Source organism: Hippopotamus amphibius, chromosome 9 (genome assembly GCF_030028045.1).
Source record: "Hippopotamus amphibius kiboko isolate mHipAmp2 chromosome 9, mHipAmp2.hap2, whole genome shotgun sequence".
NCBI classification, from domain to species: domain Eukaryota; kingdom Metazoa; phylum Chordata; class Mammalia; order Artiodactyla; family Hippopotamidae; genus Hippopotamus; species Hippopotamus amphibius.
The window spans coordinates 85,009,741-85,081,829 of NC_080194.1; the positions used below are offsets into that span (position 1 = coordinate 85,009,741).

The following is a 72,089-nucleotide window of genomic DNA, read 5'->3' on the forward strand; positions in this document are numbered from 1 at the left end:
AGGGAAACAGAATACAATCCTCTATTCTGAGTGCATGGCGCAGCTGTTTTTCTTTGTGGTCTTTGTGGTGGCCGAGGGTTACCTACTGACTGGGATGGCATATGATCGTTACATTGCCATCTGTAGCCCACTGCTCTACAGTGTGATCATGTCCTTTAGGGTCTGCTCACTGCTTGTGCTGGTTGCCTTCATCCTGGGCTTTCTCTCTGCCTTGGCCCATGCAGGTGCCATGATGCAGCTGTCCTTCTGCAAGTCCCACATCATCAGCCATTACTTCTGTGATGTTCTTCCTCTCCTCAATCTGTCCTGTTCCAATACACACCTCAATGAGCTTCTGCTTTTTATCATTGCAGGATTGAACACCTTGGTGCCCTCCCTAGCTGTCTTCATTTCCTATGCCTTCATCTTCTACAGCATCCTTCACATCCGATCCTTGGCCAGCCGGTCCAAAGCTTTTAGCACTTGCAGCTCTCATCTCCTGGCTGTGGGGATCTTCTTCGGGTCTATCACATTCATGTATTTCAAGCCCCCTTCTAGTAACTCCCTGGAACAGGAGAAGGTATCCTCAGTGTTTTACACCACAGCGATTCCCATGCTGAACCCTTTAATATACAGTCTGAGAAACAAGGATGTGAAGAAAGCATTGTGGAAGGTTTTGGTGAAGAAATGATTCTTGGTTTTGAGTTTTATAGATGGGAAAATTGAATGGTTCAAATGAAAATATATTCGTTCTTGTTCATTTTTCCTTGTTATCCTGTTGAGTTTGTTTAACAAGGTCCTGGCCTTTTATCATGGCCTTGCCCACTGGTCCCTTAAATATATCTTCTCTATGCTTCTGTATGTTTTCTCAGGGTCTAGGTAACAATGCCTGTAGCTTCTCAGGCATTCCCATTCCTTAAGATCTTTCAGTCTTTAAGGGGAACTTGTGCTATTTACGCATTTTCAGTGGCTTTAATATTTCAATGAATAGCTTCCTGCATCCAGGTACCTGGCGTTCAAATTACCATTTTCTAATACGTAGATTTGTAATCTGATCCCCTTCCCCCTCGGTCTTATTCCAGTTTAGTTAAAATATTTTACTCTATTTTGTTTTCTTTTTATTAGTGCTCCTATTATGATTATAAACTGAAGCAAACTTTGATTCCATAAGCAGATTTGATTCCTAGAAACAGAGTGTTGCAGTTCCAGGTCTTTAATCTACCTTCTTAGTTTTTAGGTTTGCAATGTTTTAATTGAGCTGTGTCTCTTTCACAATAAACTAAGATATAATACTCTTGTTAGAGTAAGCCCTCTTCCTATATTTATTGGTTAATTAATGAAATCTATCACCCATTTAAAGGGAAGCTCCATATTAGATGATGGAAACCTAAAGCCCTGATCTGAGCTTATGCATTAAACAAATCAAGGGACAAGTGGAGCCCATGGGGTGGGAGCTACTTTGTGAACCTGTGTGCAAGCCACAGTAATCCAGTTAGGCTCTCCATAGTTCCATGTCTGGGTCCCAAAGGCAATTTAAAGCAACATAGAAGAGTGGCTCAATGTACAGCAGCCCAATCGCCCTGCTCTACTAGTCTTGGAACTAATATTTCTTGAAGACAGGCCTGAAAGTAGAGTAAAAATATCAAAAGATTGTTCTGTCCCCTATGTTCCAAATAATAATTTATATGGAAAGGTTCACCTTTTTAAAAAATCAAATCACTCCTTGCTTGGGAAAAGCTTCCTCTATATCATCAGGCTTAAGTTGCAGCAATATTTGCGTGTGCAATCGCTGAGGTTGGCTCAATTTACACAGCCTACATTTGCTAGGACCATAGACACATGGCTGTGTGGAGGCTCATTTAGTTCACATGTTTCAAGGGGCTTAGTCTCTGCTGATGCATTTGCCTTTGCTTCAGAGCCAGCACAAGCAGTGCAGCCCCTGGAGAAATGAATGTGCACCCACATAAAATTGTTCACTCAGCTTTGAACAAATCTGCAGTATGATGCCCCTGTGAAGGTTCAAATCCCACACTGTCAGAAGTTTAGACTCATAGCCACCTGCAGGGATCTCTTAGCTGAAAGTCATACATAAAACGTAAACTATAAAAACATCACAAAAAAAGTGTCAATTTATGCCACTGAAGTCAAATTCCCATCGCCCCATCAAAACCCCAACACACTTAGATGCATTTTTGTTTTTAAATCTACTTCTTTGGTTTACTTCTATATAACCCTGGTTCAATGCAAAAGGTACAGTAGTTTGAGAAAGTCAAATACAGAGCCCTTTTTCTGTACCAATAGAGAAAATAAGCAATCTGTCAAGTGGAGACCAAAATATCTTTTTTACATCTTTATTATTGGAAAGGGGAAAAGAAAAGCAGATGGATAAATGTAAAATCCTGAGGAGAAGAAGAAGAGGAAGGAGACTGAGAAGGAGAAGAGGGAGGGGGAAGGGGAGGGGGGAGTAAAGGAGAAGGGAGGGGAGTAAGGGATGGGGAGGACTAGGATGGGGAAAGAGACATAATGTCCTGAAAAAAAGAAAAAAATATATCCATTAAAGAACCTGAATGCTTCTGTACCAAGAGAAGAGAGTATGGATGAACTAAGATTACTGGAATTTGTCTCAAAGAACAAAACTTGTCCCACAAAATACATTTAAAGATCAACAACAGGCAAAACTCATCTATGGTTAAAAAAAAATAAACAGTAGTGATTTGGAGGTGGGGGTGTTGACTAGCAATGGGCAAGAAAGAACATTCTCAGTGATGGAAATGTTTTATATCTAGGCATGTAGGCTACACAGTGTTCATTTTTCAAAATGATCCATCTGCATACTTGATATCTGTTCATTTCACTGTATGAAAATAATACATCAAAAATAAACACAAGAATGTAAATTAAGTACCTAATTCTAAAAATGAGAAAGAAAATAAAGTAAGCAGGAAAGAGCACTAAAGAAAATATACAAAGAAGCAATTAGACAGTAGAAAAGCAGACATAATTTAAAAATCAAAATCCTATTTAAAAAAACTAAAATATACAAACATGGCTACATTAATAAAGATAAAAGAGATTAGATAAATATGCAAAGTAACAAATTAGAAACACAAACCATTGAAACAAGAAATTTAGGTAAATCATGAGATCATTTTTTTAAGATCTTCATGAAATAAACTTTAAACTTAATTAAAAGGGATAGTTCTTTTAGGAATATACAGCTTAACACAGTTCAGATGGAAAGTCTTAGATCAATTTTCATTTAGGATTTAAGTTATCAAAAAACTACTCCACAGAAAAACACTAGGTCTAGATGGTTTCAAAGAGCATTTCTAAAAAATATTCAAAGACAAAATAGTCTTCATACTTAAAAAAGCAAACAACAAAGAAAACAAAATAAAAAATAACCCAGAGAATGAAATTAAGGAAAAATTTCCAAATTCCTTTTATGAAGACATTATAACATTATGCTGAAAACTAACAAGAGCAGAAAAGAATGTTGTAAACTAATAATAAAGAATACTAAAGCAAGAATACTAAATACAGTATTAGTAAACAGAATCTAGCACCAGTATAAGGTAATGAAACCTGACCAATAGATTTTATTACAGAACTGAAAGGCTTTTTGAATAGTGGAGTATTATAATACCTGATATCTATAAATATATTTAAGAAGAGAAAAAACTATGCAAATCTCTATAAATATCGCAAAAGACATCAACAAAATTAAATTTTATTATTCCTGGAAAAAAACACTCTGTAAAATAGAAACAGACACTTCCTTAACATAAAAAAAAAAAAAAAAGGCTGATTCTGTAGCTAGCATCCTATTTAATGGAAAATATTAGAGGTCTTTCTACTAAATTTCAGAACAAGGGCAATGTGCCCACTACCCCATCATAATTTAATTTCATACTAAAGTGATTAGTTGATTCAATTAAATATGAGAAATCAACTAGCAGTATAAGAAGTGGGATAAATTCATCTTTGTTTGCCAATGATATGATAGCATATCTGGGAAAACCTATACAATCAAAGATAAAACTAACAATAAAAAATTCAGTAAGGTAATGGGAAGTAAATAACATTTAAAAATGAACATAAAATTGATAACAATTTACAGGGTATAATAATATAGAAAAGTTAAGGAAACTCACTGCCGCTGCAAAAAGGGAATTGGAATGGATATAACAACACATTCGCCAAGCTCAGCTTGAAGGCGTTGATTTAAATAAACCTATTCAACTTTTGATTTTCCCTTCTTTACATTCTCCAACCGGTATATTAATTCAGGAGGAGACCATCATTGAGTGGATCTTTCTCCCTAACAAGGTTAATAAACAGCTACAGCTTTATCTAGACAAAATGGAACAGCTGATTCACAAAGGAAGAATTCACCTCCATCAGTTAGCTGGCCAAGACTCGCACATTATTACAGTTCCTTTAACAAATGCTCAAATTAACAAATATTTGCAGACTAATATTGAATGGCAAATTGGGCTCTTGGATTATGTAAACATTCTTGATAATCATTTTCCCCATAGCAAATGATTTCAGTTCTTAAAAACCACTAATTGGACTTTACCTCATATTGTTGCCAAAAATCCTATTATAGAAGCCCCTACCTTCTTTACCAATGGGAGCAGTAATGGCAAAGCAGGATATACAGGACCTCTCACTGAAGTATGGGACACTTCTCAAACTTCCATGTAAAAGGCTGACTTAATGGTAGTAATATCATTATTAACAGACTTTTCTGCCTCCTTTAATATAGTTTCTGATTCACAATATGTTGTTTATACAGTACAAACCATTGAAACCACTGAACTTAATTCTTCTTCCTCTATTTTTCAACTGTTAACTCAGCTACAGGAGACTATTCATCAACGAACTTTTCCATTTTTCATTACTCATATGCAAGCTCATACAAAATTGCCTGGACCAGTATCTCAGGGTAATCATAATATTGATCAATTACTTATTGCTAATGTTCAACTTAAGGAAAATTTCATCGATTAACTCATATCAATGCCAAAGACCTTAAAGAACGCTTTGAAATTTCCCGTCGCCAGAGTCAGATGATTATAAGACGTTGTCTGTCCTGTCAGGTGGTCAATGTTCCCTCTTGGCCTAGTAGTACTAACCTCAGAGGGGAGGCTCCAAACCAATTTTGGCAAATGGATGTTACTCATATCCCTTCCTTTGGTCATTTGGGATATGTGCATGTTACTATTGATACCTATTCTCATTTTATTATGGCCTCTGCTTTATCTGATGAAAAAACATCTCATGTTTGTTCTCATTTACTAGCCTGTTTCATGGTTATGGGCCTTCCACAACAAATAAAAACAGATAATCGTCCTGCTTATACCTCTAATTCATTCAAAAAATTTTATGATGAATGGCATATATCACATTTTACTGGCATCCCATATAATCCAACAGGCCAGGCAATTGTTGAAAGAGCTCATTGAACATTAAAACAAATGCTAGATAAACAAAAAGGGGGAGATGGGTTTCCTATAAAACCGAAAGATCATTTGAATAAAGCTTTGTTTACACTTAGTCATTTAAATTTTTGGACTGAAAAGAATAAATCAGCAATAGAAAAACATTGGGAAAACGAGATACTTGAATCTCCTCTCAAGCAGCCAATTTGGTGGCATGATATAAGTACAGACATATGGAAAAGGGGTTGGGTTAAAACATGGGGTAGAGGTTTTGCTTTTGTCTCCACAGAAAGTGAAGAATTATTGTGGCTCCCTGCAAAACAACCGAAACCCAGAAATGAACCAGAAATGGGCGAGATTCCACATAGATCCACAACTAAAGAATGGCAAAGCTGAATATACGATCTTCAGTAACCATCACACAACTCAGAAAACCCCTCCCATGACATGGGAAGTGATAAAGAAGACCTCACATGAAGCTGATAAGATACTGGAGGGATTGTGCATACCAAAAATGTCGGCCAACATGTTTCTAGCTATGCTTGCCGTCGGTAATACTACGGTGGGAATAGTATATGGTGAAACAAATTCCTCATACTGGGCTTATGTTCCACATCCTCCACTAAACAAACTAATTACTTGGTTTGACAGAGAGCCTTTTGTTTATATTAATGACTCAAACTGGCTTCCTGGGCCATATGATCCTAGGGGACCTATGATGCCAAATGAGGAAGGCTATATCATTTCTGATTATACTATAGGAGCAGATAACATCCCTGTTTGTTTTGGACATGAGAATCATTGTCTTAAAGTGGCATATCAAGGCTGGCTATCAACCGTTAAGACTAATAATACTAATCCTACTCAATTATTCTTATTGTCAAGTTTTAGCTTTAAAGACACCGGGATTTTTAGTAACACCCATGCCTCCAGACATGCCCATTTGCCAGCAAAAAAGGGTATCGTCTATTTCCAATTGGTTCAGTTGAGATAAATGTAGGGGAAATAAAGGTCCAGTGCTTCTTAATATTTCCCAAGGAAATGTCATTGATTGGAGCCCTTGGGGTTCGGCTCGACACCATGGTTCCCCATATGATTTAAGATGGAAAAAACATAAGCATGGTACTACTACCTCAGCTGAGGCATCTAGAGATATTATATACTGGCATGGATTATGAATGTCTCCTCCATGTCCATACTTTTCTCATGGTCCAATTCATAACCAAATATGGAAATTGATGACCTCTCTTCATGAAATACATGCTTGGAAAGGATCTCATCTACACGATCAAACCTGAATGTGAGTGGCACGGCAGAATTAAGAAAATTCACACAAGAGTATAGGAAAGCATGGGGTCAGGGGACTCAAGACCAAGCCACTCAAGAGTCCTGAGCTCTGATTCCCATAGCGTATTTATTGAGAAAGATCATAAGCATTCTAGCATTCTGGATTATAAATCACGATAATGGACATCACAAGGTATATGCCTCAAACAGAGAAAAAAGCAGAACACCTTGTTTTTTATGACTACTAGGGGAGACAGTTAATCTTTAACTCAGAGCTGGAGCCTGGAGCCATCGGGTTATATGACTGCTTTATCTCAATCGGTTTTCCTTGAGACTGGTTCTGCTTTCAGAGCTGCTGGCAGCCATGTATCCAGTCATGCGCTCTCAGGATTGTTACTCCAAGTCAGTATCCTCTGTGTCCTCTGTGACCTCTGTGGTTCTCTGTAATTTTCCTTCTCTCATCTCACCATTTCTTCTTCAGACACTTGGACCCTCCCCTTGCCAGTAAAATTGGAGGCAGCAACCCAAAAAGCCTGGTGCTTGCCTCTAGTGCAGATTAGACCTGATGGGGTAGGAACTAAGAAGATTGTCTCTAATCAAAAACATGATTTGGGGCAGGGGTGACCAAAATCTAGGAGAGGTTAAGTCACTCCCCATGTCACAGAGTAAAAGTTATAAAAGTAGAAGAAGGAACATTCCATCCATGAAGAGGGGACTTAACAACTGAGAAACTGAATCTGCTGTGCCCCCTAAGGATTCTGAACATTCCCTACTCTTCTCTCAAACAGATTTCTCTGCAAGATTCACTTGAATCTCAGAACTGCAAAAATGGGAAAGAAACTGTCATATCTTTGGTCCTTGGTCTCTGTCACAAACAAAGAAAACATAAATATTAATGGAATTTAGAAACTCACCCTCCTTAAGCCAGAAAATCTCAATGCTTTCTTCTTATTGTTTTTATCCCCATGGTGCCGGAAGGGAAATTTCGGATTTGAGACTTTGGTTTCTTGGCTTTTAAGAACATGCCACCTGCAATTAACTTCTGATATGCCCTGGACATTTTTCAGAACTGTAGATGATAATCTTGATTATGACTCTCAGTGCTATCAGGTGACAGGAAAAAATAAATGGTTTCTATTATTACCATTCTTGCCATTTAGTAAGTCACTGAAGATTTAACGTGAGTGCAATGATATAATGCACTCAGTTATAAACATGGCAGCAGCTTCCTCAAACTCTTCTCTAGGGAACAGTTTCTAGGTGTAATAGGGAACTTAGGGGAATGTATTTAAACCTGGACCATAGTCTGTATTTAGTTTCTTATAGACTCAGTATTGCACTCAACTTTTTCCTTCACTGTGGGGACTATAAATCCTCCAAAGAAGAAAGAAAAATTAACTCCCATTTCCCATCAGCAAGATGGCAGAAGAGGAAGCCCTAGAATCTCCTTCTCAGCATGTACACACTGATTAAAAAACAATTTACATACAGATTCCCTTTGTAAGAAAGCCAAAACTTAGTTAAGAGGATCCTACACCCAGTTCAAGCAAGAAACCAGTCACATTGAAGCTTTCAGGAAAATTCAAGATACACTCTTGTCATATACCTATGCTGGCCCAGAAACATGTGATTTGGACAAAATCTCCCACATTATTTCTGGGAAGAGAAAAGATGCACAATACATCTAAAGCCCCAGCACTTCTAGGGGCCATCCAAAGGAATCGCTTCTGTATAGCCTGTGTCAGAAAACTGGGTGGAAGCAGAACATGGCATAGTTTAGCTGCCTGAGGTGAGAGAGAAGAGAGATGGTAGTTTGACAAGAATTCACTATAGCCTCTCCCACTGCCTTAACACAGCTAGAAGTGGAAAACCCTTGTCCTTCAGCTTTTCCTTGGTATAGGGAATGGTGCACTGTTTACCCAATGACCCAGATTATCTGGGGGCTGCCTGAAGTACTGTCTTCATTCTCACTTATTTTAGGATGTTGATGGGATCCTGATATTATCCACATGTCTGGGAGCTACTAAGAACAAAAAAAGTGGATTGGACTAACACAAGGTTGGGAGGCCCCCAGTCACTGGCCTTGCTTCTTGGTGTGGGTCTTCTCCAGTACAAGGATAGGCTATGAAGATTAAAATAAATTGCTATTTTGTCTATGTGCAGACGTGAGCACAGAAAGTCAAGGAAAATGAAGAAATATCAAAATAAAGTCCAAAGGTGAGCAAGATACATTTCTCCAAATTAACCCTAGTCAAATGGTGATAACATGATTTACCTGCCAAAAAAATCATTTAACTATCATAAAGACACTCAGTATAGTCAGAGAACTATACATAAAAGAAGTGAGAATTTAACTTTAGGAAATACGAAACAGAAATCTTGAAGCTGAAGAACACAATAACTGAACAGAAAAATTCACTAGAAGCTTACAGCAGCAGACTAAACAATACAAAGAAAGGATTATAGAAGTTAAAAAAGAGAAGAAAGAAATGGTTGTTCAAAATAATTTAGTCAGAGAAGCAAAAAGAAAAGAAGAATGCAAAATAGTGCAGAATGTCTAAGAGACTTAATGGAATGCATCACATGGACCAATATATGCATTACAGGGATCCCAGAAGGAGAAGGGTATGAGGAATGATCTGAAAGATTTCTCAAAGTAAAAATGGTTGAAAAAATCCCTTAATCTTTACAAGAAAATGGATATCCAGAACCAGCGAACAAGAAGGATCCAAAATAAGATGACCCCAAAGAAATCCACAGGAACCCACATTATAATCAAATTACCTAAAGTCAAAAAAAGAGAGAGAATTTTGAAAGAAGCATGGGAAATGCAGCTTATCATATACAATGGAACCCTCATGAGAATATCAGTGGGTTTTTTAGCAGAAATCTTGCAGGCCAGAAGGCAGTGGGATGATACATTGAAAGTTCTAAGGAAAAAAAACTAGTTAACTAAGAATAATATAAACAGCAAAACTATCCTCCAAATGGAAAAGCAGAAAAATACTTTCTCAGACAAACAAAAGCCTAAAGAGTCCATTGTCATTAGATCTTCCTTACAGGAAATTCTAAAGTAAACTCTTCAAATTGAAAAAAAAAAAAAAAAGACACTAAAACAATAACATATTTGCTTAAGAAAGTCTAAAATGAATTGCGAAAGTTAAACATATAGAAAAACATGGAACACTGTATTAATTGTAAAATTTTAAAAGTGGTGAGTAAATTTCTTTAATTTCTGATATAAAATTTAAAAGACAAAAGTATTAAATATAACAAAATATGTTAATATGTACACAATACATATAAGTATCAAAATATTATTGAATGAGGAAAGCAACATGTCAAAAATATTCCTTTGAATAAAAGATAGAGCCCCGTAGATATATTTGAGTAAATGAGCAAGTAGGAAAATATGTGAGGGTGTGTATTAGGTCTAAACATGAATAACATGTAGTTGTAATACATGTAAATTTTGACATCAATTAAAATGTGGAAGGTACAAAAGCTTAGAGTTTTTGTAAGTGATTGAGGTTAAGCTCTTACCAAAGTAAAATACTGTTGTAACTAAAAGGTGTTTTATATAAGCCACATTGTAACCAAAAGATAATAATATCTATAGAAATTATACAAAAGAAAAAGAGAAAGCAAACAAAGCATATCAACTGAAAATCAGTGAAACCCAAAGAAAGATATCATAAGAAGTATAAGACAATAATAAAACAATTAAAAAATTTGCAATGGTAAATTCTTCCCAAACAATAATCAGTTTAAATGGAAATACATTAAATTCTACCTATCTAAAGACATAGGATGGGTAAATGGATGAAAAATCAGGATATAAATATGTATTGTCCATGAGAAACTCACTTTTGACTTAAGCTTGCACATATACATAATATTGTGTATAGAACAAGATGAAACTATATGCTAAAGAGACACACTTTAGATGCAAAGACACAAAACTTGGAAGCCTGTACTAACACATAGCAGAGTGGGCATGGCTATATTCATGTCAGACAAAATAGATTTTAAGGCAGGAACCATGACCAGGAATAAAAAGGGCATTGTATAGTGATAAAGTGGTCAATTCTCTAAGAAAATATACAAACATTAATGTGTATGCACCTAAAGGTATCAAAATATAAAACTGGTAGAAATAAAAGGAGAAATATACAAGTCCACAATTATGATTGAAGACATCAACACTCTACATTCAAACATATAGTACAGTAGACAGAAAAGCAGTAAAAACAGAAGACTTGAAAAATAGTTTCAAATCAACCTGAAGTAAGGGGCAATGATAGAACAATTTGTATAATGGGATACATATTCTTTTTAGAAGCACATGGAATATCCACCAAGTCAGAATGTAGTCAGGACCATGAAAATAAACTTCATAATTTTAAATGATTAAAATTATGCAAAATATAAACATGCAGAATATGTTCTCAGGACATAGATTAAACTAGACATACATGATTGAAAGATATCTGGAAATTCCCTAAATATTTGGAAATCAAACTACTCACTTCTAAATAGTGCTCAGGAAAAGGGGGAACCAAAAGAGACATTAGAAAATGTTTTAAATTGTTTGAAAATGAAAGGGCGCATTTCAAATTTTATGGGATGCAGTGAAAACAATTCTCAGAGAGAAATGTGTAGCATTAAGTGTTTATATGAAGAAAGAAGAAAACTCTCAAATCAATGATCTAAGCTTCCACTATAAAACTCGAAAAGAGAGAGATCAAATTAGAGGTAAAGGAAGCAGAGGATGGCAATAGTAAAGATAAAAACAGAATCAAGGACATTTAGATGACAAAAACAATAGTGAAAAATGCTAAACGTTAATTGCTTTAAAAAAATAATAAAACTGATAAAGTACTGGCTAGAATGATCAAGACGAAAAAGAGAAAAGGCACAAATTTCAAATCAAGAAAAAGAATATGAGTGTATACATTACAAACGTTAAAGCGGTAATAAAAGGAAAATATGAACAATTCTGTCTCCATGCATTTGACAACTTAGATGGAATGGGAAAATTACTTTAATCATGGTTTTCAACACAAACACAAATATAAGCCTTAAAATTAATTGATAATATTCATTTAGAAAGTATAGTCACAAAATATAAAGATAAAATTTTAAGTTCTTTACCCAAGGAACACTAGTTTAATAAAGACTGGACATTAGCCTGAAAATAATAGCATTTATTTCCTTTGACTAAGTGGGGGTGACCTTTTATAAAATGTTAGTTTTCCTAAATAAGAAATGCATTGCCAAATCCTTTTGCTGTATCTACATCTTATAGTTATTGGTAAAAAAAAAAGCGTGATGAAGAGCACCAGGATTACAACTAAATGCTGAACAATCATTGACACAAAAATACTGGGACTCACCAAAAAAACACCCCACATCCAGAGACAAAGGAGAAGCTGTAACGAGATGTTAGGAGGGACACAATCACGTTAAAATCAAATCCCATAAATGCTGGGTGGGTGACTCACAAACTGGAGAACAGTTGTACTGCAAAAGTCCACCCACTAAAGTGAGGGTTCTGAGCCCCATATCAGGCTTTCCAACCTGGGAGTCCAGCGATGGGAGGAGGAATCCCCAGAGAATCAGACTTTGAAAGCCAGCAGAATTTGATTGCAGGACCTCCACAGGACTAGGGGAAACAGAGACTCCACTCTTGGAGGGCACACAAAAAAGTGTGCTCACCAGGACCCAGGGGGAAGGAGCAGTGACCCCATAGGAGACTGAACCAGACCTACCTGCTGGTGTTGGAGGGTTGCCTGCCGAGATGGGGGGCAGCTGTTGCTCACTGAGGAGACTGCGGCACTGGTAGCAGTGGTTCTGGGAAGTGCTCATTGGCATGAACCCTCCCAGAATCCACCATTAGCCCCACCAAAGAGCCTGTAAGCTCCAGTGCTAAGTAGCCTCAGACAAAACAACCAACAAGGTGTGAATACAGCCCCACCCATTAGCAGACAAGCAGATTAAAGTCTTACTGAGCTCTGCCCACCCAGCCCTACCCACCATCAGTCCTTTTCATCAGGAAGCAGGCTCAAGCCTCCTAGATAGCTTCCTCCACAAGAGGGCAGACAGCAGTATCAAGCAGTATCAGCAGTATTTTGTCTTGTGGAAGTGAAAACCACAGCCACAGAAAGATAGAGAAAATGAAAAAGCAGAGGACTTTGTACCAGATGAAGAGACAGGATAAAACCCCAGAAAAACAACTAAATGAAGAGGAGATAGGCACCCTTACAGAAAAAGAGCTTAGAATAATGATGGTGAAGATGATCCAGGACTTTGAAAAAAGACTGGATGCAAAGATCAAAAAGTTTACCAAAGACCTAGAAAAATTAAAGAGCAAACAAACAGAGATATGCAACACAATAAGTGAAATGAAAAATGCACTAGAAGGAACCAATAGCAGATTAACTGAAGCAGAAGGGCAAATAAGTGACCTGGAAGATAGAATGCTGAAAATCACTGATGTGGAAAAGAATAAGGAAAACAGAATGAAAAGAACTGAAGACAGCCTAAGAGACCTCTGAGACAATGTTAAATGCACCAATATTCACATTATAGGGGTCCCAGAAGGAGAAGAGGAGAAGAGAGAGAGAAAGGACCTGAGAAAATCTTGGAAGAGATTATAGTTGAAAACTTCCCTAACATGGGAAAGGAAATAGCTACCCATGTCCAGGAAACGCAGAGAGTCCCATGCAGCATAAATGCAAGGAGGAACATGTCAAGACATATAGTAGCCAAAATGACAAAAATTTAAGGCAGAGAAATGTTATTGAAAGCAACAAGGGAAAAATGACAAATAACATACAAGGGAACTCCCATAAGGTTAACAGCTGATTTCTCAGCAGAAACTCTGCAAGCCAGAAGGGAGTGGCATGATATATTTCAAGTGATGAAAGGGAAGAACCTACAACCAAGACTACTCTACCCAGCAAGAATCTCATTCAGATTCGATGGAGAAATCAAAAGCTTTACAGACAAGCAACAGCTAAGAGAATTCAGCACCACCAAACCAGCCCTACAACAAATGCTAAAGGAACTTCTCTAAGCAGGAAACATAAGAGAAGAAAAGGACTTACAAAAACAAACCCAAAACAATTAAGAAAATGGTAATAGGAACATACATATCAATAATTACCTTGAATGTAAATGGACTAAATACCCAAACCAAAAGACACAGACTGGCTGAATGGATCCAAAAACAAGGCCCATATATATGCTCTCACCAAGAGACTCACTTCAGACCTAGGGAAACATACAGACTGAAAGTGAGGGGACGGAAAAAGATATTCCATTCAAATGGAAATCAAAAGAAAGCTGGAGTAGCAATACTCATATCAGATTAAATAGACTTTAAAATAAAAAATGTTGCAGAGACAAGAAAGGACACTACATAATGATCAAGTGACCAATCCAAAAGATAAGATAACAAATATAAATTTATATGTGCCCAATATAGGAGCAACTCAATACATAAGGCAAATGCTAACAACTATAAAAGAGGAAATCAACAGTAACACAATGTATGTGGGGCAGTTTAAAACCCCACTTACACCAATGGACAGACCATCCAGGTAGAAAATTAATAAGGAAACCCAAGATTTAAATGACACAATAAATGAGCTAGAATGAATTGATATCTATAGGACATTACATCCAAAAAGAGCAGATTACACTTTCATCTCAAGTACACATGGAATAATCTCCAGGATAGATCACATTTGGGTCCCAAATCAAGTCTTGGTAAATTTTTGAAAATTGAAACCACATCAAGCATCTTTTCCGAACACAGTGCTATGAGATTAGAAATCAATTACAGGAAAAAAAAAACTGTAAAAACACAAACACATGGAGGCTAAACAATATAATACTAAATAACCAAGATATCACTGAAGAAATCAAAGAGGAAATCAAAAAATACCTAGAGACAAATGACAAGGAAAACACAATGATCCAAAACCTATGGGATGCAGCAAAAGCAGTTCTAAGAGGGAAGTTTATAGCAATACAATCCTCCCTCAAGAAACAAGAAAAATCCCAAATCAACAATCGAACCTTACACCTAAAGAAACTAGAGAAAGAAGAGCAAACAAAACCCAAAGGTAGTAGATGGAGAGAAATCATAAAGATCAGAGCAGAAATAAATGAACTAGAAACAAAGAAAACAATAGCAAACATCAATAAAACTGAAAGCTGGTTCTTTGAGAAAATAAACAAAATTGATAAACATTTGGCAAGACTCATTAAAAAAAGAAGAGGACTCAAATTATTATAATTAGAAATGAAACAAGAGAAGTAACAACAGACATCACAGAAATAAAAAGCACTATAAGAGACTTGGACAAGCAATTATATGCCAATAAAATGGACAAACTGGAAGAAATGGAAAGATTCATAGAAAGGTATAACCTTCCAAGACTGAATCAGGAAGAACTAGATATATGAACAGACCAATCACAAGTAATGAAATTGAAACTGTAATTAAAAATTTCCCAACAAACAAAAGTCCAGGACCAGATGGATTCACAGGTGAATTCTATCAAATATTTACAGAAGAGCTAACACCCATCCTTCTCAAACTCTTCCAAAAAATTTCAGAGGAACACTCCCAAACACATTCTACAAGGCCACCATCACCCTGATACCAAAACAGACAAAGACACTACAAATAAAGAAAATTACAGACCAATATCACTGATAAATTAGATGCAAAATTCCTCAACAAAATACTAGCAAACAGAATCTAGCAACACAATAAAAGGATCATACACCATGGTTAAGTGGGATTTATCCCTGGAATGCAAGTATCCCTCAATATTTGCAAACCAATCAATGCAATACACCATATTAACAAATTGAAGGATAAAAACCACATGATCTTCTCAATAGATGCAGAAGGTGGTCATAGAAGGAAACTACCTCAACATAATGAAGGCCATTTATGCCAAACCCACAGTAAACATCATTCTCAATGCTGAAAAACTGAAAGCATTCCCTCTAAGATCAAGAACAAGACAAGGCTATCCACTCGCCACTACTATTCAACATAGTTCTGGAAGTCCTTGCCACAGCAATCAGAGAAGAAAAAGAAATAAAAATAATCCAAATTGGAAAAGAAGTAAAACTGTCACTGTTCGCAGATGATATGACACTATACATAGAAAATCCTAAAGATGCCACCAGAAAACTACCTGAGCTAATCAATGAATTTGGTAACGTTACAGAATACAAAGTTAACACACAGAAATCTCTTGCATTTCTATACACTAACAATGAAAGATCAGAAAGAGAAATTAAGGAAACTCTCCCATTCACTATTGCAACAACAACAACAAAATACCTAGGAATAAACGTAACTAAGGAGGTAAAAGACCTGCAGTCAGAGAACTATAAGACACTGATGAAAGAAATCAAAGATGATACAAACAGATGGAGAAATATACCATGTTCTTGGATTGGAAGAATCAACATTGTGAAAATGACTGTACTACCCAAAGCAATCTACGAATTCAACACAATCCCTATGAAATTAGCACTGGCATTTTTTACAGAATTAGAACAAAAAATCCTAAAATTTGTATAACGACCTAAAGACCCCCAATAGCCAAAGCAATTGGAGTAAAAAAAATGTGGAGCTGGAAGAATCAGACCTCCTGACTTCAGACTATACTATAAAGCTACAGTAATCAAGACAATATGGTACTGGCACAAAAACAGAAATATAGATAAATGGAACAGGATAGAAAGCCCAGAGATAAACTATGATCAAGTAATCTATGACAAGGAGCCAAGGATATGCAATGGAGAAAAGACAGCCTCTTCGATAAGTGGTGCTGGGAAAACAGGACAGCTACATGTAAAAGAACTAAATTAGAACACTCCCTAACAACACAGACAAAAATAAATTCAAAATGGATTAAAGACCTAAATGTAAGGCCAGACACTATAAAACTCCAGACAAAACCATAGGAAGAACACTGTTTGACATAAATCACAGCAAGATCTTTTTTGATCCACCTCCTAGAGTAATGGAAATAAAAACAAAAATAAATAAGTAGGACCTAATGAAACGTCAAAGCTTCTGCATAGCAAAGGAAACTATTAGCAAGACAAAAAGACAACCCTCAGAATGGGGGAAATATTTGCAAATGAATCAACAGACAAAGGGTTAATGTCCAAAATATATAAACAGTTCATGCAGCTCAATATCAAAACAAAACAAAACAAAAAACCCAATCAAAAAATGGGCAGAAGACCTAAATAGATATTTCTCCAAAGAAGATATATGAATGGCCAAGAGGCACATGAAAAGCTACTTAACATCACTAATTATTAGAGAAATGCACACCAAAACTACAATGAGGTATCACCTCACACCTGTTGGAATGGGCATCCTCAGAAAATCTACAAACAGTAAATGTTGAGAGGGTGTGGAGAAAAGGGAACCCTCTTGCACTGTTGGTGGGAATGTAAATTGATACAGCCACTATGGAGAACAGTATGGAGGTTCCTTGAAAAACTAAAAATAGAGTTACCATATGACCCAGCAGTACCACTACTGGGCATATACCCAGAGAAAAGTATAATTCAAAAAGATGCATGCACCCCAATATTCATTGTAGCACTATTCACAATAGCCAGAACATGGAAGCAACCTAAATGTTCATCAACAGATGCATGGATAAAGAAGATGTGGTACATATATACAATGAAATATTACTCGGCCATAAAAAGGAATGAAATTGAGACATTTGTAGAGACATGGATGGACCCAAAGACTGTCATACAGAATGAAGTAAATCAGAAAAACAATTATTGTATATTAACACATATATTCAGAATATAGAAAAATTTTACAAATCAACCAGTTTGCAAGGCAGAAATAGAGACACAGATGTAGAGAACAAACATATGGACACCAAGGGGGGAAAGCAATGGGGGATTGGGTGGGATGAATTGGGAGACTGGTATTGCCATATATACATTACTAATAAGAAAAAAATATCAAATTGTATGCTTTAAAGATATGCTGTTTATTGTATGTCAATTGTATCTCAATAAAAGTTCTTAAAAAAAGATACATGTATCACAATGTTCATTGCAGGACTATTTTATAGCCAGGATGTGGAAGCAACCTAAATATCCATCAGCAGATGAATGGTAAAGAAGATGTGGCACATATATACAACGGAATATTACTTAACCATAAAAAGGAATGAAATTGAGTCATTTATGGTGAAGTGGACAGACCTAGAGTCTGTCATACAGAGTGCAGTAAGTCAGAAAGAGAAAAACAAATACTGTACGCTAATGCATATATATGGAATCTAAAAAAAACAAACAAACAAAAATAGAAAAAAAGAAAAAACAAACAAACAAACAAACAAAAATGGTGCTGATGAACCCAGTGGGAGGCCAAGAATGGAGATGCAGACATAGAGAACGGACTTGAGGACATGGGGGGAAGGGGAAGCTGGGATGAAATGAGAGAGTGGCATTGACATATATACACTGTGAAATGTAAAATAGGTGGCTAGTGGAAAGCTGCTGCATAGCACAGGGAGATCAACTCAATGATTGCTGATGACCTAAAGGGGTGGGATAGGAAGGGTGGCAGGGAGGGGATATGGAGATATATGTCTAAACACAGCTGATTCATTCTGATGTACAGCAGAAACTGGCACAACATTGTAAAGCAGTTATACTCCAATAAATATCTGAAGAAAAAAAAAAGATCAATGTGTTTTTGTTTTATATGCAAAGAAAATGAGTAGACTCTAGAAAATGGAAATCCATATTCTTACTTAACACTCAAGCAATAGCTGGCTTAGTGTGTTCAGTTTGATGTACAGTACTTTATGTGATAGGGAAAAAGTATACAATTTCAGAAAAATGACCTAGAAATATGTTATTTTAGAATGGCTGAAATAACTGAGGATAATTTGTTAGCAAAGCAAAAATGTCCATGGCACATGGCAGTTATCTCAATGTTAAATGTATTGCTTTATTTAAGAGGTATATTTTCATATGTCTGAAGAGATTAAAGAACTAACTGCTTGAAACTACAGGGAGAGATATTTGGTTTCACAACAAAAGTGAACATTCCAACCATCAGACACACCCTGATCTTATAGGCAAAATGATTGTGGTCTGCTTGAATGGCTAATTATGTAGCAAATGTTTAAAGATACAAGCACCTGATGGGTGGTTGGAATCAATAATCTTTAGCATTTATTTCAGTTCCAAAATTTCATTTATGATTTCACAATTCTTATTGGTCCTGGTATTAAGTTTGGTACTAGTGGATTGGAACTTAAACTCACCTCATACTTGTGTGACCTTGGAATAATTCTGTCTACTCTCCAACTGTCTAAAAATCAAAAACTTTAATATCTGTTTAGTTTGAAAATTAAATTAAATGGTGCCTACTTGTTGCTTAGCACAGTTCCTGGCTTTTGGTATGGACTAAATAATGGCAATTTTATTTTTAACTTTGATCTATTGAGTATCCCTTTGTTTTACATTTTATTTAACCAGCATTTTCATTCATTAATTATGACATAGTTTAAATTTTTCTCTTCTTTAGCACATCTTGTTGCTCTTTTCCACATAAATACAGTAAGACAGAAATATGAAAAAATTTAATTGTATATTAACTTCCTAAATTATTAATATTTTCCATGATATTCAAATAAATTCAAATGAATTTCTTTGTCATTCAAAGAGTATATCACCTAACAACAACAACAAAACATTTTCTTTTTTATGTCCTAACAACTATCATACGATTTTATTTTACAAAAGAATATAGTAGACTCTCATTTATGATTCACCATATTTCTTTAGCTTTTCTTTCATTTTATTCCATCTTATGAAATCTGTTTAATACTTAGGGCCCTTTTTAAGGGCTTTAATAGTGGAAGCATCAATAAGATCTTATTATGTGTGCCCGTGACTGTGTTTTGTATGTTTATATTAAGCACATACTTAATTCTATATGAATTATTATGAATTTTTATTGGTTTTTCTTTTGTATTAGCCTGTGAACTCAATTCAGTGTTTGGCATAGTTCTTGACATGCAGCAGGTATCAATAAATGTCAGTTTTTAATAAAATTATTGAAAGAAGTTTAGTGATAAGTTACAGACAACACAAGTGAGTGAAGGTCTCACCCTGCCTGAGTTAAAGTGAGTAAACAAAGAAGTGTTCACCATAATTTTATTCAGCAGGGACAAGTAGATGATAAGGAAATCTCTGTTCATGACAGAGTATTAATATTACAATGATGGTAGGTAGAGACAGATAAATAACTATGTGCATCTCAAGGTGCCTTATGAGGGAGGCAGAGTAAAGGACTCTAAATTTTATAAGCTAAGGGTTGGGATTCAGAAATACCCCCTCCTGTTCTCCAAAACTTCAGTACCATGTATTTTTCTCCCCCATTTCTCTAAAGGAAAAAATGATTCTGATGATGCTGGTGGATAGTTCTGAGTACTAACCTTGAAGGACTCCTAGGTGTTGAAGAGGTCATAGCCTAAAAGTCTGTGTGGTAATGATTGTGAATCACTGGTCCTGACCTCTGATGAAGCCGATGGCTCTCTGCAAAGGTTGGTTGATATGAATGATGATTTTACACTCTGGGTACTGATGCTAAGTGTCTGAAGCAGAACAAGTAATAATAATGATCTCCCACTAGAATCTTATCTCACAAGTATCAACTTTTGGGAAAAGAAACAATTAGAATTTCCCTTTCTCGAGGCTTCTCTGGTAGCACAGTGGTTAAGAATCCACCTGCCAATGCAAGGGACATGGGTTAGATCCCTGGTCCAGCAGGTTCACATATACCACAGAGCAACTAAGCCTGTGCTCCAAAACTACTGAGCCTATGCTCTAGAGCCTGCAAGCCACAACTCATGAGCCCATGCTCTGCAATTAGTGAAGCCCATGTGCCTAGAGGCTGTGCTCACAACAAGAGAAGCCCCTGAAATGAGAAGCCCACGCACTGCAACGAAGAGTAGCCTCCACTCTCCGCAACTGCATAAAGCCCGTGCACAGCCATGAAGACTCAACTCTACCAATAAATTAAATAAGTAAATAAATAAGTGTATAAAACAAACAAACAGACATAGAATATCTCCGTTGGCTTCCCAGTGTTTAATAGTGTCAGTTAGCTGTAGTATATTGGGCTTGTTAGATTATGTATTGTATACAAGGTGTGATAGATCTTGCTAGAACCCTAGGGACTTTCATGTCAAGCTAATTTAAAGTTCAAAATTACATGAAATTTTAAAGACATACCCTAAAGGAATTTTCTAAAGTAACTGCCCACAAGGAGTAAATAGAATTTCAGGGAAAAATCTTTGTGTATAAGATTTGAAAGTTTTTGTTCTCATTCATCTCCACTAACTATGTAGATATTATGATGTATTCATCAGACTCAACACATTTTAATAGGAATATTCAAAATACTTTAATGTGTGGCCTGCATGAAAGCATGAGCTGGATATTGACACCCCATGAAAAGTTCTTGAAAAAACTAACAAGGAAATTGATGACTTTAGTTTCCTGTATAATTAGAAGAGAAATGGTGAGGAACAATATAGAGACATATGTGGTATAGAGATTGTTTTGGTTCTATATAAATATTAAATTATTTTATCCGTTTGGAAATAAAACTTTAATGTTTTTATTTGATCTATTCTGTGTGTATATTATGTTTGGATATTAATAACTATCAATTTGGTTAATCAAATTTACTTTTTTCTTCCAGTTTTGAAACAATTGATGCATAAAATTGTGAAGTTTAAGATGTAGACCATGGTGATACACTTATATTTCCAAAATTATTACCATAATAAGATTAGCTAACATTATCATGTTACCTAAGTACTGTTCTTTTTTTGGTGAGACTGTTACTTGCTAAATATTTGCTAAATATTTTATCACTGGGCACTGATATTTCATATTCCTTCTTCTTTGTTATATATTTTTACATTGTTTCCAAAGCTGGAATAATTGGAAGCAGTCTTAGATTTTAGTATGATTAAAGGTAAAATTGGACACTCATAACAGACAGTTCTAATAAAATATGTTCAAATGTATTAGGCTCAATTATTTTCAAAGGAGTTTACAATTCAGTTAACAATTTCTCTCTTATAGTTTCATATTGTAAATCATCAAGGGAGTTTTCTTCAAGTCTCAATATAAACTTTACCCAGTATCAACTGAATCAAAGTCTTAGAGTCTGAGATTAGCTATTGATAATTTTTTCAAAGCTACTTAAACTTTAATGTGCATAGGAATAACCTGGTGATCTTCTTCAAATGCAGATTCTGATTGGTAAGTCTGGTGTATGGCTTGAGATTACGCATTTGTAACAAACTCTCAGGTTTTGCTAGTGCTGGTCCATGGAATCCCTCTGAGCAATAAGGTATTAGATGATCTCTTGTTTTGAATCCCTTCTATTATAATTCTTTCAGATTCAAGCAGGGACTGCATGTACATATATCAGAAAGTTTCTTTTAGCTTTGGTATCACAGTGGCTGCAGGATTCTGGGATGATATTAAAGGTTCTAGGTGTCTGGGGTGGTACCTTACAAGTGAGGGGTCTATGATTCACAGTTAACCCAGTGTTGAATAAAAAGAGTGAGAAAGAGAGTCAGAGCTTGGTTAAGGACAGAAATGGGAAGAATATAAACTGGCCTTTATAAATGATATATAATACAATAATAAAAATTTACAGTCACAGAAGCCGTTGTTTCAATTCTATAAGTGTATGTATACTGACAAGAAAGAGGAAAAAAAAAGTGTGTGTGTGTGTGTGTGTGTGTATGACATACACAAAGACAGAAAGACAGAGAATTTGAGTTTTACACTGACTTATGTGACCTGATTGCTCTGCTGTGACTTCTTACCTAGAGTTAGTGAGCTTCATTTTGAGAGTTCCATTGTCATCCATCCTTTACTTAATATTCTAAGCTAGACAGTTGCATTTATCCTCACGTTTTCTTGTACCTTCAAATCACTTCACTCAGACCCTGAACAATCCACCTTTTAAAAAATCTGTCTGAACAATCCAACTTTTAAAAAATCTCCACTCTCACTGGCATGAAAATCTTGCTTAGACTAACAAAGCGGCTGCTGACTGGTCCCCTTGAATTCAGTCTTATTCCCCTTTGCATCCATCTTCTACACAGCCTAACTGTGATATTACTAACAGCAAAACTGCACCACTTCCCTATTTAAGAAACATTTAGCAGCTTCCTTCATTAAAATAAGGGTGACATCTTATAGTGACTCACACATGATTCATGAACTGTCTTCTGTCCAATTTTCAATCCTTCTAGACTGATTATATTACCTGATATGTGACCTGATTTTTCTGGGTCTGCATAGGCTTTTCTTCTCTAATGAAACCATTTCCTGTCACTTAAATTTAGAAGCTCAAACCCCAGTAATCCACGTGTCTGCCCACCGGGATCCTTTATGTTTGTCCTCCATTAGTCCATTTGTGTCTGTTGGACAAAGTGCTGAATTGGGGATCATGCCTAAGACAGGAATTGTAGCCATTTTCTGCTCCTTTCTGGGACTGATGAAAATTAAATCAAACAGTAAATGAGAATGTTCTTTGAAAATAAATGTCTGACATCAATGAGTGAGTGGATAATGGAATATAAGGAAGGTAAAGTTATATATCTTTGTACTATATATGGATACGATAAACACTTCAACTTCTTATATCAGATGAATAAGCGCACTATCCAAAGAACATGATCTGGCTATAATGTGTGAGATGTTTTCACCTTTTAACTGAGATCTGGACCTTTTTACCTAGTCTCTGGAATTCTTACAAAGGAAATCTGTACAGGAAATGTTTTTGAATCAGTGTGTTCATGGAGGGTAGGTGGTTCTAGGGCCTCCTCTTCTGCCACCTTGCTGAATAGGAAATAGGAATTTGTTTTCAGTTTTTCCTTAGGGGATGTGCAATCCCTATAGTGAAGGGAAAACTTGAGTAAAATGTTGAATCTCTGATGGACTAAAGACGCATAACGGTCCTATAGGAAAATAAACCCCCCCCCCCCAGTTCTCTATTATACCTAGAATGTTTCCCTGGGGAAGAGTCTGAGCGAGCTTCTGCCCTGGTATAACTGAGTGCATTACATTATTACACTCACGTTAAATCTTCTGTGGCTTACCAAGTGGCAAATATGATAATAATAAAAACTTTATCTGCTGCTCAAGAGGATTGATAATCAGAAATTATGAGGTGAAGTTCTGAAAGATTTCCAGGGAATATCAGAAATTAAGTGTGGGCTACATCCTCTTAGAATGAAAGGAACCAAAGCTTCAGAGCCTGAGGTTGCTTTTCCAGGACCATGGGGGTAATAACACAGATAAGGAAATAGCAGGGTTTTCTGGCCTAAGGAGGGTGAGTTCTGTATATATTAGTGTCTTCTATTTGTGATGAGTGTTCAGGGATATAAGACATGAAACTTTCCTTCCCATTTCTGTAGTCCTGAGTTTCAAGTGAAATTGGTCGAATAACCTGTTAAAGGAAGGGTGCAAGGAAAGTTTAGAGACATTATTTCACTCAAAGAAAGCATTTTATCGATCGGTTCCATTGATGGAGTTATCATTCTTCTCCATTTATGGCTTTTATTTTGTGACATGGGGCAGTAACTTAATCTCTCCTGGATTCTGGTCTCTTAGTTTTGGTTTAGAAGATGCTCTTGAGTCTCACCCCACTAAGTCTAATCTATGTTGGTGACCGGCACCAGGTTGTTTGGGGTTGCTTCCTCCAATTTTACTGGTGAGGAGAGGGCTCATGTGAATGAAGAAATGATGAGATCAGAACAGGATGACTCAGTCCCGGTCTAGGCTTCTTCTTCCTAATTCTGTGGTTTTTATAGCAGTCATGTTTGCATATGGAAGCAAAGGCCTTCATGCTATAGGCTAAGTTTTAATGTTCTTTGCTTATATAGCTTATAAAGTCTAACAAAGGAATGTCCATGTCACTCAGTTTCATAATAATGATAAAATAGTCTCTATGGTTCCAGGTTGGTCTAGTCTCTGATTTACCAGTGTATTCAGCATTCTTTTGAGAAGAGAAATTGTGGGAAAGTTGAATTTTTCTCTGTGTAATTTTTTCCCTTGTGTCCACAGATTCTCTTAGGGAAGGATGGTTTCTGGAAATGGTTCTTTCGTGACTGAATTCCTTCTTTTGGGATTAACAGACCAACCAGATCTCCACCTCCCCCTGTTCTTATTGTTCCTAGGAATGTATATAGTTACTGTGCTGGGAAATTTAAGCTTGATAATCCTAACTGTGCTAAATTCACACCTACACACCCCCATGTACTTTTTCCTGTTTAATCTGTCCTTCATAGATCTCTGTTATTCTTCTGTGTTTGCACCCAAAATGCTGGTTAATTTCATATTAAAGAAGAATGTTATTTCTTACATGGGGTGTATGACTCAACTTTACTTCTTGAGTTTTTTTTTGTATTTCTGAATGCTATGTGCTGACATCAATGGTCTATGATCGCTATGTGGCCATCTGTACCCTACTTTTGTATGATGTTACCATGTCCTCTAAAATGTGTTCCAACCTTATGCTTGGTTCATACATGATGACGTTTTTTGATGCCACGGCCTTCACTGGATGCATGCTGAGACTGACTTTCTGTGATGCAAACACCATCAACCATTATTTGTGTGACATACACCCTCTGCTCCAGCTCTCCTGCACAAGTACCACATCAATGAGCTGGTGGTTTTCATCATGGCAGTCACCAATGTCATTGTGCCCAGTCTCACCATCTTTGTCTATTATGGTTTCATCATCTCCAACATCCTTCACACCAGCTCCACTCAGGGCAGGTCGAAAGCCTTCAGCACCTGCAGTTCCCACATAACTGCTGTTTCTCTGTTCTTTGGATCAGGAGCATTTATGTATCTTAAACCATCTTCTACTGTGTCTATGGATGAGGGAAAAATCTCTTCTGTCTTTTACACCAATACTGTTCCCTTGCTGAACCCCATAATTTACAGCTTGAGGAACAAAGATGTTAAACTTGCTCTGAGAAGAACCCTGAGTAGGAGATAGTTTTGATCAAAGAGTAACTGTCTGTGCAGTTGGATATATTACAAGGAGATTATATGTTTAATTAATATATTATTAATCACAGCATTTTTAATCTATTCTTTCCCTTAATATGGCAAAGGAAATTTGAGTCTTTTTTTCATAAATTATTTCCAGTCTCTGTAGGATAGGTCTTTTTTTCCCCTCATGATTACCACATCTTCTCTATTCTTTTTTCTTGTTTAGTAATAACGTTAAGTAAATAATACATTTTCCTGTCTTTATATTGTTGTCACTTTTGAACTTTCCCCCCTCTGGAGCATAATGGTCTTCAAATAATGGAATTAGGTAACTCTAGAGTGCCATCGTATCATTGAGGGTGTTCTTATCTGCCACGTGCTATTAAAAGAGTGACTTAGAGACTCTATTTCTACTCTTTTCATGCTCCAGTTGGCAAGAATATGTCTCCTTTAAATGCCAGAGCCTCAAGGCCCCAGAAAGACTGCGAAGGATAACCCACTTTGCATACGTAAACATGACACATCCAGCTTCTTTTGGCAAAGTGTTTCTTACTTTTGTGCAGTCAAGCCAAGACATGACAGGTCATCAGACTATATTTATTAACAAATGAATGGATAAAGAAGATGTGGCATATATATACAATGGAATATTACTCAGCTATAAAAAGGGATGAGATGGAGCTATATGTTATGAGGTGGATAGACCTAGAGTCTGTCATACAGAGTGAAGTAAGTCAGAAAGAGAAAGACAAATATTGTATGCTAACTCACATATACGGAATCTAAAAATTGTACTGATGAACTCAGTGACAAGAATAAGGACACAGATGCAGAGAATGGACTGGAGAACTCGAGGTTTGGGAGGGGGCGGGGGGTGAAGGGGAAGCTGAGACGAAGTGAGAGAGTAGCACAGACATATATATACTACCAACTGTAAAATAAATAGCCAGTGGGAAGTTGTTGTATAACAAAGGGTGTTCAACTCGAGGATAGAAGATGCCTTAGAGGACTGGGGGGGGGAGGATGGGGGGGACTCGAGGGAGGGTGGGGGGGGAGTCGAGGGAGGGAGGGAATACGGGGATATGTGTATAAAAACAGGTGATTGAACTTGGTGTACCCCCCCAAAAAAAAAACTATATTTACTGTATGCATGGGGAAATTAAGGTTAGAGTGGTGAGATTTACAGAAGTCACACAGCTTCACAAAGAAAAAGTCTCAACTCTTTTTTTTTTAATACATCTTTATTAGAGTGTAATTGCTTTACAATGTTGCATTAGTTTCTGTTATACAACAAAGTGAATCAGCTATATTTATACAAAGTGAAGTAAGTCAGAAAGAGAAAAACAAATACTGTATGCTAATGCATATATATGGAATCTAGAAAAATGGTACTGATGAACCTAGCACCAGGGCAGGAATAAAGGTGCAGATTTAGAGAATGGAGGTGAGGACACAGAGAGGGGAAAGGGAGGCTGGGAAATAGTAAGAGAGTAGCATTGACATGTATACACTATCAACTCAACTCTTAGCCTTCTGATTTCAAGTTTGTTACTTTGTAGTCTACTTTGCACCTACTTTCTTCCATTACATTTATTTCAGGAAGAGTGGAATATGAGAAAACACTGCTAATTTCAAAGTGGACTCTGCCTGGTCCTAAGATGACACATGAATTTCTCTTGTTGTGAATATCACTTTTTCTATTTATTTTTTTTTAGGAAAGCAGTGTGGTTGTTCTTTTTGTTGGGAAAGAGGTGGACTTTGGAGTTAGTATATTGGAAAGCAGATTGGCTCGCATGGCGAAGTTACTTTTTCTGAAATGATTCTAAAAATTGAATTTGGAATGTTTGCAACTGTTTATAATTCAGGAAAAGCACATGAGAGAAAAAGACACCCAGAGTCATGGTAATATGTCAGGACTCAGAGAGACACATGGTCAATAAGTAAGAGATCCCCTTTGGGAGTGGTCATGAGGATTAAGAACTGCATTTCAATCTCAACTAGCAACCTGTTCTGTTGAGTATTGTCAGTACATTCCATTGTCCATAAAGCTTTGATAAAATTATAATACACAATGTCCATACATTAGTGTTTGGAAATCAAGGAGGAAAAGCTATGTCCCTATCTGGAGAACCAGGTAGAGAGAGGGCAGTCACTTTAGGAGATAAAATAGTCAGGGGTAACTGGAACTCAATTTAGAAAGAAATATTGTGATAATGGAAGTCCCTACCTATTACTGTCTCCTTTCTGGAAGGCCCTAGAAATGTTGTGGAGATCACATAATTTCTCTGGATGGTGAAAGCATAAGTTACTTGAATTGAAAAAATAAAGCTAAACCCACAGGACAGTAGGACTTGGAAATGACGAAATCACTTCTTTTCTTGTTGGCTTCCATATGCTACTTCCATTTGGATTTTTAGGTATGAAAACTTGAATTGCAGCTGGTGTAGCAATGAGAAATTTTTTTTTTTAATTTTATTGGCTGTGTTGGGTCTTTTTTGCTGTGCGTGGGCTTTCTTTTTAGTTGCGGTGAATGGGGGCTACTCTTCATTGTGGTGTGCGGGCTCCTCATTGCCATGGCTTCTCTTGTTGTGGAGCAAGGGTTCTAGGCATGTGGGCTTCAGTAGTTACAGCACATGGGCTCAATAGTTGTAGCTCACGGGCTCTAAAGCGCAGGCTCAGTGGTTGTGGCGCATGGGCTTAGTTGCTCCGCAGCATGTGGTATCTTCCTGGGGCAGGGATCAAACCCATGTTCCCTGCATTGGCAGGCAGATTCTCAACCACTGCACCACCTAGGAAGCCCAGCAATGAGAAATTAAAGAAATATTCGATGAATAACTGGTTAGTGGGTCTGTTTGTTTTTTAGATACTTGGGATTGCTAAATCCTTGTCTTAGGTTTAAAACAATCACTCATTCCCCATCCTCTGATCCCAATATAAATATGATTTATTTTAACTTTACAAGTTCTGGTTATATGAAATAGTTTATCTTGGCTGCAGTTCTCCGTTTTGTTTGTTTCCTTTTACTTACTCTTCTTTTTGAAAAACTTTTATTCTTTATTGAAAGAAAATTATATATAAACAAATAAATAATATCTGTGCTATTTGGAAATTTTTGTGGCCATTGCAGAGGCATGTCCACTGTGTTATATAGTGTATCATAATTTGAGGTGGCCACAAGAGTGGCTTAAACCTGGTCACTAATCTTCCATTTCATGAGCATCAAGATGGAAATGAAATCTGTTTCATGTATAGAAAAGATAAACATTCCTGAAACTTAATTTGTCTTTGACTAATTGCAAAAAAAATTAATAAAGGTAGTTTAAATACCATTTGTTACAATTAAGTGTGGTGACATTTTCTAAAGAGGTAATTTAGCAGATAGTTGAGCAACTTGATCACTTTCTTGTTAGCAATAAGCACTGTGTCTATCTCTTTGGACTTCTTTCAAAAGGAGAGAAATCAAGTCTCAGTCTGTTTTACATTCACAGCATCTTTTTGCTTAGTTGTTTTTGCTTTTTTGAGTTACATGAATGGAGCTGAAAGTAATGAGGGAAGGTATGATTCTATTGACATTGTCACCGCTGAGAGTCCACCAGGTAAAACATGGAATTTTCCTGTGCCTGTGTACTAAGCAGAGCTGTTTCTATGTCAGTGTGGAAGTTTTGATTTTCTAGACTTAACCAAAATGGTCTTCTCAGTTAAGGACCAGAAAGTTCCCTAATTACATCTTGAATTTGTTTAATGTAAACTTTCTCTGAGCACATTGCTATTGTTGCTCAGGATCAGGTTTGGAATGAACGCGATCAGAGTGCATGTGGTTAAGGGCTGAGGAAACCCAGGAATAAAGGGGTTTTGAGTTCTGAATCACTTTAATTCCTGAGCCCCCAACTTTATTGAACCCTATTCTTCACTCTTACTTACACAGCTTCTCTCTGTCTTTTTGTTTTACCTGCTTAACCCCTGGCAATATGTGGCAATGTGATATCTATGACAAACAAGGCAATATAAGAGACTGATATAGAGGTAAATATTCACATAGAAAGTAGAGTTACTTCTTATATATGGAGTGATTCTAAAGCTGGTCTTATATAGTCAACATTACTCCTGAAAATCGATTATATCAACAAACGTCCATGTTGAGGACAGAAATGGTATCTTCCCCCGAGGCTGGCACAGTTGGTTTTTCTCTCAAGCACTGGGGCATTTCACTGTATATTCAGCCTGGCACTGCATGAACTAGTTGGTTTATATGCAGGCCTGTATCATACAAAATATGACCCTTTCAACATTAATATCTGACTCAGTGTGGGAAGTTTTAAATTCAAAAGCAGAGGTCAGCCTATACTTCATCAGTGAGTAGGAGGCAGGTGGAATCACCTGGGTAAAGTCTCTCTCTGACATCATCAAGTTAAATAGACCCACTTAAACAATAAAGCTGTGTGCAGGGTTTTGCATTTGCTCTTTGCAAAGGTGTTCATTGCCGTTTTCTCTGTACTGTCACATCTGCCAGTCTGTGTGTTTCTCAGGGAAGAACTGTGAGGTACATGGGGAAATGGTTCCTAGTTGCCATTTCATAGATGATAAGACTACTGCTCAGAGAGGTTCCTGGCTTTTTCCAAATCTCAATGCGTGGTTCAGCTGAGACTAGTTGGGTGTTTTCATTCTAAATTTATCAGGTTTAAAAAATATATTATTATAGAAAACTCTCTGTATTTTGAAAAATTGGTGAAACTTGAATAATGATTTTCGTGACTAATGATGCCTCTGAATAGAAATAATAGCAAAATACTCAAATAAGAAAAAATATCCAGGGAACATCTTTCACATGTCTTATTTGACAGAACTTTTGCCTAATTTAGAATGTGTGAATATATTCTTGCTTGATACAGGCTTATAAAATGAATGGGAAGACATAAGGTTAGTCTGTAATAATCATTATTATTAGCTGTTTGCTATGTCCCAATAAGTTGACACATTGAATATCCAGTAAACTGTAGGAGACAATGGGTGAATCACGGCAATCACTGGGGTTTTGTAGTAATGCAAGTAAGAGATGATTTCTCAAATCAAAGTGGTAGTATCATAGCTGTGGTATATTGGGAACCTTGTTTATATTATATATAAAAGTAGATATATTTGCCTGTGTAAAATTTTAAAACTTTCATTTGGCCTAAGATACTGTAAGCATATCAGTGGAATAGTAGTAGATTAGAAAAAATATATAGTTTAAATGCAGGTGACAAACATTGGATTAGTATTCACTATGTTCCACAACTAGACAAGAAGTAAGAAAACAATCCCACAGAAAATGGGAAAAGGACTTAAACAGAAAATTCACAGACAAAGAAATTCAATAGGTTTGCAAATTTATGAAAAGATACTCAAGCTCAGTAGTAGGGGAATGAAAGTTCAGTTTACACCTATCAGACTGTCACACTTCTAAAACACCAGTACCACTTTTGCTGCATAAGTGCTGACGGAAGCAAAGGTAGTTTCACATATTGCCTCCAGATATAGTAATTTATTATAGTCTTTGGGAAAAGCATTTGACATTAAACTGAAAGATAATATTTTAGATACTTATTTTACTGAAGAAAATGTACTGGTCTATGAATTACGTACATGCATAATGATAATTATTTTAGCATTTCTCGTGGTGGTAAAAAACAAAACAAAACTGGAAGAACAGTGAAGTTTTATCAAGATGGAGTGATTGGGGGGCTTACCTGGTGGCACAGTGGTTGAGAATCTGCCTGCCAATGCAGGGGACAAGGGTTTGATCCCTGGGCTGGGAAGATCTCACATGCCACAGAGAAGCTAAGCCCATGCACCACAACTACTGAACCTGTGCACTAGAGCCTGTGAGCCACAACTACTGAGCCCACATGCCACAGCTACTGAAGCCCGCACGCCTAGAGCCCATGCTCCATAACAAGAGAAGCGACCACAATGATAAGTCCACACACCACAATGAAGACTAGCCCCTGCTCACCACAACTAGAGAAAGCCCGTGCACAGCAACAGAGACCCAATGCAGTCAAAATAAATAAATAAATAATAAAATAAATCTTAAAAAAAAAAAAGAATGGATTGTGGCTCTAGTTTTAGTTTTTTAGGGAACCTCCATGCTGTTCGCCAAAGTGGCTGCACCAATTTGCATTTCCACCAGGTGGGTAGGTTTCTCTTTTCTCCACACGCTCTCCAGCATTTGTAGTTTGTAGATTTTTTAATGATGGCCGTTCTGACCAGTGCGGGGGTGGTGCCACTTTGTGGTTTTGATTTGCGTTCCTCTGATAGTCGGTGATGTTGAGCAACCTTTCATGTGCTTTTTAGCCATAAAAGAATCTGAAAAAGAGAGTATATATGTATATGTATAACTGATTCACTTTGCTGTACACTTGAAACTAATACAAGATTGTACATCAGCTATATTCCAATAAAAATTAAAAAAAAAGAATGAAAAAAAAAGATGGAGTGATTGGATAAGTTATGATATATCCATAACAGAGAATACTGAAGAGATTTTAATATTGTATTGTTAAATGATAGAAGCAAGAGATCAAAAATATGTACTTGTAGTCAGATATAAGGCCTATAAATGTTTGGGTTACATGAGCTTATAGGAAGACACAGCAGGGTGTGTGCTAGGTTAAACATGTGACTCAGGGTGATAGATGGAAGGGAGCTAAACAGGAAAGGGAATGATAAGAAAAGAGGAAAGCAAGGTGATTTCTTTAAAAGATTATTAGTTATTATGGAAGATGTGATCATGTATGTCATCATGGGAAAATTACATATGTGAAGACTGTGTGTGTGCATGGAATATTTTGCTTTGAGAGGTGTTTCAGATACGCCACTTGCTCTGTGTTAGTGGCTGTACCTAAATGTCACGCAAGCACTAACAGAAGAGGGAATTTTTTTCTAACTCATTTGCTGTGAGGGAATGTGCAATCTCTATGGTGAAATTCTGGGTAGAACATTTTCTCTAAAGGCACTAGGGTAAAAGTATGTTCCTTTGCATATAAACAATTTCATAATGTCTCTCCTAAAACTTTTGAATTGTCAAGTGGCTCCTGGATACAGCTTTCTGTGTATTGACTGAATCCTTAAAGCTCAAAATTAAATAATATACACGATGCTACCTGTTATTAACTTAAAAACACAGATTGCTGTTTGGATTGTTTTTTGTAGTTTAAAGAAAACCTCTGGGCAAAATCTTAATTAAAAAACATGATTTTTCTGACTGACATCAAAAGCTAAGATTTATAAATGCCCTGACCCTTTTCACACAAAAGCGAGAAAAGGAGTTTTAGGATGGTTTCCAGACCACTGTGAATATAAGTGTATACAGGGCTTTTTGTTTTTGTTTTTGTTTTTCTGTTAAGCTTTTTATTGGACTATAATTGCTTTACACTGTTGTGCCAGTTTCTGTTGTACAACAGAGTGAATCAGCTGTATTTATACATATATCCCGACATCCCCTCCCTCCCATGGCTTGTGAGCCTAAGTTTTCATTTACTACTTAGGTAAATACCTTGATTGGGGAGAACTTTATACTGTCAAATTGTTTTCTAAGTAAGGTGTACCATTATGCATTCCTACCAGTAATGTATGAGAATTCCAGTAACTTTGTGTCCTTACCAGCACTAGGTATACTCATTTTTGTGTGTGTGAAATTTTAGCCCTACTAATAGGTTTGTAGTGTTATTTCATTTGGTTTTAATTTGCATTTCCATAATGAGTAATTAATTTGATCCTCTTTTCATGAGTGTATTTGCCATCCATCCTTTCCTTTGGTGAACTATCAGTTCACATGCTTTAATCATTTGTTTATTTAGTGAATGACGTTTTTTAATTTTAAATGTTCTTTATATATTTTAGATGTACATTCATTATTATATATGATTTACAAATATATTCCTGCTGTGTTTATCTTATTTCATTCTTTTAATATTATCTTTCTAGGAGGAAAAGGTTTTGATTTTGATAATGTCCAGTTCAACTATTTTAAATTTTATGGACCATTTCTGTTCTATTGTATTTTAGGAGAGTGCAGAATAACTACCCAATTTTTCTTCCACCACATTAAAAATGTATATCTTTTCCAGTTTTAAAAACATATCTCGAGGATTTTAATTTGATTTTTAAAAATGGTCTTAACACCTTCTAGGGATAGTCCAAACAATTTTTTTCCTTTTTAATTTGGTTCAGATGTTGTCTAAGACAAAAGTCCCCATCAGAGGGAGGTGTTTACTTAGATTCTCACTGAAATAAGTTGCAGCTGAGAATAATTCCCTTCACTGAGAGGTAAGTACCTACTTAGACCACATAACACTATTCCTTAATTCATAGGGGAAATTAACACAGATTAATTTTTCACACTGTTCTAGCTCTGGTATGGAAGAAAATTATTATTTTAGGACAGTTAAAATTATAAGAAGGCTTTCTCCTGAAGACCCACTGTCCCTTTTCTCCTTTAACAAGATTCATGCTCTAGACTGCATAGAGAATTTATGAACTAACAAATCTCAGAGGGAACATTTTTCCTATATGTGAGTCATTGATTGGACAGTTAATAACTAAAATAAAGGAAAGCCCAGATTACTTCACTTCTCTTTAAATAAGAAATGTGCTGTCCTGTTGTAGGATCTACTAGGACACATTTCAGAGTTCTGTTGTCCAGAAATGTAACTGTTCATTGCCTTTACACCCAGCTTCAATATGTCTGGCTTCATGCATGAACTGGGTAAAAGTCCCTCTTAACAAGTTTCTGAATTTCTTACAAACTCTCTGCAGAAATTGTTTTTGAATCAGTTGTTTTTGTAGGAAAAAAGAGACTAGGGTTTCCTCTTCTGTAATCTAAATGAACAGAAAATGGAAGTTTAATTTTGGCTCTTCCTTGGGGGATGTACGATCACTACAGTGAAGGGAAAACTTGAGTAAAATATTGAATTCCTAAAGGACCAAAGGCAGATTAAGGAATAGGGTGTAAATGCAATCCCCTCAGTTGAATGTAGAATGTGGAATGTTCCCCTGGGGAAGAGACTGACAAGCTTCTGCCAAGTTTATAACTGAGTGCATTATATCATTACACTCACAATAAATCTTCTGTGACTTATCAAGTGGCACAAATGATAATAATAATGTTTATTTTTCCCTGCTGCTTGAGTGAACTGAAAGTCATAAGCAGAAATGATGATATATATTTCTGAAAGATTTGAAGTCAAATCAGAAAATACATGTGGGCTGCATTCTCTTAGAATCAAAGGAACCAAAGCCTCAGAACCTGAAGTTGCCCTACTAAGACCACAGGGTAAAAGCAATGATAAGAAGTCACTAGGGTTTTCTGGAAGAAGGAAGGTGAGTTTCTGAATTCTGTTTATAATCATGTCCTTCTAGTTTGAGATGGAAGTCCAAGGATCTAAGATATGACAATTTATTTCCCACTTTTGCATCTTGAGACTCAAGTAAACCTGACATAAGTATCTGTTCAAGGAGGGGATCAGTGAATGTTCAGAGACATTAGGGGGCTCACAGGATGCATTAGATCAGTCAATAAGTTCCTTCTTCATGGAGGGAAGTCTCACTTATCTACATTTGTGACATTTACTCTGTTATGTGGGGCAGTAAGTTAACTTCTCCTAGACTCTGGCCATTTAGTCTTAGTTAAGAATCAATCCTCTTCGTTCCCACCCCTCCAGGTCTAATCTGCATTAGAGGCCAGCAACAAATTGGTAGGGTCTCTGCCCACAATTTTACTGGTGAGGGGAAAGTTCAACTGAATCAGGAAATGTTGAGATGATTCTATCCTGGTCCAAATATCTTCCACTTTAGCCACTGTTTTGTTTTGTTTTGTTTCCATAGCTGTCACGTTTGCATAGAGCAGCAGTTCCCTTCCCACAGTAGGCTAAGATTTGATGCTCTTTTCTACTTAGTTTATAAAGACCTTAAAAAGCAAAATTCCATGTTGCTCAGTTTCATGATAATGGGAACACAATTCCGTGAGTCCAGGCTGGGCTATTCTCAAATATTCCACGCCCAAATATTACACTCATGAGGGGAAATATTGTGTGAAAATTGAGTTGTTGTTCTCTAATGTAACCCTTTTCTCCTGTGCTCACAGATCCCCTTAGAGAATAATGGTTCCTGAAAATGATTCTTTCGTGACCAGATCTCCAACTCCCACTGTTCTTCCTTTTCCTAGCAATGTATATGGTCACTGTGATGGGAAATTTGGGATTGATATCCCTAATTGGGATGACTTCACACTTACACACCCCCATGTATTTCTTCCTCTTTAACTTGTCCTACATACACCTCTGTTATTCTTCTGTGTTTACACCCAAAATGCTGGTTAACTTCATGTCAAAAAAGAATATAATGTCTTACATGTGTATGACACAGCTTTACTTTTTCAGTTTTTTTTTTTTCCATTTCAGAATGCTATGTGTTGACATCAATGGCCTATGATCGCTATGTGGCCATCTGTACCTTGCTTTTGTATCACATTGTCATGTCTCCTAATGTGTGTTCCAGCCTTATGTTAAGTTCATACTTGATGGCATTTTCTGGTGCCATAGCTCACACTGGATGTATGCTGAGATTGACCTTCTGTGATGCGAACATCATCAACCATTTTTTCTGTGACGTCCAGCCTCTGCTCCAACTCTCCTGCACGAGCACCTACGTCAGTGAGCTGGTAGTTTTCACTGTGATGGGTATCAACATCACTGTGCCCAGTCTTACCATCTTTGTCTGTTATGGTCTCATCCTTACCAACATCCTCCACATCCACTCCATGCAGGGCAGGTCCAAAGCCTTCAGCACCTGCAGTTCACACATAATTGCTGTTTCTCTGTTCTTTGGATCAGGTGCCTTTATGTATCTCAAACCATCTTCAATGATATCTATGGATGAGGTAAAAATCTCTTTTGTCTTTTACACCAATACCATTCCCTTGCTGAACCCCTTAATTTACAGCTTGAGGAAAAAAAATGTTAAACTCACTCTGAAAAAAACCCTTGGTAGGAGACAGTTTTGATTAGAAACAGTATCTCTGTGTTCATGAGTTACAGGCCAGTGAGATTCTAAGTGTTTAATTTTAGTGACAGCTTTCTTATCCTATTTTTTCCTAATATTTTTTCACTAGTATCATAAAGAAATTTGTCTTCTCTGAATAATTTATTTCCATTTTTATTTATAAGTATTCTTTTTTCCTCACTGTTTTCACAATATAATTTCTACCATTTTCCTGCTTAGTAATAACATTAAATAATAAATATAGTCACTCTTTTCCTTTTCATTTTGAAATTGTTTTCCCCACTGGAAAAAGATGAATGTTCTCCAAATATTGGAATTAGGTAACTAGAGTGAAACATATCATTGGGGGTGTTTTTATGTGTCACTTGTCATAAGAAAGATGAATAGGATACTTTATTCTAATCTTTCCATATTCCAATTGGCAAGAGTATGTATTCTGTAAATACCAGAGATTGAAGTTTCCGTAAAGACTATTAAAAATCCATCTGTAAATGTTTGGCATCAAGCTTCTTTCGGGAAAGAGTTTTAATTTTTACCTTTGTAGGTCAAATTGACACATAGCAGATCATCAAAATATATGTTTTGCATTGATGGGAAAGAGAAGCAAAGAATGGTTAATGATTTACATAAAGTCACATAGCTTTATAGAGAAAAATTGTAGACTAAATACTTAGCCTTCTGATGTCAAGTCTATTATTCTTTATTCTTCAGTATACTCTGTACCCTTTTGATTCTATTATTCTGTTCCAGTGAGCATAGAATATGAGAAAACATTTCTGATGGAAAGTTGACTCTCCTTTTTCCAGAATGATACATGAATTTCTCCTTTCTTTCCTTTTTAACAAAACAGTTATTGTTTTTATTTTTTAATTTTTTTTGCTAGTAAGAGAAGAGCTTTGGGTCTTGTGTGTTGTAGAGATGATTTACTCAAATAGGGAAATTACTGTTACTGCAAAATTAAAAAGCTGAATTTGGAATGTTTGCAAGTGTTTGTTCACAGAACAGGGCATGAGAGGTAAAGATGCTCAGAAACATGTAATTATGTCAGGACTCAAGGAGGCATATTGTCAATAACAAAGATGTCCCAGTACAGGGAGCGGTCATGAGATTTAGGAGCCTCATTTCATTCTGAAACGGCTTCCTGTTTTGTAGAGTATTGTAAATACATTTTGCTCTTCATAATTTTAAAATAAAACTATTTGCATAATGACCACACATTAGTAGTGTTTTGGAGAATGAAAGTGGAAGAGTTGTGGCCTCGTTTGGGGAATTAGGTAGAGAGAAGGCATCAGTTACAGGAGATAAATAGTGAGGAGTAATTGCCTCAAGAAAGGAAGACATAATTTATGCAGAAAAGTGGTGGATAATGAAAACCCTTCCCTATGACTCACTCCTTGTGGAAGGCCCTAGAAATACTATGGAGATCACAGGATTTCCCTGGATAGGTTGAAGCTCAAGTTATTTAATATTTAAAATGTTAAACCATCAGAGCTGGATGACCTTGGAACAACTGGATTATTTATATTTTTATTGGCTTCTATGTGCTACATCCATACGGAGTCTTAGGTGCAAAAACATCAAATTGCAGCTGGGAGAATAATGACAAAGTGAAAGAAATATATGGTGAATAAACCAAGTTGTTACAAAGGATCTTGGATTATTTTTTTAAGGCAAAAAAGTGCTACTTTAAAAATCCTTAATATGCTGTCTCAGTGACAATGTAAATATTTTCTAAGCTATTTTAAATAATATTCATTATTTAAGAATTTAATATTCAGGATTATTTTCTTAATCTCCAGAGACTATTTCTGTATTTTGAAATTTGGCAAAAATGGTTTTTGACTTGTTTGTTTTTAGATGTTTGGCACAGCTAAATCCTTGGCTAATGGTTTTAAATGACCCTGACTGTATTCCATCCCCTGACTGTAATATGAGCATGATTGATTTTCACTTAGCAAGTTCTATTTATCTAAAACAGTTGCTCTTGGTTAGAGTTTTGGTTCTTTGTTTGCTTTTTTAAACTAGTGTTCGCCTGCATAAACTTGTTTTTCGGATGGAAACAAAATGTGTATCCAAAACAAATGACTATAACTGAGCCATTTGCAAAACTTTGTGGACATTGCAGAGCTGCATCTACTCTCTTATGTACTTTATAACAATTTGAGGTTTCCCAAAAGTGAGTTAAGCCTGGTCACTAAGCTTTCATTTCGTCATCCTCAAAAGTGAAACAAAATCTGTTCATTTATATAACAAACTACACTTTGAAGTTAATAATTTTTATCTTTGACTGATTTGAAAATATAATGAATAAGTTAAAATTATTACTTTTTGTAATAATTTGTAATAACTTGTAATAATTAAGGGTGGCAACATTTTAAAAGAGGCAAGTTAGCTGATTACTAAGCAACTTAAGCACGTTTTAGTTAGCAATGGAACTATATATCTCTCTACTTGGACTTCTTTTAAGGGGAGGGGAATCAAGTCAGGGTAGCTTACATGCACAGCATCGTTATTCTTAGTGGTTTTTGCTTTTTCTTGAGTTAAAATGAGTGGGACTGACAGGTTCTGAGGGAAGCTATGGTTCTATTGAAGGTGTCACAGCTGAGAGTCAACCTGGTAAACCCTGGGTGTCCCCTGTCCCCAACTTAGGACAGAGATTTCTCTAAATTGCTGTGAAATCTTCAAGTCTCCAGGAATAACAGAGACAATCCTCTTACTTTAGGACCAGAAAGAAGGTTCCCCGATTGCAACCTAAATGTGTCGAATGTAATTTGTTTTGTGTAAACTTTCTCTGCTGTTGTTGACTGGGATCAGGTTTGGAATGATGGTGATTGTGGTGCACTGTGGTTACGGGCTGAGGAAAGGGGGTTTGCGTTTGTATCCCTGTAATTACTGAACCCCAACTTTATGAAACTCCATCTTCCATCCTCCATCCTCCATCTTCTCTAAATGGCCTCTCTCTACACACACATACACGCACGTGCGGGCGCACACACGCGCACACACACACACAGAGTCTTCAAATCTTGTATTTTGTGAGATAACTGCCTACCACAAATTGTATGGCATTCAACCCATCTTTAATCGCTGCAAGCACATCCAGGTCCCTGCTTTGCTTCCAGCTCCTGAGTGAAAGGAATGAGATAAAAGCACTTAATGAATTTAGCAAGATTAAATAAACAGTTATTGTTTTGGTCATTCCTTTGTTTATTTAAAATAAAACAAAAATCTTTTTCACCCACTAAGTCCTTGGCAATGTGTGGCAATGTGCTGTGTGTGAGAAACTTAATAAGGCAATGTAAGAGACTGATAGAAAGGTAGATTTTCAGAATGCAACATTCACGTGGACAGATTCCAAAATTGGTCACTTGTCAACATTATTACAAAAAATTAATTATGTCAGCAAATGTTCATGTTTTGGACAGAAATGGTGTTTTTCTAAGTCTGGAACATTTGGTTTTCCCTTAAGCACTGGGACGTGTCACTCTATATTCAGCGTGCCATGAGATGAATTACTTGGTTTATATGCAGGCCTTATTGTGGAAAGTATCCACCTTTAAACATGAAAATCTCACTTAGTCGCAAAGTTTTACAGTTGGTGCCTGTGACTCCCCTCTTCTTCAGTGAGTGGGAGGCTATTGGAATCACCTGGGCTGTTTAAAGTCTCTCTTTGACACAGAGTGGAATAGACCTCTTCAAATATTAATACAGAAAATGTACAGGGTGTTAGAATTTCTCTTAGGGGTAGTGTTGTAGTTTTCTCTGCACTGTCACATCTGTTTGTCTATGTGTTTCTCAGGGGAGAACTTTGAGGTAAATGGGGAAGAGGATCCTAGTTCCCATCTCATAGGTGATGAAACTGATTCTCAGAGATGATCATGGCTTGTTCCAACTCACAATCAATAAGTGGTAGAGCTGGAACTAGATCTTGGGTATTTTGATTCTATATCTCTCAGGTTTTTTTTTTTATTGTTATAAAAAATTAACATACTTTTAAAAATCAGTGAAATATAAGCAATAATTTTAGTCAATAAAAATGGCTCCGAACACTAATAAGAGAAAAATACTCAAATAAGAATAATGTTTAGAAACGATCTTTCATATTTCATATTCCATCATTGCCTAAGTGAGAATTTTTGAATATAGTCTTATATACTATAGGCCTAGACAATAAAACACATAAAGAATAAAGGTAGCCTATAGTACTTGTTAATGTTATGGGTGCTTACAAAGCCCTAGGGTCGGCTCAACTGTAAGTTCTTATTTTCAACATCTTACCAAATTTTCACATCAGTGATATTTGATAGGCACTAACATGATGAGCCCAGCGCGGCAGAGACTGCTTGCTGTTAGGTTGAGACAACATGGTGAGACCTAGAGGATATTATGCTAAGTGAATTACATCAGACAGAGAAAAAGAAATATTGTATGATTTCACTTTTCTGTGAATCCTAAAACAAACAGAAAGAACAATCATAATGAAGCAGAAAGTGAGTTGCAGATACAGAGAGCAAACAGATTGTTGCCAGAGTCAAGGGAGAGGGGAAATTAGAGAAACTGGTGAAAGAGATTGAGGTACAAACTTCCAGTTACAACATAAATAGTGTTAAGTGATAAGTAGAAGTGTACAGTGTGGGGAATGTAGTCGGTAATAATATATCTTTTTGTGGTTACATACGGTATCTAGACTTATTGAGGTGATCATCACTATGTTTTGTTCCAGGAACTAATATAGTGTTGTCAGTCAATTGTACTATGAAAACAAACAAGCAAGCAAACTTATAGAAAAAGAGATCATCCTTGTAATTACCAGTGGCAGGGTGTGGGGGAAGTGGGAATTGGATGATGGTTGTCATGGATTGGCAGGTCCTCTTTCTGCTTGTGTATCTTTATTTCAGGTCTAAGAAATACAGTCATGTTAGTCAGACGTCAATATGTCATAACTCCCACTGAAGACTTTATTGTGTATAATCAGACTTTCTTTGAGATGGAGAGCCAGGGCTGGTACAAGGATAGCCCTGAATAGAAACTACTGTCTTATTTTTATTTTAAAATGTCATAAGCATTTGTGAAGTTTCCTGGTAGGAATTCTAACCTCAGTTCATATTCTTAATAATTTTCACTTCACCTTAGATTCTTTTCCCAAGTGTTACATCATATATACACCTTTGCTTGCCTAATTTAATTAGACTAGTAATTTCAAATAGTATACAATATATTGGGAAGATTCTAAACTAGAGGTAGAGAGCTAAGAAGATGTTTCAAAGCAGCCTACAATTAAAATTTCAATGGCATAATCTCAATTTTCATTAATCAGAAACTCAGTGCCTAGTGTTCTCTCCCATCTCTCCTTTTTAGGGGTTGCCGTGCTAAAAACAAACAAACAAACAAACAAAATGTCCCATAATTGTGGTAGCACAACTCATTGTTTTGTGTGTGGAGGCAGTCCTTTTTTGGAACATTTTGAAGACATTTTTGAGAGCTTCATGCTTTTCTACTAATAAGAGAACCCTCTTTTATTATAGGATGATACTCTTCTCCCTCCTTCCACTATATATATGTAGTGTGTATAGACTCATATAGTATATATTCACACACAAACTTATATTTCTAAAATGGGTAAAATCCCCCAAGACAATTGAGTGGTCTCTGAAAAGTAAACATTCTCCAACTTTCTTTTTTATGTATTTGAGAAGGTTAAAGTTTTCACAATACTTAATATGTGTAAAATACTTCAATCAAAATAGTAGTTTCATGGCTTCTCATCAAAGATAACTGTGACTCAATTTCTTTTTTTAGTTTTAACCAAGACTTAATCATAGTTTTGAGAATGATATTTTTACTACATAGCTTCAGTTTGCAAGTGGCTAATGGAGAACTATGGAAAGTTCTTGAACTGGGGAGGGACAGAACTGTGATTTCAGACCTTATTCTAGCAGCAGTGTTCATGGCTCAATAAGAGGGAGCATGTGGGGAAATGCTATAGAATAATATTTAGGTGCCACTATAGTTCAGTAGCTCTGTTTAAAAAGCCAGAAGTTGTATGGTGGCTAAGGGACATGGGAGGAGGTCATCATGATTGCACATGCTGTGACTTAGTGGAAGACAAATTTTGAACATAATCTGAAGGCTCTTAGACAAAAATAGCATGATTTTCAGAAATATTTATTGAATTCTTTCTATGTACTCTGCATTGTTCTTAGATTCAGGGCCCAAGTATTTAACAAGAGAGAATAAATGTTTGTCCTTATAGAATTTACAGTTTATAGAGAAATAGTTATTAAGGAGAAAATGTCTGATGAATGTTATGATAGAGAATCTACTGGAATTCATGAGAACATGAATAATGGCAGCTGACATTTACTGACTATTTATCATATGCCACTGTCCCAACAATGTTAATTAGGTTTTGTTTCATTTAATTAACATAACAGTGCAATGAAGAGATGCTATTTTGCCCAATTTTATTTTACAGAGGTGAATGAAGAGATTAAGTAACTTGTTCAAAGTGTTGTAGTTTGTAAGAGTGGAAGAAGGAAGGTAGGATTCACAACACTCCCTCTAACTCCATAGCCCCTACTCTTTTCTATGATGAGAAGAAATTGATAAGCTCAGTTACTGAAATGTTACAGAAAATGACCCAGCAGCAGAGTCAGGTAGAAACTTCCAGTAAGTGTTTAAAAGTATGAAATATAGAAGGGATATACAATATTGCAAATTACCCCAGAGAGAGTTACCCCAGAGAGAGAACAAGTGAAATGAGTTACTGCAACATTTGAAAAATTTCAGATAAAGAAATAAAGAAACCTGGAAGTAGGACTCTTGTGGAAATATGTCCATTTAGGAGATGGAAATAAAGAGAGAATGAAGCAATGTAGTAGCTTTCGCTTCAGAGGTGAAGAGAATGAGGAGATGGGAATTTACTTTGGATTTACCTGAGGGATGAACAATGTCTAGAGTAAAGTGAAAATGAATAAAAGAGTAAGTCTATAAGATCATGCACTAGGATATATAATTTCCTTATTCCCCTTTATACATATAATCTACCCCCTGGGGAAGAGACTGAACAAACTTCTAGCCTGTTTTTATCCAATTACATCATTACACTCATATTAAATCTTCTGTGTATAATCAAGTAGCAAGTGTAATAATAAAAGGCTTTGTTTTTTTTCTATTGCTTAAAAGAACTGAAAATAATCAGAAATTACAGTAGTTCAGAAAGATTTCCAGAGCATAGGTGAATTAAAATCTAGGTTGTCTCCTCTTAATAGTCAAAGGAATCAAACATCAAGAACCTGAAATTACATTTCCAATATCAACAGGATAAATACCCAAGATAAGGGAGCCAGGCCTGAAGTTTTCTGAACAAAGTAGGGTGAGTATCTGAATTCAGTTTACAATACTGTGTTCCTTGTTTTGAGATGAAAGTCCAGGGACCTAACATATGCCCATTCTTTCTCGTTTTGTGCAGTTCTGAGACTCAAGTGAAACTGGTGGAAGAATCTGTTGGAGAGGAATCAGAGAATGTTTAGAGACATTAGGGGGCTCAAAGGTTATATCAGTCAGGAAGTTTCCTCTAAGTAGGTAGAACTGTCACTCTTCTACTATTGTGGCTTTTTATTTTAAGATTTATTTATTATTTATTTATTTGTCCACTTTTAGCTGCGTTGGGTCTTCATTGCTGAACGCAGGTTTTCTGTAGTTGTGGCAATCGGAGGCTACTCTTCACTGCAAGGCGCAGGCTTCTCAATCTGGTGGCTTCTCTTGTTGCAGAGCACGGGCTCTGGGCTCCCAGGCTTCAGTAGCTGTGGCAGGCAGGCTCAGTACTTATGGCTTGCAGGCTCTAGAGCGCAGGCTCATTCATTGTGACACAAAGGCTTAATTTCTCTGCGGCGTGTGGGATCTCCCTGGACCAGGTTTCAAACCCATGTCCCTTGCATTGGCAGGTGGATTCCTAACCACTGTGCCACCAGGGAAATCCCTATCTTTATGGCTTATTCTGAGACATGGGGAGTAACTTAACTTCTCATAGATTCTCATCCCCTCATCTTGGATTAGAAACAGTGCTCTTGGTTCCTACCACATTAGGTCTAATCTGCATTAGAGGCAAGCACCAGGTTGCAAGGATCACTGCTTCTGATTTTACTGGTGAGGAAAGAGTTCAAGTGAATGAGGAGATGCTATATGGGGGTAGGGAAATACTCCTGATCCATCCCTCTTCTCCCTTGGTTTTTCCAACAGGTATGTTTGCATTGGCAGCACTGGCCTTCCCTCTGGAGGCTGGGTTTGTGATGCCCTTTGTTATATTTAGCTTATAAAAGTATAATAAAGGGCAAGTCCACATTACTCTGGTAAAGTCAGATTCTGTGGGACCAGGTTGGGATAGTGTCAGGAATTCACAGTGTGTATATACTCTTTTGTAGGCTGAGACACTATGGAAAGAGCTGACTGTTTCCCTAATGGAACGCTGTTCTCCTGCATCCACAGATTCCCTTAGAGAAGAATGCCTCCTGGAAATGGCACTTTTATAACTGAATTTATTCTTTTGGGATTAACAGACCAACCAGATCTCCAGCTACCCCTGTTCTTCCTGTTTCTAGGAATGTATATGGTCACTGTGTTGGGAAATTTGGGCTTGATAGTCCTAATTGTGCTAAATTCACATCTACATACCCCCATGTACTTTTTCCTCTTTAACTTGTCCTTCACAGACCTCTGTTATTCTTCTGTGTTTACACCCAAAATGCTGATTAACTTCATATCAAAGAAGAATATTATTTCTTACATGGGATGCATGACTCAGCTCTACTTTTTCAGTTTCTTCATCATTTCTGAAATCTATATACTGACATCAATGGCATATGATCGCTATGCGGCCATCTGTACCCCACTTTTGTACAATATTGTCATGTCTCCTAAAGTGTGTTCCAGCCTTATGCTTGCTTCATACTTGATGGCATTTTCTGGTGCCATGGCTCACACTGGATGCATGCTGAGACTGACCTTCTGTGATGCCAACATCATCAACCATTATCTCTGTGACATCCTCCCTCTGCTCCAGCTCTCCTGCACAAGCACCTATGTCAATGAGCTGGAAGTTTTCATCGTGGTGGGCATCAACATCATTGTGCCCAGTCTCACCATCTTTGTCTCTTATGCTTTTATCCTCTCCAGCATCCTTTACATCCGTTCCAAGGAGGCCAGGTCTAAAGCCTTCAGCACCTGCAGTTCCCACATAATTGCTGTTTCTCTGTTCTTTGGATCAGGTGCATTTATGTATCTCAAAGCATCTTCTTCTGGGTCTCTGGATGAGAGAAAAATTTCTTCTCTTTTTTACACCAATGTGGTTGTCATGACGAACCCCTTAATCTACAGCTTGAGAAATAAAGATGTGAAAATTGCTCTGACAAAAACTGTGAGTAGGATACATTTTTTATTAGAATCAGTGTCTCTTTGTGCAGGTAGTCACAGGATAGGAAGATTCTCTTTTCAGTTATAATAATTTTATTAGCAGTCTTATCTTATTTCTTTCTCATCATGTTGAAGGAAATTTGTGACATCTCAATTTATTTATACTTATCATATAGGAGGTCTTCTCTCCTTATTCACCATTTGCACAGTTTCTATTAAGAAAGCTATTTATTATATCTGGGTTTCTTTTTTTCTGTTTTAGCTTGAACTTATCTTTCCCTGTGGAAATAGAAGACTGGTCTACAGATGATCAAATCAGGGAACTTTAGGGTGACATAATGTCACTGGGATTTTTATCTGCCAGTTTCCTTTGAAGCATAAATCATACAATGTTTTCCCTCCACATCTTTCCAGCCTTCATTGAGCAAGAATTTATTTCCTTTAATTCCTGAGATAGAAGATTTCATAATGAGAGTTAAGTACAACCCACTTTGCATTATGCATTTTACTGGTAAGCACTATGCATTATGCTTCCTTTGTTACCTGCATATAACAACAGGTTGTCAAAATAGAATCATTATATGTATGTTAGACCAAAGCTCAGAGTAGTTAATGATTTATTTACAGTCATATATATTTTTAATGAAAAAGTCTAGAATAAATTTAGCTTTCTGATTTCAAGTCTACTAATCTCCTTAGTATACTTTGTTTCTATGTTATATAAGTAAATGTGGCTCAGGAAAGAGAATATTTTAATTTGTAAGCTGACTGTGCTTTGTTCCAGGGTGGTGCATGAATATCTCAGGGTCCATATTGCTTTTTCGATTTTTAGGTGTTTTTTTTTTTTTTTTTTGGAATACAGTTTATCGGGCTTTTTGTTCTTGCTGCTTATCGGAAAGATGATGCCTCTTGAGCTAGTACACTGGGGAGATGATTGGTCAAGTAAGAATGTTCCTTGTTTCACAAAATTAAAAAAAAATTTGGAATGCTTTCAAGTGTTTGTAAGTCAGAGAACAGGGCATGGGAGAGAAAGGGGCCCAAAATCCTGTCGTGAGTCCAGACATCAGCGGACACATGGACAGTAAATAAGATGTCCCCTGTGGAGTGTGGTCATGAGGCTTATGAATTGCATTTTAATCTGGGTGTTTATCCTGTTTCATCTAGAAAAGTAAATATATCAAGTCCATAAAGTTTTCCTAAACTTATAATGCACTGTGACCATCCATTAGTAGTGTTTTGGGGAATGAGGGTGGACAAGCTGTGGCTACAACTGGTGAAAACCAGGTAGAAAGAATATACTTTGTCAGGAGATAAAATGGTGAATTAAGGCTCAAATTAGAAAGCAGGAATCTAGAAAAAAATTGATGGAAAACAAAAGCCTATATTTATGAGTCCCCTCTTTTTTCCGGAAGGCCCTAGAGATATTATGGAGAGTACAGGATTTATCTGTATAGGATAAAAACTTAAGCTGTTTTATAGTAAAAAAAAATTAAACCCACTAGCCTCTATCCCTTTGGTATAACTTGGGCCCAACTAAATCACTCCTGCTTTTATTGGCTTCCATATGCTACTTCCTTAGGGATTTTAAGGTATAACATTCTCAATGTGCAGTTAGAACTATGATAATTTGAAAGAAACACTTAGTGAATAAATCAGTTTGTGACAATGTCTTTTCTGGAATAGGATATTGGATTATTTTTCTTTTGAGAAAATAGGGAAAATGGTTACGCTAAAATGCTTAAGACCTAATCGTGACAATTTCAACATTTTTAAAGATAACTTTAGCTATATATATATATATGTTTATATATTTTGGTCATGTTGTGCAGCATGTGGGATCTTAGTTTCCCAACCAGGCATCAAACCCGCCCCTCCTGCAGTGGAACCATGAAGTCTTAACTGGTGGATTGCTGTGGAAGTCACAAAGATAACTTTAATAATATTTTTTTATTTTACTTGTTTTCTAAGCTTTTCTCAAGAGTTGGATATTGTGAAGTTAGTGACACTGGTATGTTTGCTTGTTTGCATTTTTCGATGTTCAAGCATTGACTTACTGCTTTTAATTCCCTGCTATATCCTTGACTTATGGTTTTATATGACCATTCATACCACATCCCCTGATCTCAATATCAGCATGTATGACTTTTACTTAACTATCTGTATTTATATAAAATGGTTGACCTACTTTGGTGGGTTTCTTTCTCACTTACATTCTGTCCTTTTTATAAAATTGTCTTCCTTATTGAGAAAGAAGTGTCTCTACATAAGTAAATAATAATTACACTATTTGGGAAGCTTTGTAGGCGTTGCAGAGGCACATCCACTGTCATGTAGTTTACCATTTCTTTTGTTCCATCACTGACTTTTTTTTTTTTTTAATTGGGATATAGTTATTTTACAATGTTGTGTTAGTTTCCACTGTACAGTGAAGTGAATCAGCTATGTGTATATAGCTATCCCCTCTTCTTTGGATTTCCTTCCCATTTAGGTCCCCACAGATCATTGAATACAGTTCCTTGTGCTGTACATCAGGTGCTCATTAATTAGCTATTTTATACATATTAATATGTATATGTCAATCCGAATTTCCCAATTCATCCCACCCACTCATTCATCCGTTGGTGTCCATATGTTTGTTCTCTACATCTGTGTCTCTATTTCTGCCTTGCAAACAGGTTCATCTGTACCATTTTTCTAGATCACGTAATTTACTATCATTTGAGGGGCCAAAAATGTGTTAAAGCTGGTCACAAATCTTCCATTCAAGAAGCCTCGAAATACAAGTTAAATTTGTTTCATTTTTTGAAAAAATATACTGTCTTTCAAGTTAGGTTTCATTCTATCAGATTATTATGGAAAAAATAAATAAATAATTTAAATAAAAGTTTAAATAACGCTTGTCAAGTTTACATTTGGCAAAGATTTAAGGAATCAACTTAATTACAACCTGTTATCAGCAACTCAAGCTCTGTGTGTCTGTTTGGACCTCACTAAAATGAGGGGAATCAAGTTATGGTGTTTACATGTATAACATAGTTATCCTTTATAGTGTTTGCTTTTTGTGTTATGCATTAAAGAAGTTATGAGGGAAAGTATAATTCTATTGAAGTTGTACAGCTGAGAGTTAAATAGGCAAGTCATGAGTTTTTCCTGTGTCTGTAATAAGAAGGGGATTTTTTCCAATTCAGTGTGAAAGTATGGACTTTCTGGGCAATAACACAAAACGGTCCTCCTGCTTAAACCATAAAGAAAATTTCCCAATTTTACTGAACTCCATCCTCTACTCCTCTTTATACAGCCTCCCTACACACACACACACACACACACACACACACACACACACACACACAGAGTGCCTTCAAATATTGTATTTTATAAAATCACTGCCCAACATGTCTTGCATAGCATGCAACTCACTTTTTATCTTTGCAAGGACATATGGGTACATAGTTCCAGATTCCAGCTCCTGAGAGGAAGGGCTGAGCAGGAAATACTTACTGAATCCAAGAAGATGAAGTAGTTGTTGCTGCAAACATTCATGTATTTATGTAAAAACAAAACAAAACACAGCACAACACATATTTTATACCTAACTGCCTAGCAACCTGTAGCAATGTGATATATATCACAGTCATAAACAAGGGGGTATGAGAATGTTATAAAGTTAGATTTTCCTAATTCAACATAGTATTTTACATGCAAATGTAGGTAGAAGATAAAATAGGTCTTACATGTTTACAAATAGTCCTGAAAATATATTATGTCAGCAAATGTCCATGTTGAGGACAGACATAGTATTTTCCCCTAAGTCTGCTGTAGTTGGTGTTCTCTTGAGATTTGGGGACATTTCACTGTATATTCAGTTTAGCATCAGATGAGGTAGGTAAATTTCATGAGGGGCTTTATTATACAAAATATGTATCTTTGAACAATAAAATCACTCTCGTTGTAGGGAAGTTTAAAATTCTGAAGCTGAGATTTCATTATTCCTAAATTAGTGGGAGGCTGAGGGGACCACCTGGGTTGTTTAAAATCTCCCTGACATTACATTGAATTAACCCACTTCAAATCTTACTATAGAGAACTTACAGATTGTTACAATTGCTCTTAGAAATAGTGTTGCAGTTTTCTCTGCCCTGCCACATCTGTCAGTGTATGTGTCTCAGTGGAGAACTTTCAGTTAAACGGGGAAGGGGATCCCAGTTCTCATCTCACAGATGATGAGACTAATGCTCAAAGACATTCATGGCTTTTTCCAAATCACAATTAATAAGTGTTACAGCTGAAACTAGGTCTTGGGTGTTTTGATTCTAAATCTCTAGGGTTGTTTTTAAAAATTATTCTACAAAATTTACTATACTTTTTAAAAATCGGTGAAATATAAAGAATGGTTTTAGTGAATAAAAATGGCTTTGAACACACATAAGAGCAAAATAAATAAGAAAAATGTCATGAAAATTTCTTTTATATTTAATATTTAATATCTTTATTGCTTAATTTAGAATGTTTGAATATATTTTTATTTGATGCAGGCCTATGCAGTAAATGGAAACACATAAAAGTGGTCTATAGTATTTATTATTGATATATGTTCTTACCCCATTCAGCTCAGCACTAAGTTCTTATTTTTGACATCTCATTTAATCTTCACATCAATGATATTTGATAGGCACAGATATGATTAGCCCAGTGTGGCAGAAACTGCTAGCTGTTTAACTTTTCTTCCAGAACATACATTTCCCAGTTTTTCTTGTAATAGTGTAGCATGTGGCTGAGAACTAGATGTGATGGACACCATATCAGGGACAACCTGTGACCTTTCTACATTCTCTTCAACCTCCTGTGGGCTGGGTGCAAATGAAAATGAGCCCCTATGTAGATGATAACATTTTAAAGAAAAGCCAGATATTGATTTCCACAGAGTCTGGATGGACGATGGAACAATGGCTGGAGCTTCCCTCAAGCAGGGCACATAGAGCAACTCTGATGTGCTGGCTGTTATCTTCCCTTATATCTGCATGTGGTTTATAAGCTGCTAATTGTATAATATTTGATGAAGTGTAATTGTATACACTTTTATTTGTTCGTTTAAGCTAGATTTCAAAATAAAATAAGTGTACAAAACTTTGATGTAGAGCTCAACTTAAAGTATTCCATAAACAAAGACTGAAAAGAAGGGCCCAAGTGTATGGGAACAGCATTTTGAGAAGAAAATGGCTCACATGCAAGAGGTCATCTATATGTAGTGTAATATTTACAGAACAATACAGACTAGACCAGGGCAGAGACAATTCTCTTTACCAACAAGATGAAGAATTTCCACCAGTGTCTTTGGGAGCAGGAAAGGCAATGTATAATCCCATCTGATGGATTTTTAGAATTTTATTTATCATAATGCTTAGGTTAATGGTATAATATAGAGGGTATACTTCTAATTCCATATTGCATAATTTCATTTTCTGAATTCTTACTACTTTCTTCATTAAGCCTTTCCTTATAAAGCTTCTTCAGGCAATATTTTTGATATATTTAAAAGAATATAATTTAAAAATATAGAAATATAGAAATATATAAGCATGGAGAAGGGACTGTCCTTTAATTACTGGCAGTTTTATAAAACATAATGATTGAATCAGAATCAGGAATAAAATTTAAATGCATGTCAGACGTGGTTCAGTAGTAAGTAACTTTGTGTTCAGTCCCGGAATATTGGGTTAAAACACTGCATCTCATCTGCCTGGATTAGCAGTTTCTGAGATCAGGTAGGCCTGAGTCTAAAGGTGGAAGTTAGCTATACTCAGGCAATTAAAGTGCAGAATGAATGGTAGTTTGTATATGATCTTTGTATATCCTCATATTGCAATTTTATGGGTTTCATCTTTCCATAAAGAGGTTACAGTATTGAAAAGTTCCCATGAATTCAGAATAAATTATTTGAGTTATAAAACCAATGGTGAAATCAGATGATGAAAAAATTGGTGAAACTAAAAAACATACTGGTTATTGCAAGGAATATTAAAAAGAAAAGAAATATAAAGAGTACACCTAGAAGGGAAAACTTGTAGAAAATAAGAGTCAAGGAAAAGAGATAACTCATCTGTGACACTGGGGTTAGACAAGGTGAAGAGATTAATATTATTTTGACTGAATTCAGTCTTCAATGTATGGGTTAAAGTTCCCAGTTAGTAAAGTCTGCTGAAGCTGAGTTTCAATGGTTATTTATGATTTTAATATACATTTCTCTGATTACTAATAATGAGCATCTTTTCAGTTGGTTATTGGCCTTTGAACATCTTCTTTGGAGTAGCCTGTTCAAATTCTTTCCCCATTTAAAATTTGGTTGCAATTTTAGAGGTTTGAACAATTGTAAATATACTTGTACTCAACAACATAAAAACTCTTAAATACATAAAATTACTATTAATAAACATAAAGGGATAAACTAAGAGTAACGCATTAACACCAGTGTCTCTAGCACCTCACTTACATAAGTGGACAGATAATACAGACAGAAAATCAATGATGAAACACTCACCTTATGTGACACAGTAAACCAGAAGAGTTGAATAGGTATATATTGAGAATATTTCATCAAAAAAACAGCAGAATACATATACTTTTCAAGAGCATGTGGAATATTCTCCAGGCTAGATCACATGCTAGACCACAAAACAAGTCTCAATAATTTAAGAAGACTGAACTCAAATGAACCATCTTTTCTGACCACAGCACCATCAACTACAAGAAAAAAGAACTCCAAAAAGCACAAACACATAGAAGTTAAACAATAGGCTACAAAACAAGCAATGGGTCACTGAATAAATCAAAGAGGAAGTAAAAAAAAAAATACCTGGAGACAAACAAAAATGAAAATGCAATTATCCAAAATCTATGGGAAACAGCTAAAAGAGTTCTAAGAGCAAAGTTTAATGCAATAAAAACCCACTTCATGAAAGAAGAAAAAAATATGAAATAAACAATCTAACCTTACACCTGAAGGAAACAGAAAAATCAGAACTATCAAACCCCAAAGTCAATAGAAGGAAAGAAATTATACAGATCAGAGCAGAAATGCATGCAATAGAGACTGAAAAAATACAATAGAAAAGATCGATGAAACTAAGTGCCAGTTCTTTGCGAAGATAAAGAAAATCAATACCCTTTAGCCAGACTAATGAAGACAAAAGAATGATGGCCCAAAAATAAAATAAAAATAAAAACCGAGACATTACAACCAACACCACAGAAATAAAAAGGATCATAAGAGATTATATGAACAATTATATGACAATAAAATGGACAAATTCCTAGAAATGTGCAATCTCCCAAGACTGAACCAGGAAGAAATAAATTTTAACAGACTATCTGTCATTAATGAAAATGAATCAGTAATGAAAAAAAAAAGTCCAAGACCAGATGGCTTCAAAGGTGAATTCTGCCACACAATTAAAAAGTGAGAACAGCTATCCTTCTCAAGCTATTCCAATATACTACAGAGAAAGGAACAATGTCAAGCTCATTATTTGAGGCCAGCATCACCCTGATACCAAAATCAGACAAAATATCACAAAAATAGTCTACAGGCCAATATCACTGATGAATGCAGTTGCAAAAATTTTCAACAAAATATTTAAAAACTGAATTCAACAATACATTAAAAGGATCACACACAATAACCAAGTGGGATATAACCCAGGGATGCAAGAAAAGTTCAATAAATGCAAATCAAGCAATGTGATAAACCACAGTAACAAACTGAAATAAAAATCATATAACCATCTCAAAAGATGCAGAAAAAGCTTTTGAGAAAATTCAGTATTCATTTCTCATAAATCTCTCACAAATTGGCCACAGAAGGATGCATCTCAAAATAGTAAAGTCCATATGTGAGAGGCCCACAGCTGACATTATACTCAAGGATGAAAAGGTGAAAGCATTTCCTCTAAGATCAGAAATGAGACAAGGTTGCTCACTATCACCACTTTTAGTCCACATAGTATTGGATGTCCTAGCCATAGAAATAAGACATAAAAAAGAAATAAAGACATCCAAATTGGAATTGGAGAACTAAAACTGTCACTGTTTGAAAATGACATGATTCTATAGATAGAAAATCCTACAGGAACTACACAAAACTATTAGAATTTATCGATGAATTCAGTAAATTTAAAGGAAACAAAATTGATATACAGAAATGTGATGCATCTCTATAAAGTAATAATAAACTATCAGAAAGAGAAACTAAGAGAACAATCCCATTTAAAGTTGCATCAATATGGTATATCACATTGATCAATTTGCATATATGGAAAAATCCTTGCATTCCTGGGATAAATCCCACTTGATAATTGTGTATCATGCTTTTAATGTGTTTCTGGTTTCTTTATGCTAGGATTATGTTGAGGATTTCTGCATCTATGTTCATTGGTGATATTGGTCTACAATTTTATTTTTTTGTGATATCTTTGTCTAGTTTGGTATCAGTGTGATGGTGGCCTTGTAGAAAGAACTTGGGAGTGTTACTCCCTATGCAATTTTTTGGAAGAGTTTGAGAAGAATACGTGTTAGCTCTTCTCTAGATGTTTGACAGAATTCTCCTGTGAAGCCGTCTGGTCCTGGAATTTGTTTGTTGGAAGATTTCTTAATTACAATTTCAATTGCATTACTTGTGATAGGTGTGTTTATATTTTCTAATTCTTCCTGATTCAGCTTGGAAAATTGTACCTTTCCAAGAGTTTGTCCATTTCTTCAAAGTTGTCCATTTTATAGGCATATGGCTGTTTGTATGAGGGTGGGTCAAAAATTATGAACACTCTGGTTATATGAAAACTTCTGTAAATCCTATAACCAGAGTGCAGATACTTTTTGACTCACCCTCATAGTAGTCTCTTATAATCCTTTGTATTTCTGTGGTGACAATTGTGATTTCTCCTTTTTAACTTCTAATTTTAATGAATAAAGTCAGGAATAGAAAAACAAATACTGTATGCTAACATACATATATATATGGAATCTAGAAAAATGATATTGATGAACCTAGTGGCAGGGCAGGCATAGAGACACAGACATAGAGAAAGTACTTGAGGACACAAGAGGGGAAGGGGAAGCTGTGGTGAAGTGAGAGAGTAGCATTGACATATATACACTACCAAATGTAAAATAGATAGCTAGAGGGAAGCTGCTGCAGAGCACAAGGAGATCAGCTCAGTCCTTTGTAGCAACCTAGAGAGGTGGGATAGGTTTGGTGGGAGGGAGGCTTAAGTGGGAGGGGATATGGGGATATATGTGTGCATATAGCTTATTCACTTTGTGTACAGCAGAAACTAACACTACATTGTAAAGCAATCATACTCCAATAAAGATGAGAAAATTGCATCAAAAAGAATAAAATACCAAGATTAAATCTAACTGAGGAATTAAAGACTCATGCTCAGAAAATTATGACACTGATGAAAGAAATTGAAGATGACACTAACAAATGGAAAGATATACCTTGCTTATGGTTTGGAGAAGTTAGTATTGTTAAAATGAGCATACTACCCAAGGCAGTTTACAGATTCAATGAAATCCCTATCAAAAAAAGTAGCATTTTTCATAGAACTTGAACAAGTAATTCTGAAATTTGTGTGGTAACACAAAAAAACCTGCATAGCCTAAGCAATCTTAAAAAAAAAAAAAAAACTAGAGATATCACACTTCCTGATTTCAAACTATACTGCGAATCTATAGTAATCAAAACAGTATAGACTTCCCTGGTGGTGCAGTGGTTAAGAATCTGCCTGCCAATGCAAGGGACACAGGTTCCATCCCTGGGGAGGGAAGATCCCACATGCTATGGAGCAACTAAACCCATGAGCCACAGCTACTGAGCTCTGGTAAGTATAAAAGATTTTGGACTTCCTAGGTCATGCAGTGGTTAAGAATCTGCCTGCCAATGCAGGGGACATGGGTTCCATCCCTGCCCCAGGAGGATACCACATGCTGCATGTGTCACAACTATTGAGCCTGTGCTCTAGAGCCTGTGAGCCACAACTATTGAACCCATGTGCTGCAAGTACTGAAGCCCATGCACCTAAAGCCCGTGCTCTGCAACAAGAGAAGCCACCACAATGAGGATCCTGTGCACCACAATGAAGAGTAGCCCCCACCCGCTGCAACTGGAGAAAGCCTGAGTGCAACAACAAAGACCCAACACAACCAATAAAAAGTAAATAAATTTATATATCAAAAAAAGATTTCTCAAAACAAAACAAAACTGTATAGTACTGGCACAACACACATGCAGATCAATGGGACAGAATTGAGAGCCCAGAAATGAACCCACACTTATATGGTCCATTAATCTATGACAAAGGAATGAAGAGTATAAAATGTGGAAAAGATAGCCTCTTCAGTACATGGTTTTGGGAAAACTGAGCAGCTACATGCAAGAGATTCAAACTGGACCACTATCTCATACCATATACAAAGATAAACTCAAAATGGATTAAAAAATTAAATGTAAAAGGTGGAATCATAAAACTTCTGGAAGAAAACATAGGCCAAATTCTCTTTGTCATTAGTATCAGCAATATTTATTTTAATATGTCTTCTCAGCCAAGGGAAACACAAGTATAAAGTAAACAAATGGGACTACTCAAACTGAAAAGCCGTTCCACAGCTAAGGAAACTGTCTCCAAAATGAAAGGCAGTTTACTGAATGGAAGAAGAAATCTGCAAACGATATATCTGATATGGAGTTAATATCCAAAGTATACAAAGCACTCATACAACTCAACATCAAGGAAACTAACAACTCAATTAAAAAATGGGCAGAGGAACTGGATAGACATTGTTCCAAAGAAGGCACACAGATGGTCAACAGACACATGAAAAGATGCTCAACATTACTAATCATCAAGGAAAGGCTAATCAAACCACAATGAGACATCACCTCACAACTCTTTGAATGGCTATTACCAAAAAGAAAACAAATGAAGTGTTAATGAGAATGTGGATAAAATGGTACATTTGTGCACTGTTGATGGGAAAGTTAATACAATGGAAAACAGTATGAAGGCTCCTTAAAAAATTAAAAATAGAATCACCTTACAAGCCAGCAATTCCACTGCTAGGTACATATCTGAAGAAAACAAAGGCAGTAATTCAAAAAGATATATGCACCACTAAGTTCACTCCAGGGTAATTTACAGTAGCCAAGATAAAGAAACAATGAAACTGCCTATTGTTAAATGAATGGGTAAGGGATATGTGACACACACACACACACACACCCAGAATAGTACTTAGCCCTGAAAAAGAATGAAATCTTGCCATTCGAGACAACATGGATGGACCTGGAGTATATTATTCTAATAAAATTATGTCAGACACAGAAAGAAAAACATTGTAAGATTTAACTTTTATGTGGATTCTGAAAAACAAAATAAATCAACAACCATAACCAAGCAGAAACTGAGTTAGAGGTACAGAGAACAAACACATGGTTGCCAGAGGGGAGGGTAGAGGGGATGAGAGAAATAGGTGAGAAAGATTTAGAGGTACAGACTGCCAGTTACAAAATAAATGAGTAATAGGTATAAAAACACAGCGTGGGGGATATAGTCAATAATAATGTAATATCTTTGTATGGTTACAGATGGTAACTAGAATTACTGTGGTGATGATTTTGAAATGTACAGAAATACCAGAACATTGTGTTTTGTACCAGGAACTAACATAGTTCTGTTAGTCAATAATACTTCAAAAACAAACAAACAAACTTATAGAAAAAGATATCAGATTTGTGGTTATCAGAGGCAGGGTATAGGGGGAGGACAAACTGGATGAGGGTAGTTAAAGGGCACAGGCTTTCAGTTATAAGATAAATAAGTACTAGGATGTAATGTACAACATGATAAACATATTTAACACTGCTATGAGTTCTATATGAAAGTTGTTAAGGAAGGATATCCTAATAGTTCTCATTAGAAGGAAACAAATATTTTTTCTTTTATTTTACATCTGTGTAAGATGATGGATGTTCAGTAAACTTACTGTGGTAATCATTTCATGATGCATGTAAGTCAAATCATGATACTATACACCTTAAAATTATATAGTGTTGTATGTCAATTATAGCACAACAAAACTGGAAGGAAAAATAATTTTTAAAATACGGAAAAATTGGTCTCTTTATATTCTTAAAGGTAATAGAATTTTTAATGTATTGTGGAAATTAGATTCTTATCAGATATATCACTTACAGGTATTCTTTCCACTCTGTGATGATGTTATTCATTCTCATGATGATGTCTTTTGAACCTCAAAAGTTTTTAATTTGATGATGTCCGTTCTTCTGCTTTTGTTTTGTTTTTTGTTTTTTGTTTTCCTCTTCTTCATCATTTGTGCTCCATGAGTTGTATCTAGGAAACCATTGTCTATCCTAAGGTCAAGGATTTACTCTAATATTTTCTTCTTGGGGCTTAATAACATTAATTTTCACATTTAGATCAAAGGTTTATTTTGAGTTAATTTTCTTTATATTGTGAGAGACATCTAAATTCATTCCTTTGTAATGAACTTTTAATTATTCACTATGTCATGTTGAAAAGGAGTTTCAATGAAACCTAAAATTAAAATTTCATGCAGCATAGGAAATGCATAAGAAATTCAGCAACTAGGGGTTTGTTTCACCACTCTCTTAGGAGTTGCCATACCAAAAAAAAAAAAAAAAACAAGCAAAAATTCCTGTAATTGTGGTAGTAGATGTCACTGTTTTGTGGTAGAGTTTTTTTTAAGGAGTTTGCAAACTTTTTCATTTGAGAGTTTGATGCTTTTCTGGTAATAAGAGAACTCTCTTTTAATATAGAATGATATTCCTCCACCTCCTTCCACTAAGTATGTGTGTGTGTAAATATAGATTTATATATCGTTGTTTTTTACATACAAATATGTATATATTTCTAAAATCAGTTGAACCTCTCAAGACAATTAAGTGTTTTCTAAAATTTAAACATTATCCAACATTCTTTTTTATATTTCTGAGATGGCTAAAAGTTTGTACAATATTTAATCTGTGTAAAATACTCCAATCAATCAAAATGGTACTTTCATGGCTTCTCATCAAACATAACTCTGACTCAATTTCTTCTTTAGTTTAACCAAGACTAATAATTTTGAGAATTATATTTTTACTTCATAGCTTCAAGTTTTAAGTGGGTAACAGAGAACAATTGGACGTTCTTAAAGTAGGGAGGGGCATAACTGTGATTTCAGACCTTATTCTAGCAGCAGTGTTCATGGATAAATAAGAAGGAGTATCTAGGAAAATGCTGGAATAATAGGAGCCACGATAGTTCAACACTTCAGTTCACTTTGAACATGAAAAGCCAGAAGTTGTGTGGTGGCTGAGGGACATGGGTGGAGGACACTGTGGTTGTGGATGCTATGGCTTAGCATAAAAGAGGTGTTGACTATATTCTGAAGGTTCTCAAGCAAAAACAAAAACAACATGCTTTTAAGAAATATTGATTGAGTTTCTTCTATGTAACCTGAACTGTTCTTAGAGTCATTAGCAAAATAGTAAACAAGATAGAAAAAAAATGTTTGTCCTGATAGAGTTTACAGTTTATACAGGAACACAGGAATGAAAGGAAAAAAGTCTGATGAGTGTTATGGCAGAGAATCTACTGGAATTAATGGGAACATAAATAATGACAGCTAAGGTTTATTGACTCTTTACCATGTGCCAGGCACAGTTCCAACCCTTTTACTTAGGTGTTTTTCATTAAACACTTTACCATCCCTATTTTACAAATTTGAATGCAGAGATTAAGTAACTTGTCCCAAGTGCTATAGTCTGTAAGGCTGGAAGAAGCAAGGCAAGATTCACACCATTCTCTCTAACTCCATAGCCCCTACTCTTTTATATGATGAGAAGAAATTGATAACCTCAGTTACTGAAATATTACAGAAAGTGACCCAGCAGGAGAGTCAGGTAGAAATTTCAGGTGTGTGTTAAAAGTATAAACTATAAAAGGGATTAAACAACAATGCAAGTTATTTCAGAGATACCCCAGAGAGAGAACAACTGGAATGAGTTACTGCAACATTTGAAAAGTTTCAGACAAAGAAATAATAAAATCTGCAATTAGGATCATTGCAGAAAAAAATGTCCATTTAGGAAAGGGGGAAAAAAGAAGGAATGAAACAATGTAGTAACTTTCCATTCAGAGGTAAAGATAGTGAGGAGATGGGAATCTACTTTGCATCTGCCTCAGGGATGTACAATCCCTAGAGTAAAGCGAAATGAATGAGCCCATAAGAAACTAAAGACAGATGGTGAAACAGGGATTATAATTTCCTTATTCCCTTTTATACATATAATATACTCCGTGGGGAAAGGAGTGAGCAAGTTTCTAGCCTGTTTTTAACCAAGTGCATTACATGATTGCACCCCCATTAAATCTGTGCCTAATCAAGTAACAAGTGTGATAATAAAATGCTATATTTTTCTCTACTGCTTTAAAGGACTGAAAATAAACAGAAAGTATAGTAGCTCATAAAGTTTTCCAGACCAAAAGTCTAGGCCATTTCCTCTTAGAATCAAAGGAATCAAGCCTAAGAAGCTGAAATTACATTTCCAGTACCAACTGGGTAAAGTCAGATAAAGGCAGATAAGGGAGCTAGCCCTGAGGTTTTCTGAACTAAGGAGTGTGACTTTCTGAATTCGATTTACAATACTGATTTACAATACTTGTTTTGAGATGAAAGTCCAGGGACCTATATATGCCCATTTTTTCTTGTTTTGCGCCGTTCTGAGATGCAAGTGAAACTGAAGGGAGAATCTGTTGGAGAGGGATCAGAGAATGTTTAGAGACATTAGGGGGCTCAAAGGATATGTCAGTCAGAAAGTTCACTCTAAGTAGGTAGAAATCTCACTCTTCTACCTTTATGGCTTTTATTCTAAGACATGAAGAGCAACTAATCTTCTCATAGATTTTGATCCTCTCATCTTGGATTAGAAACAGTGTTCTTCGTACCTACCACATCAGGTCTAATGTGTGTTAGAGGCCAGCACAAGGTTGCAAGGACCACTACCTCTAATTTTACTGGTGATGGGGAAGAGTTCAAGAGAATGAGGAAATGCTAGATAAGCGTAGAACAATACTCCTGATCCATCATTCTTCCCAGCAGGTGTGTTTGCATTGGCAGCACTGGCCTTCCCTCTGGAGGCTAGGTTTGTGATGCCCTTTGTTATATTTAGCTTATTAAAGCTCCAATATAGGGCAAGACCATATTACTCTGCATCATGATAATGGTAAAGGCAGATTGTACTTGATCGGGTCAGAATGCTGTCAGCCATTTCCCGTGTATATACTCTTTTGTAGGCTGAGACACTATGGAAATAGCTGACTTTTTCTCTAATGGAACACTTTTTTCCTGTGTCCACAGATTCCCTTAGAGAAAAATGCCTCCTGGAAATGGCACTTTTGTAACTGAATTCATTCTTTTGGGATTAACAGACCAATCAGATCTCCAACTACCCCTGTTCTTCCTATTTCTAGGAATGCATGTGGTCATTGTGTTGGGAAATTTGGGCTTGCATAATCCTAATTGTGCTAAATTCACATCTACACACCCCCATGTACTTTTTCCTCTTTAACTTGTCCTTCACGGACCTCTGTTATTCCTCTGTGTTTACACCCAAAATGCTGATTAACTTCATATCTAAGAAGAGTATTATTTCTTACATTGGGTGTATGACCCAGATCTACTTTTTCGGTTTTTTTGTCATTTCTGAATGCTATGTGCTGACCTCAATGGCCTATGATCGCTATGTGGCCATATGTAACCTGCTTTTGTATAACATTGCCATGTCTCCTAAAGTGTGTTCCATCCCTATATTTGCTTCATACTTTATGGCATTTTCTGGTGCCATGGCTCACACTGGATGCATGCTGAGACTGACCTTCTGTGATGCAAACATCATCAATCATTATTTCTGTGACATCCTCTCTGGGCTCCAGCTCTCCTGCATGAGCACCTAGGTCAATGAGGTGGTAGTTTTCATCGTGATGGGCATCAATATCACTGTGCCCAGTCTCACCATCTTTGTCTCTTATGGTGTCATCCTCACCAACATCCTTCACATCCACTCCGCGGAGGGCAGGTCCAAAGCCTACAGCACCTGCAGTTCCCACGTAATTGCTGTTTCTCTGTTCTTTGGATCATGTACATTTATGTATCTCAAACCATCTTCTGCTGGGTCTATAGATGTAAGAAAAATCTCTTCTCTGTTTTACACCAGTGTGGTTGACACAATGAACCCCTTAATCTACAGCTTGAGAAATAAAGATGTGAAAATTGCTCTGAGAAGAACTCTAAGTAGGAGATTGTTTTGATTAGAAACAGTATCTGTCTGTACAGATAGTCACAGGGCAGGAAGTTTCTGTTTTTAATTATAATGATTTTATTCACAGTCTTCTTATTTCTTTTCACCATATGGAAGGAAATCATAGTCTTCTCTCAATTTATTTCCACTTTTTGAGGAGCAAGTCTTCTCTCTTTACCATTTGCAAAGTTTCTTTTCCTCACATATTCCCATTTATTAATCCTATTACAAAAAACTTATTATCTTTGTGGGGTTTTTTTCTTTATCATTTTCAACTTTTTTCCCTCTGGAAATAAAAGACTGGTCTGCAGATGACCAAATCAGGGAACATTAGGGTGACATAGTGTCATTGGTGATGTCTTATATGCCATTTGCCATTGAGAGCATGAATCAGACAATATTTTCTCTTCCCATCTTCCCAGTCTTCCTTGAGCAAGAATATATGTCATTTAATGCCTGAGATGGAAGGTTCCATAGTGACCTTTAAATATGACCTACTTTGCATCTGTAAACACTATATATTATGCTTCCTTAGCAAAGGATTTCCTTACTCATGCACAGTCAGTCCTGCACATAACAGATTGTTAATGTGTATTGCTTGAATGGGAAAGTATAGCTCAGAGTACTTATTGCTTTATTTACAGTTGTATATCTTTTTGGATTTAATTTTTTGTTATATTATTATTTTTAAGCTCCTTATTGGCTTATAATTGCTTTACACTCTTGTACCAGCTTTTGAGGTACAACAAACTGAATCAGCTGTATTTATACATATATCCCCATATCCCCTTCCTCTCTCAACTCCCTCTCACACTCCCTGTCCTGGCCTTCTAAGGCATCACCCATCATCAAGTTAATCTCCCTTTGTTACACAGCAAATTCCCACTAGCCATCTATTTTACAGTTGCCAGTGTATATATGTCTATGCTACTCTCTCACTTCCTCGCAGCTTCCCCTTTGACCCCGCCTCCCCAACCCCATGTGCTCCAGTCCATTCTCTGCATCTGCATTCTTATTCTTGCCCTATCACTGGGTTCATCAGTACCAATTTTTTTTTTTTTTTTTAGATTCCGTATATATGAGTTAGTATACAGTATTTGTTTTCCTCTTTCTGGCTTACTTCACTCTGTATGACAGACTCTAGGTCTATCCACCTCATTACATATAGCTCCATTTCATTCCTTTTTATGGCTGAGTAATATTCCATTGTATATATGTGCCACATCTTCTTTATCCATTCATCTGTTGATGGGCATTTAGGTTGCTTCCATGCCCTGGCTATTGTAAATAGTGCTGCAATGAACATTATGGTACATGTTTTTTTTTGGTTTGTGGTTTTCTCTGGGTATATGCCCAGGAGTGGGATTACTGGATCATATGCTAGTTCTATTCTTAGTTTTTTAAGGAACCTCCAAACTGTTTTCCATAGTGGTTGTACCAACTTACATTCCCACAAACAGTGCAGGAGGTTTCCCTTTTCTCCACACCCTCTTGGGCATTTATTGTTTCTAGATTTTTTGATGATGGCCATTCTGACTGGTGTGAGGTGATACCTCATTGAGGCTTTGAGGTGCATTTCTCTAATGATTAATGATGTTGAGCATCTTTTCATGTATTTGTTGGCTATCTGTATGTCTTCTTTAGAGAAATGTCTATTTAGGTCTTCCGCCCATTTGTGGATTGGGTTATTTGCTTTTTTGGTATTAAGCTGCATAAGCTGCTTGTATATTTTGGAGATTAATCCTTTGTTGCTTCATTGGAGAGTATTTTTTCCCATTCTGAGGGTTGTCTTCTTGTCTTGTTTATGGTTTCTTTGGTTGTACAAAAGCTTTTAAGTTTCATTAGGTCCCATTTGTTTATCCTTGGTTTTATTTCCATGATTCTAGGAGGTGGGTCAAAAAAGATGTTATTTTGGTTTACGTCATAGAGTGTTCAGCCTATGTTTTCCTTTAAGAGGTTTATACTGTCTGGACTTACATATAGGTCTTTAATCCATTTGGAGTTTAGTTTTGTGTATGGTGTTAGGAAGTGTTCTAATTTCATTCTTTTACATGTAGCTGTCCAATTTTCTCAGCACCACTTATTCAAAGAGTTGTCTTTTTTCCATTGTATATTCTTGCCTCCTTTGTCAAAGAAAAGGTGCCCATATGTGCTTGGGTTTACCTCTGGGTTCTCTATTCTATTCCATTGATCTTCCTTTTTTTTTTTTGTACCAGTACCATACTGTCTTGATCACTGTGGCCTTGTAGTATAGTTTGAAGTCAGGAAGCCTAATTCCACCAACTCCGTCTTTTCTTCTCAAGATTGCTTTGGCTACTCAGGGTCTTTTGTGTTTCCATACAAATTGTAAGATTTCTTGTTCTAGTTCTGTGAAAAATGCTGTTGGTAATTTGATAGGGATTGCTTTGAATCTGTAAATTCCTTTGGGTAGTATAGTCATTTTCACAATGTTGATTCTTCCAATCCGAGAACATGGTGTGTCCCTCCATCTGTTTGTATCTTTCATTAGTGTCTTACAGTTTTCTGCATACATGTTTTTTGCCTCCTTAGGCAGGTTTATTCCCAGGTATTTTATTCTTTTTGTTGCAATGGTAAATGGGATTGTTTCCTAAATATCTCTTTCTGATATTTCATTGTTTGTTTATAGGATTGCAAGAGATTTCTGTGCATTGATTTTGTATCCTGCAACTTTACTAAATTCGTCAATTAATGCTAGCAGTTTTCTGGAAGCTTCTTTTGTGTTTTCTATGTATAATGTCATGTCATCTGCAAAGAGTGACAATTTTACTTTTTTTCCAACTTGGATTCCGTTTATTTGTTTTTCTTCTCTGACTGCTTTGGCTAACACTTCTAAAACTGTGTAGAATAATAGGGGTGAGTGTGGGCACCCTTGTCTTCTTCCTGTCCTTGGAGGGGATGCTTTCAGTTTTTCACCATTTAGAATGATGTGAGCTGTTGGTTTGTCATATATGGCTTTTATTATGTTGAGGTAACTTGCTTATATGCCCACTTTCTGGAGAGTTTTTATCATAAATGTATGCTGAATTTTGTCAAAAGCTTTTTCTGCATCTATTGAGATGATCATATGGTTTTTATCCTTCAATTTGTTAATATGATGTATCACATCGGTTGATTTGTTTATATTGAAGAACCCTTGCATCCCAGGGATAAACCCTACTTGATCATGCTGTGTGATCTTTTTAATGTGCTGTGGGATTCTGTTAGCTAGTATTTTGTTGAGGATTTTTGCATTTATACTCATCAGTAATATTGGCCTGCAATTTTTTTTTATGTGTGTGTGATATCTTTGTCTGGTTTTGGTATCAAGGTAATGGTGGCCTCATAGAATGAGTTTGGGAGTGTTCCTTCTTCTGCTATCCTTTGGAAGAGTTTGAGAAGGATAGGTGTTAGCTCTTCTCTAAATGTTTGATAGAATTCGCCTGTGAAGCCATCTGGCCCTGGGCTTTTGTTTGTTGGGAGATTTTTAATCACAGTCTCAATTTCCATACTTATGATTGTTCTGTTCATATGTTCTATTTCTTCCTGGTTCAGTCTGGGAAGATTGTACTTTTCTAAGAATTTATCCATTTCTTCCAGGTTATCCAGTTTATTGGCATATAGATGGTTGTAGTAGTCTCTCATGATCTTTTGTATTTCTGCAGTGTCGATTGTCACTTCTTTTTCATTTCTAATTCTGTTGATTGTGTCTTCTCCCTTTTTTCCCTTATGAGTCTGGTTAATGGTTTATCAATTTTGTTTATTTTCTCAAAGAACCAGCTTTTAGTTTCATTCATCTTTCTAATTGTTTTAGGTGTAAGGTTAGGTTGTTTATTCAATATTTTTCTTGTTTATTGAGGTAGGACTGTATTGCTATAAACTTCCCTCTTAGAACTGCTTTTGCTGTGTCCCATAGGTTTGGGGTCATCATGTTTTCACTGTCATTTATTTCTATATATTTTTTGATTTCTTCTTTAATTTCTTCAGTGATCTCTTGGATGTTTAATAGCATATTGCTTAGCCTACATGTGTTTGTATTATTTTTTTCCTGTAATTGATATCTAGTCTCATGGTGTTATGGTCAGAAAAGATGCTTGATATGATTTCAGTTTTATTAAATTTACCAGGGTTTAATTTGTGACCCAAGATGTGTTCTATCCTGGAGAATGTTCCATGTGCACTTGAGAAGAAAGAGTATTCTGTACTTTTTGATGGATTGTCCTGTAAATATCAGTTAAGTCCGTCTGGTCATGTGTCATTTAAAGCTTGTGTGTCCTTATTTACTTTTTGTTTGAATGATCTGTCCATTGATGTAAGTGGGGTGTTAAAGTTTACTTTTATTGTGTTACTGTCGAGTTCCTTTTATATGGCTGTTAGCATTTGCCTTATGTATTGAGGTGCTCCTGTGTGGGGTGCATAGATATTTACAATTGCTATGTCTTCTTCTTGGATTGATCCCTTGATCATCATGTGATGTACTTCCTTGTCTCTTGTAATAGTCTTTATTTATAAGTCTAATTTGTCTTATATTAATATTGCTACTCTCGCTTTCTTTTGACTTCCATTTGCATGAAATATCTTTTTCCATCCCCTCACTTTCAGTCTGTATGTGTCCGTAGGTATGAAGGGGGTTTTTGTAGACAGCATATAGAAGGGTCTTGTATTTGTATCCATTCAGCCAGTCTGTGTCTTTTGGTTGGAGTATTTAGTACATTTACATTCAAGGTGATTATTGATATGTATATTCCTATTACCATTTTCTTAGTTGTTTTGGGTTTGTTTTTGTAGGTCTTTTCTTTCTCTTGTGTTTCCTGCCTACAAAAGTTCCTTTAGCAATTATTGTAAGGCTGGTTTGGTGGTGCTGAATTCTCTTAACTTTTGCTTGTCTGTAAAGCTTCTGATTTCTCTGTCAAATCTGAATGAGATTCTTGTTGGGTATTCTTGGCTGGAGGTTTTCCCCTTTCATCACTTTAAATATATTCTACCACTCCCTTCTGGCTGGCAGATTTTCTGCAGAAAGATCAGCTGTTAACCTTATGAGGGTTTCCTTGTATGTACTTTGTTACTTTTCTCTTGCTGCTTTTAATATTTTTTGTTTGTGTTTAATTTTTTAGTTCAATTAGTATGTGTCTCTGTGTGTTTCTCCTTTGGTTTATTCTGTATGGGACTCTCTGAACTTTTTGGACTTGATTATTTCCTTTCCCATATTTGGGAAGTTTTCATCTATAATCTCCTCAAATATTTTTTCATACACTTTCTTATTTTCGTCTTCTTCTGGGACACCTATAATTTGAATATTGGTGTGCTTAATGTTTTCCCCGAGGTCTCTGAGACTATCCTCCATTCTTTTCATTCTTTTTTCTTTTTCTTGCCCTGTGGCAGTTATTCCCACCATTCTGTCTTCCAGCTCACTTACTCATTTTTCTGTCTCCGTTATTCTGCTATTGATTCCAGTTAGAGTATTTTTTTATTTCAGTAAGTGTATTGTTCATTACTATTTGTTTGCTCTTTAGTTCTTCTAGGTCCTTGTTAAATGCTTCTTGTATTTATTCTGTTTCAGAGATTTTGGATCATCTTTACTGTTATTACTCTGAGTTCTTTTCAGGAAAGTTGCCTATTTCTTCTTCATTTATTTAGTCTTGTGGGTTTTTATCTTGCTCCTTTGCCTGCAAGATGTTTCTCTATTTACTTTACAGTGTTTGAGGTCTTCTTTCCCTAGGCTGTCAAGTCATAATCCCCCTGCTTCTGTTCTCTACCTCCTGCACTGGGCACAGGGATATCAACTTGATGATTGGTGATGAACAAGATGGGTGGGATAGGGACAATGGGAGGGAGGCTCAAGAGGGAGTGGATATGGGGATATATGTATAAATACAACAGATTCACTTTGTTGTACATCGGAAACTGGCACAACAGTGTAAAGAAATTATACTCCAATAAAGATCTGGGAAAAATAAGCAACATAGAAGAGTGGTAAAGTGTACAGTAGTCCAATAACCCTGCTCTAATAGTCTTGGGACTAATATTTCTTGAAGAGCTGAAAATAGAGTGAAAATAACAAATGATTGTTCTGCCCCCTATTTTCCAAAAACTATTTATGTGAAAAGTTTTTCTTTTTCTTATAGTCAAATCACTACCTGCTTGGGAAATGCTTCCTCTCTATGTTCAGGTTTTTAAGCTGTAGCAATGTTTGCTTGTGCAATCACTGAGCTTGGCTCAATTTACCCAACTGACATTTGCTGAGGACCAGAGACATATGGCTGTGTGGAGCCTCACTTAGTTCACATGTTTCAAGGGGTTAAGCCTCTGCTAATGCATTTGCCTTTGCTTGAAAGGCAACACTAGCAGTGCAGCCTCTGGAGAAATGAATATGTACCCACATAAAATTATTCACTCAGCTTTGAACAAATCTGCAGTATGATGCACCTGTGAAGATTCAAATATCACATTGTCAGAAGTTTAGACTCAAAGACATCTGCAGGCATCTTGCTAGTTGAAAGTCATTTATAAAAAGTAAACTATAAAAACATCGCAAAAAATGTCAATTCATACCACTGAGGTCAAATTCCCACCTCCCCATCGAAAGCCCAAATCTCTTAGATGCATCTTTGTTCCTACATTTACTTCTATTGTTTACTTCTTTATAGTCCTAGTCTGATGCACAAGACACAGTGATTTGAGGAAGTTAAATACAGAGCCCTTGTTCTGCACTAATAGAGAAAATAAATAGTATGTCAAGTGAAGACCAAAATATCTTTATTACATCTTTACTGTTGGAAAGGGGAAAAGAAAAGCATGTGGGTAAATGTAAAATCTTGAGGAGAAGAAGAAGAAGAAGAGGGAGAGGGAAGGGGAGGGGGAGGAAGGGGGGGGAAGGAAGAGGGGAAGAGTAGAAGGGGGGAGGAAACACAATGTCCTGGGGAAAAAAGAAAAAAAAGATATCCATTAAAGAACCTGAATGCTTCTGTACCAACAGAAGAGAGCATGGATGAACTAAGATTACTGAAAACTATCTCAAAGAGTAAAACTTATCCACAAAAATGCGTATGAAGATAAAACAGAGGCAAAACTCATGTATAGTTTTATAAAAATAAGCAGTAGTGATTTGGAGGTGGGAGGTATTGACTAGCAATGGGCAGAAGGAACATTCTCAGTGATAGAAATGCTTTACATCTTGCTAGCAGTGTAGGCTACACAGTGTGTTTAATTTTCAAACTAATCCATCTGCATACTTGGTACCTGTCCATTTCACTGAATGTAAATAATACCTCAAAAAAATTTAAGAATGTAAATTAAGGACTTCATTCCAAAAATGATAAAGAAATTAATAAAGTAAGTAGAAAAAAACAGCATAGAAAACAAAGAAGAATTTAATAGACATTAGAAAAGCAGACATAATTAAAAAATCAAAATCCTATTATTTTAGAAAAATTAAAATATACAGGAATATTAATAAAGATAAAAGAGATATATAAATATACAAAGTAATAAATAAGAAACACAAATCATCCACCCTATTGTAATTTATTATTATACTAAAATACCTAGTTGATGCAATTAAATATGAAAAATCAACTAGCAGTATAAGAACTGTGAAAAAAATCATCTTTATTTGCAGATGATATGACAGCATACCTGGAAAAACATATAGAATCAAAGATATAGCTAACAATAAAAAACAGAGTAAGATAATGGGAAGTAAAGAACATTCAAAAATCAATATACAATTGATAAATTACAGGGCATAATAATATAGAAAACTTCATGAGTATAAAACACACATGAACAAATTTAACAAAAAAAATGTGCAATACCTACTTGAGACATACATTCCAGTATGCCTGAAAGATACAAAATAGATTTGAACAAATAAAAATACATTTATTTTTCTTGGATAGGATAATTCAACATTTACAGATGTCAATCTCTCCTATTTACCAACTTAATATAACCCCAATAAAAATACCACAAAGATTTTTTATGGTTTTAGGCAATTTTTTCAACTTTACTAAAGTCTAAGTGTACAGCCATTTATTGAAGTATAATTGAAATACTACATTGCACATATGTAAAATGTACAATTTGATTAGTTTTGACACATCAATCCATATATGAAATGATCACTACTCTCAAGAGGAAAAATATTCATTTACTCTCAAAAGTGTTCTCTTGACCACTGTCCACAGTCAACCACTGACTTGCATTTTGTTACTGTATATTGTTGGCATTTTTATTGTAAATACAGCAATGAACCAGACAAATGAAGTCCCTGCTTTCATGGAGCTGACATTTTAGAAGGATGAAACAAACAAAACAACTAAACAAATTAATAAGAAATGTATGGCAGCTGAAAAGAAATCAGGATGATATGACTCTTTGAGGCTACTTAGACTGGATGTTCAGGAAAGGATTTTCTGAAGAAGGAATATTTAAAGTGGGACCTCAGTATCAAGATTCTAGGCATGCGATGATCACAACTGCACAGAGGATTCTAAGCAATAGGAACACAACAAAAGATGGAAAGCTTTTCTGTCTAAGGGGAAGGGAATGAACTTTGGTGTTTAGAGCATTCTGATCAATGGAGAGTGTTATCCACTGAGAATAGAAAGATTGGCAGGGCCAGATCAAAGGATTCTTAGGAAGGAATGCAGTATCAATCATGACATTATTTGAAAAAGCTTGGCACCTGAACATATCAATAGGAAGGTTGTGGTTATGAGTTCTAATTTGAAAAGGTTTTATGGAAAGGAGAAAGGATGAATGTACTTGTTTGCATAAAATATGCATTTGATTCCTAGTTTTACTCTTTGTCAGGCTTATGGCCTTGAGTAAAAAGGTAACCTTTCTGAGACTCAGGTTTCATAATTAAGAAAATGGTAGGTTGGATTAGATATGCTTTATTACCATTAGAGAGCTATATTATTTTCCTAGAATTTTCTGCACTTAATAAATTAAGTAAGCTTGTGAATAGAGTAGAAATTTCTAAAACTCTCATCTTGTTTACATCCTCATGTAGTGTAAATGAGGAAAATGAAATTTTATAAGAATTCTTCAATTATTTACTCATACAAAAACAGTCAAGTCTTAATCAACATGAGAATAAAAAGTGTGGGCTTTAGAGTCCAAGGAACTAGGGTTGCATCCATCCTGGTTCTGCCATTTACTAGCTGAGACCTTAGGCAAGCTCCTCATTCTCTCTGAGTCTTAAATTTCCCATGTATATTCCATAAAAATGAGATCCTTGATTACAAGGCCTTTGTAAGGATGACATGAGATAGTGTCTATAAAGATGGTGTTTAACAAATCAGCTTTTAGTGTTTTTGAAACTCAATTGTTGACTAAGAACTTGTCCTTCTCCTCCAGCCTCCTCCTTGTAGTGTGGCCTGGGGATATGAGCACATCTGGTTCACGCAGCCAAGGGA

General features: G+C 36.0%; 2 protein-coding genes and 3 pseudogenes across 2 annotated transcripts in view; all 5 read left to right on the plus strand.

The window, feature by feature from the left end:
• The window catches only part of LOC130861751 (olfactory receptor 8D1-like), a 927-nt gene extending 257 nt beyond the window's left edge, over positions 1–670 (plus strand). Inside the window, exon 1 of the mRNA XM_057750920.1 lies at positions 1–670. This exon is cut by the window's left edge and continues 257 nt beyond it. Coding sequence (XP_057606903.1) covers positions 1–670 — 670 coding nt within the window.
• A 24,251-nt stretch (positions 671–24,921) lies between these two features.
• LOC130861242 (olfactory receptor 8B3-like) lies at positions 24,922–25,848 on the plus strand (annotated as a pseudogene).
• A 3,522-nt stretch (positions 25,849–29,370) lies between these two features.
• Positions 29,371–36,885, plus strand: LOC130860934 (olfactory receptor 8B3-like; annotated as a pseudogene).
• An 8,502-nt stretch (positions 36,886–45,387) lies between these two features.
• Positions 45,388–46,383, plus strand: LOC130860935 (olfactory receptor 8B3-like). The gene has a single exon (XM_057749463.1). The coding sequence runs from the start codon at positions 45,388–45,390 to the stop codon at positions 46,381–46,383; it is 996 nt and encodes a 331-aa protein (XP_057605446.1).
• A 15,363-nt stretch (positions 46,384–61,746) lies between these two features.
• On the plus strand, positions 61,747–62,680 carry LOC130861330 (olfactory receptor 8B3-like; annotated as a pseudogene).
• The last annotated feature ends 9,409 nt before the right edge of the window (positions 62,681–72,089 follow it).

Excerpts from the sequence above, each read along its gene's own strand:
- LOC130860935 (XM_057749463.1), top strand. The coding sequence starts at position 45,388 with ATGCCTCCTGGAAATGGCACTTTTATAACTGAATTTATTCTTTTGGGA.